Here is a 60,948-nt window from a genome sequence, read left to right as displayed (position 1 = left end):
TAAATATCTTAACATTTATATTTATTTATATCAATATCATATATAAATTTATGTATTAAGGGTGAAACAGTGTTACATATAGGGTGTATTGTCTAGGGGTTTGGATTTTAAGTTGGATTTGAATAGTAAAAAATTTGAATTTAAATATTTGTATAATGTGGTATTTTAAATGTAAAATTAATTTTTATTATAATATAAAAAATAAAAAATAAGTATTTAATTTAATATTTTTAGAAAAAAAAAAATTAAATTAACAGTAAAAATCTTACACAATCCTCCAAATAAACACACTCATAAAATGTACTATACACAATTATAATAAAATGCTCATTTAATTCCGCGCTAAAAGTAAACGAATATTTTTATAGATAGGGATAGTAATAAGTTTGAAATTTATTTATCTTCGACTTATTGAATTTATTGGTTAAAAAGTAAACAAATTGTATATTTGATTTTATTGAGAAAAGATGGAAATAAAATTAATTATATTATTATTATTGTTATGATTATTATTATTCCAATGAAATATGAAATGTTACTATAATAAAACTTACAATATTATCCTATTATGTCAATTAAACTTATGATATTTCTTTTAATGACAATTAAAAAAAAGGAAGGTCACGTGCACCCACACGGACTGCCGAGTCTGTACTGTCACTTGCCATTTTTCTACTGCTATTAATAATTTATTTATTTATTAATATTGAGTATTTATTTATTTATTTATTTTTTGAAATTTTTGGCATTAATAATTATGTCACTATAGTATACATATATATGAACAGACTCCCTCCCGCTGTTTCCTGCAATTGCCTCACCGCTCTAATCTTTGCCATACCTCTTTTGAATTTTCCTCATCGCTCATCTCTTCCAATCGGTTCTCGCCATCCATGGAGGATTCTCCCCCATTTTCCGTCATCATCGTCGGAGCCGGAATTTCAGGCGCGAGCATGCCCCATCATCTGATTTTTTTGCTTGATTTTACTGTGGATTTGATTTTGTGGCGGTGTTTGTGATTGTGGCGGTTGTGCTATTGATTGAAGTGCAGGAATTGCAGCGGCGAAAGTGCTGGCCGACAATGGGGTGGAAGACGTGCTGATATTGGAAGCGGCGGACAGGATTGGCGGTCGGATACGGAAGGAGGACTTCGGCGGCGTTACGGTCGAGGTCGGGGCAGGTTGGATTGCCGGAGTCGGCGGGAAGCAGTCGAATCCGGTTTGGGAACTCGCTCGCGAATCCAATCTCCGGACGTGTTTCTCCGATTACAGCAACGCGCGTTATAATATATACGATCGTAGGTACGATTGTGATCTCGAACTATTGATTGCGAACGGAAATGAAACAGAAGCAGAATCACGCAAATTCTGTGAGCGTAAACGAACACTTTCATTTTCATTTTCTTTTCTATCTTTTTTTTTTTTTTCTTTAAAAAAACTGAAAACCGTAAATTACAGCAAATGATTTTGATAGGAGTTTCAATTCCAAATCTTGATTTCAACTGCGTGAAATCAGGGTTGGGGGTGTGGGGCAGAGAGCAATCATATTGCGGTTAAAATACACAGTGGGGTTTAATGGATTTTTCCCTTTATCATCATATACTGATTAAAGCTGATTCTCCATGATTAGCAACGTCGAGATAAAGTCCATAGAAATTTTTTGTTTCCATGGAAATATTGTTTAGCTATTGGTAGTGGTTATCAGTTCATCTATACGATTTGGTGATTCAATGCTTTTCCTGATGACGATATTTTTTTATTCTTAACTAATCCACGAATTGGCTGTCATTATCTTTTCTTGGTTTTTTTCATTTTTTGTGTAGTGGGAAGATATTTCCGAGCGGTATAGCGGCGCATTCCTACCAGAAAGCGGTGGAATCAGCGATTCAAAAGCTACAAAGCCAAGAGTCAAATCCAGATGTCGACACATCAACCTCGTCGTAATTGAGATTTCCATTTTCTCATAAAAATTAATAAACAAAAGCGTTATGTACTACCATCTATGTTTTTGTTTCCTTATCCAGTGAATTTTCATTGCAGAGCTCCAAAGAGTCCGATAGAGCTGGCAATTGATTTTATTCTGCATGACTTTGAAATGGCAGGTCATTTCATTAGAATTATTTTGAAACTTTTCTTGCTCAGAAGCAACCATGTTCAAGAAATGAAATGAATTTTACCAAGAACGTGAAAGTAGATTTTTGTATGTATTTTACAGAGGTGGAACCAATATCGACATACGTGGACTATGGGGAAAGGGAGTATCTGGTAGCGGATGAAAGAGGGTACGAGCATTTGCTGCACAAGATGGCTGAGACTTTTCTTTTTACCTCGGAAGGTGAAATCTTGGACACCAGGTTAAAACTCAACAAGGTAAAATGATCATGTTAGTTCACTACGAATTTGACTCGTGGAAAATATTTTCGGATTCCATTGATGATTTTCCTTGATTTTGCTTTTGTCTTTTCTTAACCCAATCATTCAGATAGAAACAAAGGGAAAATTGCTTTTTTAATTTCTGGAAAAAGTACAAAAACTGGTGGGTTAAATATGCATGTATATATGAAAAACAGAAAAGTGATTGTAAAATAGCGAATTGTCCACCAAATGCAATGACCCTTTTGTTGCCTTTCTGTTTTGATTATGAATAAGACATTTTGTCAATGGTTTGCTGTTTTGCGCATTACATGCTTATGGAAATAGACTAATGCCTACATTTAGATTAGTTCTACTGATCAAATAAAATAATGCACAAAAGTTGTTAAATACTTCTTTGACAACTACTAGTGACAAGGAAACAAAGTAAAATGGTGAAGTCTTAGTTTGACTGGAGGAAAGAATCTGATATGGCTGCAGATTTTATGCATGGGACTTTGGGTTTTCTCAATATATGTAATTTATATGTATGTACGTATATATTTTGATGATGCATACGAGTAAATGCAGATTGACATAAGGTTATTTTCATGGAAACTGGGGAAGCAGGTAGTTCGGGAATTGCAGCACTCGAGAAACGGCGTGTCGGTGAAAACGGAGGATGGCTGCGTTTACGAAGCCCATTACGTGATTTTGTCAGTTAGCATCGGAGTTCTTCAGAGCCACCTCATCTCCTTCTCCCCACCTTTACCCGTACGCTTCCTCATCTCTATCTTGTCCTTTTGTTCTCTAATATAGAGGTTAAAGAACCACAATTTAAATTACTTTAAAACATATGGCAATATAATCCAGTCTCTTTTAAGCTGACTTACTTGAGCTCAGAACACATATATATGTATTTTTTTGATTGACGTAAAGAGCTCTACACTTGAATTGGTTCGATTTAGTTAATTTTCTGGTACAGTGTAGTGTGTTTTGTGTACTAATTCGAGACATAAGCATCAATGCATCTACAGGAAAGAACATATTGTCATCATATTGGGAAAAGAAAAAAGCTTCAAATAAAGCTAATTCTTGAGATAGAGACGCTACAATAATTTAATAATGCATTGCTCAGTGAATTACCATTCTGTATATAATATTGATGAATGTTGTTTAAACTAAACAGCCATCTATTTTTACATCTTTATTGTATTGGTGTGATTTGGCTGTGACAATGTGGGCATAATGCTGTATGGGCTCCAGTAATAGCTTGCATGATAGTCTTTTGTTGGTTTTTAAAATGACCAGTAGAATATGGGAAAATGGGTCCCCTTGAGTTGGATTACCTAATTGGCTCAGCTGCAAGCACAGGTATTGATGAGTAGAATCTGGCCCTCCTATTAAATAAGAATTTTTTTAAAGGGATAATAATTGATTATGGACAGGGTGCAACTATATTAAATGTACTTGATGGATGACCTAAATCTGCGGATGTGGACTGCATGTGTATTAGATCAGTCTTTCTGCAACCAAATCCAAATACAGTGGGCAAAACTTTATGAATCCACAGTATTCTGCCCCATTTAGGACAAATCAAGGGTAATGCCAAGTGTAGTGTGTAGAAACTAAGGTGCATCAATGGTGTCTGCCGTCTTGGTGCATCAATGGTGTCTGCCGTCTTGGTTTTAACTGTTTGGACTGACTACTCATGAATTTGTCATGAAAAGTTGAATATAGGAAGTTGTATTTGTCAAGTGGTTTTGAATTGAAGGTTGTCTGATGTTTCTCTTTAGTTGAAAGTATTGTTTACTTAAAATACACATACTAATGGATTGTAAACTAATGCAACAGAGATGGAAAACAGAGGCCATCTCCAACTGTGACATAATGGTTTACACCAAGGTTTTCTTGAAGTTTCCGCGTAAATTTTGGCCTTGTGGCTCCGGTAAAGAGTTTTTCATCTACGCCCATGAGAAACGAGGATACTACACGTTTTGGCAGGTTAGTAATCTCTATAATTTCACTTTTATGTTATGTTTGAACTATGGTGTAAAAATGTGCATTAGGACATAATAGAAATAATGGTTACTTGAATTGTTGCTGATCTACTGATTTACAATAATTCATATGCAGTAGAAGTCAAATAGTAAAATGATGCAAACATTAAGTAGCACATCACTGCTACATGCATATAATGCGTCATTGTGGATGATGATAATGTCAATTTGTTTATGTCTATTAAAATTCCTAATAAAACAAAGCTTTCAAGCTCCACGTCTTGTTTCCATGTATCGGATGTGGATTGAAAGAGATGTTCTCCTAGATGCCACCTTTCGCCGTCAGTTTTGTTTATCAGATAAAAAATTGATTTTGTTGATTGATATGGCTCCCATTCTCTGAATGGTGTGAATGATGCGCGAAAGCTCAGTCGAAAATATATTACATTTTAAATTTACATCGAATAGATCATACCGTATGTTCTTGAGTAGGGTAATTGTATAGGTAATAAAGAATATCGATTATGTGTTTTTAGCTATATGTAATCTGGCCAAACTACTGAAGTTCAAATCTAAATTTAAATTTACAGTTTTGGGACATTGCAGCTGATTATATGTTTTTTCTTGATATGTTATCAGCACATGGAGAACGCTTATCCGGGCTCCAATATCCTCGTTGTAACATTGACCAATGGAGAATCAAAGCGAATTGAAGCGCAATCCGACCAAGAAACTATGAAGGAAGCAATGGAAGTGCTAAGAAACATGTTTGGGCAGCATATCCCCGATGCCACAGACATACTTGTTCCGCGATGGTGGAATAGTCGCTTCCAACGTGGCAGCTATAGTAATTACCCGATCGCTGGGAATCAACAGCTTGTAGACGACATAAAGGTTTGGACCCTCTACATCATTTCATCGCCAAAAGCAGTAATACTAAGCGGCTGGCACTTGTTGTTGCAGGCATCCGTCGGACGCATATTTTTCACAGGCGAACATACAAGCCAAAAATTTAACGGATTTGTGCACGGAGGCTTCCTTTCAGGTTATAACCATCACGATCTTTCTCAGCAGTACAACATATCGTTACGGATGCTCAAGAAAATAATCTTCGAATATTGAACAGGGATCGATACTAGTAAAGCTCTGCTCAAAGAAATGAGGACATCGGCGAGGGACAAGAAGGGCGAAAATCAATCTAATTTCTTGATAGAGCCTCTGATCGCATTGACGGGAACTTTAGCTCAACCAGATGCTGCTCTACCCGATCTCCACAAGTTCGACATCCCCAGACGGCAGATGTTCGTTCATACCAGTAAGTTGGGCGTTGGAGAGGCTATACTGTGACACGACAAAAATTTTCGCCCGGGAAATGAATATTTTCTTAACAACCTGACTGACTGCTGATTGATGACATTTGCATTCATAATCATTCCGGACATGAAAACGATGATCGGTACCGGAAAGGAAAGCGAAGGGTACAGAGCTAGGTTTGTGTAGGTAACATAATGGTGGTGAACTCCAGATTTTCGTCACTTTGATTTCTACATTATTGTTTTGATGTACAGAAGTCGTTATTCGATTTGCTTTAGATGAAGGAATTTCTTGTTTGGAGTTCATTTGATTACAAATTTATTTATTGTGTGAGAAGCAATGTGCCTGTGGTGTGTTGACTCTTGCCACTTTGCGCGTGTTACGATACTATGTTGCCGAGGATGATCATCGATGTAATAATTGATCATCGATGTAATAATTGATCATCTTTTCGCCATCATATGTTCTGACTGAAAAAGTGATATGCTAAGCTGCATACCAAATGTGAAAAAATTGCGATATTCAATACATGATATTATATAGTTGTATTTTTTAAAAAACTTTAATAAGGTCTTTTCAAGGTTTATAACTTATTGAAATGAAATTGAATAAATTTTGCAAAATATTTAGATTGAATGTTTGACTTTTTGTAAGAAAATAAAACATATAAATTATATACATATATATATATTGAGAATCGTATCAAGTAAAAAATTGTTGGACAAACAAATCCATAGATATTATTGTTACATATATTATATTCTGTCGGTCAAATTTATTCTTATATTTTTATTTTTTTTCGTTAAATATAGTTCATTACTAATTTTTTGGGAAGAAAAATATAATTACTAGTGTTACATATATTGTACATATGTTATGACATTCTTATTTTAGGAGGGAAAATATAATTACTATTGTTATATATATATATTATAATAAGAGTATTTTGGGAGGGAAAATATAATTACGTATTGTTGTTACATATATTATACATATCTTATGATAAGAGTATTTTGGGGGAAAAATATAATTACGTATTGTTGTTACATATAGTATTTTGGGAGGAAAAATATAATTATAAAGGTTGTAAATATTATTTTGTCCTATGCTCAAGCATCTATAAATATCACTTGAACAATTTTTTGTTTTTTAAGACATACAAGCAAGGAAATAAGATTTATTTTTCTAATGGCTAAATTTATTTGCTTCCTCCTGTTCTTCACAATTTTTGCAGCAGGCAATAATTATATATATTAATTGCATTATTCTTTTAAAAAATATTAGAAATAATTTATTTGAAATCTACGACAAACTTTAGAGATTTGAATCCATTGTGTTATCAAACAAATCGGATATTGGAAAATAGAAAAGTTTGCAACATAATTATTTTGTTATTTCTACATGAAATTCTATATATATTACAATTACAAGTTTACATATATACATATATATTATTGATTATTATTTTATTTTTATTTATTATTATTATTATTATTATTATTTTGCAGTGGATTTTAAGATTGGTTACAAAGATTTCTTCAATTTTGCCGATGCCGCGGATTGTTACCATCTTGCTAGAGGAAGCCCGGAATGTTTTCCAGGGAACAAAGAGAAGTCATTGTGTTTACCGTTATGCATAAAAGATTGTGGTCCGAATATTACAGCACATTGTTTGGACAGTGTTAATCCGTCTCGGTGTTATTGCCAATATCAAGCCCCGAACTGCGCTCAAGCTAGACGTTGCGGTTGATCATATTTTAAACTTTTGATTCAAGTTTTCGAAATAATTGATCGTTCTTGAAATATACATGTGAGAATCGAAGAAAATAATAATAATTATTAATGAATATTGTATGTGAACTTTGAATCGTTTTACTTATATTTTATCTAATATTTTCTCTATTCAATGTTTAGACATATTTTGTATAAATAATAAATGTGGTTTTTATAATAAAATGGGGAAATATAAATTACATAGTAAAAAAATTACAACATATGTATTCATCATATTCAATCAATTAAGAAATTTATTGTGTTTAGTATGATTAAAAATGTATACAATAATATTATTATTGTTGGGATATGAAGTTGATTATAGATTTTAGAGATATGATTTGGATATTATTGTCGGCTTAGACTATAAATATCCATGTATTCTCACTTTAACATGGGCTGAGTACTTTAGTAGAATTACTGGTTTGGCAGCGCTCTCAGACGTAAATCATCTTGATCGAACTAGATTACCAAATTCTTATGTTCTTTTGTCTTTGTTGTCTCATCTTGATTTGATTTCGTTGGGAATTTCCTTACCAATTACAATAGAATAAATCTTAGCATTCAAATATATATCTAATATTCAATCACATCCAAGAGGTTTTTTTATATTAGTTAATTAATTACTTAATTTAATATATATGAGATTTTATGTATTATAAATGCATAATGAGCTAAACTAAATTATTAAATTTTTATTTCGAAATTTCAATTATTTCTATCCATTATGTAATTTTTAAAAAAACCCCGAAATCCATATCAAAATTCTATAAATTCAAATATATACAAATTTAAGGGTTCGTTTGCCCAACATATTTTTATTCGGCATAATTCTCAATCTATATAATATATATGTTTTATAATGTTATAAAAATTAATATTCAATATAATATATTATTTTTTTATATTACCGATATGATTTTATATACTTTACATTAAAAAAAAAATCTCAAATCAAAACACTAACAAGCAAATAATTAAAATAAAAATTTCAAAATCTAAATTGTATGGGCGAATCGTATAATTAGTTATCATAATTTTGAAGGAAATTATTAAATATAATAATAGTAATAAACAAGAGAGATAAGTCTGTAATTAATAAAGGTTAATCAATTTTGGGTAAATTATATAATAACATTGTGTTTTTAAAAATGCACAAAATACTATGTATTTTATTTATGGTGTGAAATTCCTATGTTAAATTAAAGTATGCATAAAATATTTTTTTCTTAAAAAAACAACTAAGTATATTAGTTTTATATAAATAAAAAAAGTAAAATATTTTAAATAATATTTTTTTTGAATAAAATAAATAAAAAAATTATTTATCAACCATCTATTTAATAATTTTTTTAGACAAACTGTTATCTTTTTTTTTTCAAAAAATATAAAATAAAATATTGATCAATATTTTATTATTATTTTTTTATGCAATAAGACTATTTAAAATATTTAACATTTTTTTGGCATAATGTGCGCGTTTGCAATCAAATATTAGTTTTGAGTGAAAATAATGTTTTGTACATACTTGAATTTAACATAAATACTTGGTGCAATAAATAGAATACAAAATATTTGTACATTTTTACTAAAATATATAAAAAAAAATATAGTACAATTTACTCTATCAATTTTTAATCACAAAGGGCAATGGTAATAAGTTTTTTAAATTACCATAAATAGTAACAAGTTTTTTTAAAGGAAAAATTTTAAGATAATATCATTGTAGATTCTATAAAAAATTTCAAACATCTATAAATACCATTTGAACATTTTTTATTTTTTATTTTTTTCAAAACATACAAGGCAAGAAAATAAGTTTTATTCTTCTAATGGCCAAGTTTATTTGATTTTATTCTTCCTTCACTTATATACCATGTTTGTTTACCAATTTCAAAAATTATTTGTTTGTCATGGTATTCAATAATTATTTAATTAGTTTCCAATGTGACCATTCAACTTACCAAACAACTTAATAATTTATCATTATCTTATTTAATTTTATTTACTCTGTATCTCAAATTTTTAGTATAAAAGTAAGACATGTGTTTATATATAATTAAAAAAAAAAAGTAAAAAATAAAGCAAAGATAAATTCGATAGCAGTGAAAATGAAAAAGATTTCAGTATATCCATTTTTGTTATTTCTTATAATCGTTGCTTCAGGTATATATTGTACATATACACTTACCTAGACATATATTTTTATAAATTAATATTTGAAATGTTTTGTATTATAATTTAATTTGTACAGTCGACTTGAATATCGATTCGAAGGATTTCTTCAATGTCGCAAATGCTTAGGATTGTTATCATCTTGTTAAAGAGAGTCCGGAATGTTCTCCGGGGGACGAAGAGAAGACAATATGTTTGGCGTTATGCATACAAGATTGCGGACAAAATATTACGGCCCGTTGTTTGAACACTGTTGCACCGTCGAGGTGTTATTGCGAATTTCAAGCCCCCGACTGCTCCCAAGCCCGTGTTTGTGGTTGATCATTTTCTAGCTTTGGTTCATTTGTTGTAACTATATGACAATCCATCTTTTTTAGAATAAACATGTCATGTCGGGATCAAAGAAAATAACTATGAACAAATGTTGATGTCGAGGCTTGAGAATTTCACGATCTTGAATACGTGCCTTCTCTGCCGGTGAGCCACCAACGTACTTGGCGCCAGTGGCTGAGTTAGAAAAAAATTTGGCGGGAAACCGTAAATTATATATATATATAATATAATAATTTTAAAACTTATAATATAATTAAGATTTTAAAAAAATTTACAATCACATGTATTAAGATTTGTGAGATTATTTTTCTATATAAATTTATACTATCAAATATATTAATTGATTAAATATTAATTGATTAATCAACATTGATGGAAACAATGATTTGCTAAACTATATACGAAATTTGGAGGAAATTATTAAATAATAATAATAATAAGAGAGATAAGTTTGAAATTAATTAGAAAATGGTAATAAATAATATTAAATTTTAATTACCTAGAAAATCAATAGATTAACTTCCATTAAATAAAAACAAGTATTTTCCAAGGGAAAAACTTTTGGATAATATCATTCTAGATTTTGTAATATTTTCAAACATCTATAAATACCAATTTAACATATTTTTATTTTTCAAAACATACAAGATAGATAAGAAAATAAATCTTATTTCTCTAATAATGGCTAAGTTTATTTGCTTCATTGCCTTCTCCACGATGTTTGCAGCAGGTAATGAATATTAATTTTATTCTCTTTTTAGAATTTGTGTTTCAAAAAACAATACTATTATTTGATTTTATTCTTATTTCACTTATATACCTACCATCTCTAGTTTACTAATTTCCGAAAAATAAATATTATTTGATGAAAGATTATTCTACTTATCATGCTATTACTATTTGATTGTCCTGCGAATCTCTCATTTTTGCTTGGCCCGTCAGGACGAGTCCCGTTTGAATATCAGAGAGAATATTAAGAATGTACTGATGTTTAATTTGTCGTGATTAATATTTAATGATGAGTGTATGCAGTGGCCGTGCTGATGATTTCTCGAGTCGAGGCAGACAAGCAATGTTTGCATACTCCACAACCTAATGTCAAATGCAGTCCGGGCCCTGACGTTGGCAACATATGTTTGCCGTTGTGCGAGAAGGAGTGTGGCTTGTCGGTTCTTGCGAATTGCAACGATAATCATATTTGTATTTGTTACTACGTCGCCCCAGATTGCGCAAAAGATAAATGTCACAAGGCCTTGAGGCCATAGGCATCGAATGCCATGTTATGTTTATTTTGTTTTCATTGCACTACCAGAATACCATTTTAAAGTATGGAACAAAAGATTTGAAATTTAATCTTTAATTGGAAATAAAAGTAAAAAAATCAAATAAAAAATTCAAACTCAAATCAATTGAAAACAAACAAATCCTTAGTCTTGGATTTTTGCCTTCTCAAGAGAAAATTTTATTATTTAATAATGGCAAATTCAATAATCAAATAAGAAACTTAATAAACTATTTTTTTTGGGAGGACAATACTGATAAATATATCTTTTTTTTTTTACAAAATTAAGAGTGTATATTCAATCTAAAGTTTATAGAATTTTATTGAATTTTCAAAATTGGAGTGTATTTAATTTAAATTTAAAAAAAAAAAATTTCAAAATTGGAGTGTATTTAATTTAAATTTAAAAAAAAATAAATTCAAAATTTGAGATTATCAATCCATATTCTTAAAAGTCTTTTAAAATTTTAAGTTATTTAATCAAAATTTTTAAAAGTATTTCAAAATCTTAATTTATTCAACAATACATAAATTTTAATAATTCAAAATTTTGTTGGATTTTCTTATAAATTTGTTAATAAATTACACTATATACAAAAAAATTTCTATGAATTTTCAAAACTTAATATATATATTATTTTAATAATATCATTAATAACTATTTATTTTTAAATATCAATCCGGGTATGGATCATCCTGCAAAAATGTCAACTGTCCCATCAAAATTTTAATCAACGGATGAGATTGCAGTCATGTATATTAAAAAAAATAATATATTTGTAACAGAATTTCGTTCCTAAGGTTCACATAGCTAACCACATAGCTAACGTAATTTTATCTAATAGCATTAGTAACGGAAAAATTAAATTTAGGAACGAAATACAAAATTGATATTTTCTTGCAGTGGTAATTTGATTTTAATAATTAATAAATCAATACTTTATTTTAGCATAAATTAAGGGAATATAAATACAGATAGATGCGGGTAGTATTCATAATTTTAGTCGGTTCACATAAAAAAAGATAACTACATCTTCTTTCACCGACATCCATCCAAGAAAATAAATTGTGAAGAAGTCGAAGCGTAGAACAAGATGAAGCAAAATGATGTGTATTTCGGTCTGTTCCAGTGTGTTGTGGACGAAGATAACGTTTTAGAAATTACAAAATGTGGTAAGTTCTTTTTATTGATCGCGAAAGTATCGTATTGACAAATTTTTATTACATCATATACCTATGTTTTAAACATCATATTCTAAATATATATACATCATAGTCGTATTAGTCAATCAACGTATCAATAGTTGCACACAAGAATTATTTAATCAATGGTTGAAACAATAGAAAACTTGCAGGCTTCCATTAGTTCAATTAGATACATTAAATTTATCCTAATTGTCGAATCCAATATTTGTGCAAATGATATGTAGCCTGAAATTTTTTAAAAATATTTGTTTACATTATTTTCTTGAGACGATTTTAAATTTTTATTATATTTTTGTATAATTTATGTAAGTACTCACTTAAAAATTTTAATTTTTAAAATATAATTTAATCGATTGCTCTATGAAATTATATTTGAAATCAATAAGATAAAGAGTATTCTTTATCCAAATTCTAAAGTGTTTGAATTAAAATAATTTGTCCTTAAATTTAGGATCATCCTCCTGTAAGTATGAAGAGTTGAAATAGTTTTCAAGTTAAATTATATCTATTATTTTTTTATTATTATTTAAATGTCTAAAAAATATATAAAATATTTATCCAATCATATACTATGTAAAAAAAAAGGGAAAGCAAGTAATTTAGTTACTGCAAGTAATTTAGTTACTCAATATTCGCGCAGAAGCGACATTATAATACTAAATTCCGTAAAAAATGTTACATTAAAATAAACAACATATTTTATAACAATATATATCATTTGACTATTCAGGTGACGACTATTGAGCAAATGCATTTTTTGCAACATCCCTGTATGCAACTTACATCATTTATATTTGATGTATATATCATGTCTACTTAAGTTATATATCATATTTATAAACATAATGGTGAAAAATATATTTAACATAGTCCATCATTTAAATCTGATCAATATATCATAAGCAATATGTAAATCATAGATATGAACTATAATATGAAATAATGTACACAATAAGATTTAGTATCGTTAGTCTATCATGATACTTATAAATATGAACTATAATATGTAAATCATAATGTACACAATAAGAGTTAAACAACATATGTACCATGAATATACATCGTACGTGTCCGGAGGCCAACAAAAATATTTTTAGGAATAATTGTATTGATATTTTTTCTAAAGGAGACTAATCAAGAATGTACATATACGCATGATGACCATAAAAATATTACGCAGTATTGAAAACACAACCAAAAAATCTGTCCGCTTAGCCGAAAGAGCTTATCGTTGTTGAAATCTGCTATCTTTCTTGGCACATATGGTACTTGAATGTGCTTCGTTATCTTCGTTTTGGGTTTAATAGAAGCTTCAGAATCTCGCTTAGTTGAATCCGTCATTGAAAGATTCGTCAAATGTGAACTTCTAAATAGAAGAGGAATTGCGCGTGGTCGCCGACTTCCGTCAAGTGCGGATTTGCAAATAGAGAAGGAATCGATGGCAGCGGCGGTTATTTGACGGCGGGGGCATGGCTGTATAGGTCAGCAGCGGCAGTGGGAAGAGTTTAGCAACTGCGGCGAACTGTGTTGTAGACGGAGGCAGCACGACCGGAGAGGAGTATCTGCGTGGTGAATTTAGAGTTTGGTAAATAGGATGGGGTGGGAAGGATATTTATATATATATATATATATGATTTTTAATTTATTTAAAATTGTCATATCATAATCGGCTAGTTGATGTAATATATCATAATGCATTTACTTGGACATTGTTTAATTAAATTATATAAGAAAAGTATTTCATGGAAAATATTATAATAATATTATAGAAACATCATTCTGTGATACTGTATATATCTTTATAATTTGAATTTATATGATTTTAAAAGGAATTATTTGCAGACGTTTTTGTTTTGTTTAAGAAAAACTTAATCCCGAAATTATGAGAGGTAGTTATGATAATTTTTCTAATTGATTTTTTTAATTAGATATCTTAATTGATTTTTGAATTATCAAAATACCCTCAATCAAACTCAATCGTTGGATTGTCGGTAAAATTGATCAAACGGATTAAAAACATTCAGGATGTTCCTGAATCTTAATCAGTATGGGGAGGATACCAAAATTCTTTAAATATATATTTAAGTTTATATATTTGAAGTAATACCACAAATTACATATATATATATATATATATATAATTTAATAACCAAGTAAACATGCTCTAATGGTTCGAACGGAAATTGGAACTTTTATATCACAATTTTAGTTTGTATTTGTCAATTATTTTATTTTATTTTATTTTTATGACGTGAAAATCCACAACTACTATTTAAAAGTGTGCACCGAGTAAACTTTCGGTTGAACCTAATAGCCTGGAAACAAACTCGATTGTATTTGCCAATTTTGATTTCGAATATGTTGGTTCCAATTCAAAACCCACAGGTACTGGTTTATCTATCAATTTATATTTATTTATTTTTTCAGTTTTTCAGTTTTTCTATTTTTTTTAAAAAAAATTCTTAATTTAAATTTTGATTTTATTTAAAAATATATATTTTGCTTATTTTATAAGGTAGATTGTTACAAATAAAAGATAATTGACATAATAAATTTAATAATTAGTTAAAATAATATTAAATATTAAAGAAATATTGATATATTGAATAATAATATAATAGTAATTTATAAAACTAAAATTATTAATATAATAAATAGTATTATTATTAGTAAGATGTAGATTAATATATTTTTTGAAACTAATGTATTTTTATTATTTTATTAAATATTTGAATAATATTTATAGAAATTATATAAATTAATAAAAAAAATATTTATTCTAAAAATCTATAAATTTCATAAAATCAATCTATATAAATCAATAAATAATTAAATCAGGTCTATAAAAATTTATATAAATCAGTAAATAAAATTAATTAAAACCCTACCTAAATTCTATAAATTTTCTAGATTTACAAAAGTTCATTAAACTTTTTAAAGTCCAAAAAAATAAAAAAAATTGAATACACCTTTCTAAAAAAAATTCAAATTATATATATATATACATACATAATAATAAATAAATTACATTATTTAATTTATTTACACAAGTTTCTGAAATGGCAAAGCTGTCTACAAACGTTGTCTTCATTTTCATGTTCAGTTTAGCAGCAGGTGAAAAAAATCTTAAATTGCTTTAATAATTGTTTGATTGTGTTTTGAGATGTTTTTGGTGTATTTTGAAATAGTAAAAATTTTGAATCATAAAATTTATTTAATCTGACGTAAATAAATTTGATGCGACATTTTGAATAGAATTTCTTTCATGTAATATATTAAGCGACGAATGGATGTATAATTTTATATTTCTTTAAGAAAATTGATATTTTTTTCGTCCGCCTCTATGAGTTACATTTACTTTTTGCGTCATTGTATTTAATATTAAAAATATTTATATAGTTTTTTATACAAATGTTATTATAAGATACTAATAGAATTATTTTTTTTTATCATTTCGTCTGAATTTGTACTTCGTTTTGATATAATAATTAATATGCAAAAAGTAAATATATAGCCCTTAAAGCCGGACGAAGAGAATAAATAATTGAAGATGAATAGTAAAAACAAATGATCTAATTAAAATTATTATTTTTGTCGCAGTTGATACATTGTTTATAAATTTTTGCGCAAATGCCGCTCAAGACTGTAAACATATTCCATCGCCGCCGTTGAATTGTGCACCAAGCGAAGTGACTACAAAATGTATGCTTTTGTGTGAGAAGCAATGTGGTGTGTCGACTCTTGCCGCGTGTGATGCTTTGTCTCATGTTTGCGTTTGTTATTACGTCGCCAATGATTGTAAACAAGATCGATGTCATAATTGATCGTGGTCATCGATCTTATGTTTTGGATTAATTTTCTTGGTATAATTGTGTACGCTTGATAACGTGTATGACAAATATAAATAGAACTCTTGCATCGAATCATCTATAAATATATACTATCACATATATTGATTGATTAAATATAAATCCATTAATCAACATTGATGGACACAACGATTTGCTAAACTATATATGAAATTTGGAGGAAATTATTAAATAATAATAATAATGATAATAATAATAATAATAATAATAACAATGATTATTCTACTTATCATGGCATTTAATAATTTTTAGAGGAAATTCAAACAATTATTTGAGTTTCCATTGTATCAGTCAACTTACCATCCAATTTAATAATTTATCATTATTTTAAATTTATTTTATTTACTTCATATCCCAAATTTTTAGTATAAAAGGAACGTATGTGTTTATATATAATTCAAAAAAAAAAAAAGAAAGAGAAAAGTAAAGCAAAGATTAATTCGATAGCCGAAAAATGAGAAAAATTTCAGTAAATTTATTTTTGTTCTCTCTTACAGTCGTCGCTTCAGGTTTCAAGCTATTTTTATATAGAATTATTTATGTATATATTGTACTTATGCGATCATATATATATTTTAATATTTGAAATAATTTGTACAGTGAATTTGAAGATCGGATCCAAGAATTTCTTCAATGTCGCAAATGCTGAGGATTGTTATCATCTTGTTAAAGAGAGTCCGGAATGTTCTCCGGGGGAGGAAGAGACGACAATATGTTTGCCGTTATGCATAAAAGATTGCGGACAAAATATTACGGCCCGTTGTTTGAACACTGTTGCACCGTCCAAGTGTTATTGCGAATTTCAAGCCCCCGACTGCTCCCAAGCCCATGTTTGTGGTTCATCATTTTTTAAAAAACTTTGATTCATTTGTTATAACAATGGATCTTCATTGGAATTTACATGTCATGTTAGGTTCGAAGGGAATAATTATGAATGAATAAATGTCGATGTATGAAGTTTAATAAAAATTTGATTCTGATTGCTTTATATTTCGTTTACTTTCAATATACGGAACTTTGTTTATATATATAGGCGCAGATTCTAGGTTGATCTGATCCAATTGGCATGAGATTCATGTCCAAATGTATTTATACATTTTGATATCATTTATCCACATTTATGTTATTAAAAATATCGAAATAAATAATTATTTTTCTTATAAAATAGTGTGCTACTATTTTTTATAATAAAACTATTGATTAAGGACATAAAAATAATGAAACCAAACAATATATTGAGTATTAATGTTTTGTTTTTTTAATACTCCCCTCCCTCCCGTAACAATCTATCCATTTTTCCATTTTAGTCCGTCCCATAACAAAGTATTCATTTCATTTTTTAGTAACTGTACTATCTACTTAACATTACAAATACCCTTACAACTTACATTATATCACGTACTAACAAACAAGGTTATTTTAGTCATTTCAATTTTATTCCTACTATATTCCAATATAATACTAATATATGTAAAACAGTAATTGGATACTTATTAATGAGATGGAGGGGGTATAAAATTTAATTTTTCTTTTCAAAAAATTTAATATAATACATATTATTTATATAATTTATTATATTTTACATAAAAAAATATCAAAATACAAAACAAACACATTCTATTATATACATATTAATTTCAAAATATTTCAATATTATTTTAACAGGTCCCGAAATGACCTATCTTGTCTGTCGGACCCCAGTGTACAGGATATTAGGTTCAGTCAAGATCAAGATTTACTGTGCGCATTTTCTGTAGCCACGCCATGTCATAAAAAATATATATATATATATATGTTAATTTAATTCATCCAAGATCAAATTCGAACATAATTTTCAAACGAAAAATATATTTATAAAAGCTTAGGTCACCATAAAAGATTCTTTGTGAAGGAAGAAGTGTAATAATGTGTCGGCAGTCGTCGACAAAACCGACGGTTTTCTTCGCTGTCTGCAATCGCAATCGCAATCGCAATCGCCGACTGTTTGATGATACTGACCATACGCCTACCTACCTCCAAACCTATTTTAATTTAATTTAATTTAATTAATTAATTCTCCTCTTCATTTCATTACTGCTGCAGTAACGAAATACCGATCCCCGACCAAGGAGGATCGCCGACCGCCCCCAACACGCCCGTGTTGTCTGTCTCCTCCACTTTCTTCTTACTTCTCTCTACCAGTCACACATGATTATCCAGGACGACCCCTCCACCAAGCTCCACCACAACAATGGCTATTCTTCTCCTGCCAAACCTAAATCCCCACTCTCCTCCGATCCCGACGACAATCTCAATCTCGATCTCAACACAATATCCCAATCTCACAGAGTATACCTAATCACCACCATATTAACCCTCGCCGTCGTCGCCTGTTGCTTCTTCGTCTTCCTCCGCACCTCCGCCGCCAATTCGACGACGCCATTGCTCTGCTCCAAAAACTCCAATCTTCTCCGCGACGCTCACAAGCTCAAAATCCCCAAACTCGACCCCAATGTCCGCCCAATTCCCGACAAGTCTTCGCCCTACGCTTCGTTCCGCGCCAAACAATGGATTGTCGTCTCCGTCTCCGATCATCCCTCCGTTGCCGTCAAATCGCTCGTCAGGATCAAAGGATGGCAAGTCTTAGCTATTGGAAACTCCAAAACCCCCAAATTTTGGAGCCTCAAGGGCGCAATTTACCTGTCTCTCGAGCAGCAGGCCGAGTTAGGGTTTAGGGTTTTGGATCACTTACCGTACGATTCTTATATAAGGAAAACTGTAGGATACCTTTTCGCTATACACCACGGCGCCAGAAGAATCTTCGACGCCGACGACCGCGGGGAGGTCATCGGCGGCAATATAGGGAAGCATTTCGACTTAGATTTGGAAACTCCGGCGGCGAGACAGCAGAGGATTTTTCAGTACAATGGTGGAAGTTCGAACAAAACCAGAACAATCGTGAATCCTTATATCCATTTCGGGCAAAGATCTGTCTGGCCGAGAGGTCTGCCATTGGAGAACGTCGGAGAAGTTATTCACGAGGAGTTCTATTCAGTAGTCGCCGGAGGGAAGCAGTACATACAGCAGGGGATATCGAACGGCTTGCCGGACGTCGATTCCGTCTTCTACGCGACAAGGAAGGCGGATTCGGAGGCATTCGATATCCGGTTCGATGATCGCGCGCCAAAAGTCGCCATGCCGGAAGGCGTGATGGCGCCGGTGAATTCGATCAACACATTGTTTCAATACGAGGCGTTTTGGGCATTGATGCTTCCCGTCTCCGTTAGCCGGATGGCGTCCGACGTTTTGAGGGGCTACTGGGGGCAGAGGCTGCTGTGGGAGATCGGCGGGTTCGTCGTTTTCTATCCTCCGACCGTCAATCGACCCGATGTCGCCACTGTGTATCCATTCATCGACGAGACTGATCTTCACGTCAACGTCGGGCGCTTGATCAAGTTCTTGATCGCTTGGCGATCCAAGAAAGAACAGCTCTTTGATCGAATTCTCGATCTAAGCTATTCAATGGAGGAAGAAGGGTTTTGGAACGAGAACGATGTCAAGTTCACGGCGTCGTGGCTGGAAGACTTGATCTCCGTCGGATATCTCGCGCCGGGGAAGATAGCGATGATCGAGTCGAAAACTGAGAGAATGGAATTCGTACCACGAAAATTACCTTCGAAGCATCTCAGTGTCGACGAATCGGGAACGGTTAACTACGAAATAGGTAATCTCGTCCGGTGGAGGAGGACCTTAGGCGACATTGTGCTGATCATGTTCGTCGCCGGACCCTCACAGCGGACGGCATTGGAGTGGCGATTGCTGTACGGTAGGGTGTTCAAAGCTGTCGTTATTATGTCAACGCAGGGCGACGCAGACCTTGCAGTCTACCAAGCTCGACTCGATTATACGTACAAGTACATTTTGATTTCATGGTTTCTTCTTCAACTAGCTTGCCGCGCCTCGTCCGGTTATTGACGCTTCATTCTCCGCAGGTATCTGCCCCGAGTGTTTAACAGGTACAACGACACGGCCGGCTTCATCTTCATGCATGACAACACGGTTTTAAACTACTGGAGCTTGTCGAACGCTGACAAGTCTAAGCTGTGGATCGCGAACAAGGTAGAAATCGAGGGAACCATCGATCATCGTCGAGCAATTATCTCCCATCGTATAACAGAGCTATAAATGTATGCACAGGTACCTGTGGTCACGCCGGTGGCCGGAAAAGACGAAGCCAGATGGCTTCGAAAGCAAGCCGAGATGGTGAACACCGTCGTGAGTGCAATGCCGGCGCATCTGCAGGTCAATTACAAGGAGAGCAGCCCAAGCAAGAAGACCATCGCTTTATGCGGCTCCAACGTGTTCTACCTTCCGCGGCGCTTTGTTCCCGACTTTGTGGATCTTGTGGACCTAGTCGGCGACCTCGACATTCACCACAAGATTGCCGTGCCGATGTTCTTCATGGCCATGGATTCGCCGCAGAACTTCGACCCTATTCTGAATGACATGATCCACGAGATGAATGTCGCAGCTTCGACGGAGTCCTTCGGGTTTTACTCCACGCAGGCGCCGGCTGTGCACCCGTGCAACGTTACGTCGGAGTCGGATTTCGTGAGGCTGATAAAGCTCATGGCAGCAGGAGATCCCCTGCTCATGGAACTCTTCTAAAACACCATTGATGGTGATCAATTGTACAAAGAAAAGACACTTCTTGTACAGAAGAATTAGCAGTAAAAGATATCATTGTTTCGCTTACAATGCGCGCCGTCGCAGTCGTCGAGCGTTCTACGTGAAGTATTTTTGATAAAGTCTCTTGGCGACTGCAAGGGCGTCGCCTTTCGCCTTCACCGGGTACAGTTCAGTGCCGTATTGCCACTTGTTTGAGAATGCAATCCATTCTTTTCGCCATTCGACAACCTTAAACTCCTCATTCCCTTGCAAGCTTTTCAGCAACCGTGTAAAATACATCGATGCCCGGGGAAGATAGTATCGCGCCAACAGCCCACTCCAGAACTTATTTGCTGAACCAGACGAGTGATCGTTTGATCGATCAAAAAAGGTTTAGGAGGAAAGGAAATGGAAGAAATCGGTGTCCTACCGTAGTCGTGAAGCTTGCTCTGCTCACTCTTCTTGTTGTCGTACCACATGGTCACCTGGGTTCGGGCATTCCACTCGTACTACACAGAAGATTGGTCGAGTTATGAAAAAAATTACATCGAAACGATTTGGAGGCAAAAAAAGTGTAATTCTGACCTGCTTCTTCTCATCTGCATTCATTCCGAGCTTTTTCGCATCTTCGAGCCAGGGGCCGAGTAGAAAATTATCGTCGGTGGCTAGAAGTTCATCAATGTCTTCGATGAGTCGAAGAAACTTCGAAGAATGTAAACTCAAAGCGCTCACATTCTTGTCCCAGAAGGCATATATAGCATCCAAATATACCTCGTTTGCAAGCTTTGAGAGCGATTGTCTCGCCAAGTCGACCAAATCATACCTACAATATGCAAACACGATAAAATATTTCGCATCAACGACAGGAAAAAGTTAACGAAGTTTTACCTGTATGTAGGAACTTCAGCAACTTCATATCCGGCGTCGAGGAATAGCTTCAACGCATGGATAGAATCGCCGTTGCTGTACCACAAATGAGGCCGAGGTAAAGAACTCGTTTCATGGAGAAGGAATCGTCTCTTTTGTCGTAGCTCCACGAGTTTTTGATCGCTTGTTATTTCAGGGTTGCCATGTTCGGCGGATGGATCCCAATCGGGAAACTTTACTATGTAGTCTGTGTTGTGGTCCTGCGTCGATTGAATTTGAAAACAAAATGAATTCAATAAGATTAACCTCTGCATAAGAATCGAGCAACCAACAAAAGGAATGTACCGCGATGCCATCAGTGCAGTTATATACGGTGGCATGCAGAATTTTCCAAGCTTCTTCCAACCGAAGAATCGATTTACCATAACGCCTACGAGAGTAGCTTTTCAACCATTCCTGCAAGTGTAAATAAGTTCAAAGTGATCGATAGTGTCACAGAAACATGGCTCATATGGTTTTAAAATTTTACAATGAACCAAATCAACACATTCTAGTTCTTGTGGAATTATTCGACATTAGTATCAGTAACGAAATGTATTATAAATGGTGACGCAAAAACAATTCTATTACCTCAAGATGGAATCGATCACTTCGGAAAGCCATTTCGGACATCAGCTCATACACTACCGGGTTTTGTTCAATCCCTTCCATACACATTCCCACGCCAATCTGTCCTTGAAGAAGATAATGAGAAGATTGAAGTGTAAAATGAAGCCAAAGAACGAAAGAATTACGTGCGATGCATGAGAGCATCGTGAAATAATGAAAATGACAACGGGCACATCGAACACGTAGTAATGTAGCAGAAGAACTAAAGCATACCATTGTCGAATTGTCGCTGACGCGGGCATCAATAGGCCCCGAGGCGACCGCATCTAACAAGCCGTACATTTCAATATTTCCTCCGAAGTTATGCAGCATACACCTATAAGAAATGGCGGGAATGTGACGGTCGGCAAGGCAATGTAATAATGCAAAAATATTTTAACTTTTTTCTCAAGGAAATTGTGGCGATCGCATACCATATATAAGGAGTGTTGTAAAACTGCGACGAAGATTTCCAAATTGGATGGACTTCAGCGAACAGATCAAGCACTATCATCTTCCCGAAAGGAACAGAATGTAGAAGAGCCTGTCAAACACGGCATAGTTTAAAATCGACAATTTAGGTTCACAACTAGATAGGATTATTCAAACGTAAATTTGCAATTTGGTAAATTCTTCAAAGACCTACTTTACCCTGATAGTTAGTTACAATGCCACAAAAAGTCATAATTATACAATAAGAAACTAAAAACAGCACCATGGCAGCTTATTATACCTTCATCTGTGGCGGCTTCCAAAAGGATGAGTCAGAGTAGAACAGCCAGCCCTGTAATAAGAACATGGTTAAATATGTACAAATGAAATGTGTCGACGAATAGAACATATGCACCCAATTCTTCGACGATATAAGAATAACAGCATACTTGCATTAACCAAATAGCATCTTTATCGCCTTTTGACATTGCTTTATACACAGCAGAACCAAGAGAGGAGATATACGTCGGATCACTCGTTGGTGGAGTGTTCTCATTGAATGTATCACTGCGAAAATAACATATCATAGTTCAAGATTCCTGTACGTATTAAGATTAAAACATATATTAACTCCGATTATTGCAATTGGTTTAACATCGTTAAAAATTTATGCATCGATGGAATTATTGTTCCTTTTATGTTGCCATAAACTGTAAAATGTAAATATATGCTCTGAGATTAAGAGAATAATCGAATAAAATTTAAAGGTAGTACCAGCTGTAAATGTCTGTGACATCTCCATATTCTGCAAAAACATATAATCCAAAACAGAAGATACGTCACAATAAACACCAAAATGATCAACCAACTAAAAAATCAAACTGTAGCTCACAATAAATACTAGTGAACTATAAGATGAAATAGATATTATGGTGAATTATAGTTGCAGGAGATTTTGGCTAAAACCATGTCGACAAAACGAAATCATAATGAAAGTCAAATCTAGCTTATCCGAGCAAAAAGTTTGTAGGTATCGTCGCACAAGTTTTAATTGTCGAACTGTTCTAACAATCAAACGAACGCAAGGTGGACAATTATCCTACCCCATGACTACCGCGTAAATAGTAGTTTATGTATAATCCATGAGGGTTAATCTATGAAGATAAAGCGGTCCAAAAATGTTAAATTTTTTGAAGTAGAAAAGTAGAAAACAACAGCAAATGAATTTAACCTTTGATCTGATGTTTAATGAAAGCTTCACCAATTTCGACAAATAAAGGATCCGAAGGATCAAGAAGATATGTGCAGCACCATTTTGGATTACCATCGACAGTGTTCCTGAAATAAAGGGCAATACAACCTGAGCACTGTAGCTTTAGCTACTTTCGTAGATTATCTGGTTATTATTTCTATTGCAAAGTATTCGACATAGAAATAAAGGCTGCAAATTAAGACAAAAGAAATACCAGTCTCCAAGCCTGCTTATGTTTGCCGTAGGAAAAATTGCTTTTAATGCAGCAGGAACGTTCCCAGAAAACGAAGGAAGAACTATCACAGGAAACATCGTCTAGGTATATATATTAGTTCAGACTAATGAAAGGAGGAAGCTCTAGTCAATAGTTTTGCAGGAAGATTAGGAATTACACGAACAAAATGCAATACCAAATCAAAGAGGGGAGACGTAAAAGGTACCTGGTGTCATGCCAAGCTCTATCATTCTAGATAAAATTTGTTTCTGCAACACCAGCTGTTTATTCAGCCAGTTCTGAGTCAACGGCCCACCCCACCTGTGTTACAAAAGATCAGTGCTAAATGTTTCTTGGAGCATTGGAAGGGATAGATAAAATGATATAAGCCGGCAATGCTTTAACAAAAATAGCTACAAATTAGGCCAAAGCAGAGAGGTTTGACACAAGATTGCATCGGAAAGACAGCATATCTCAAAAGAAAAAAAATGGTTTTAGCTGTTAACCATATCATAATGTGCATGTTAACAAATCACATCAGATAGAGATTGGATCCAAAAAATAGAAATCTAAGGGAAAAAATAAGCAAACCCGTGTAAGTTGCCCATGCGTGCCCAAGCAAGAAACGCAGGTCCACCAAAGAAGTTAGTCAAATCCTTATTAGTAATGTTAAACTCCTGTTTACAATCATTGCGAGCATAAGTACGACATAAAATTTCTCGAACAGAATTAAGGCATTATACATGGAAACCAAGAATGTACAAACATACAAATTATAAAGGAAGATCTACTAGGCTTCGAGACAAATAATTAGAAGCTGATCAATATTGTGAGAGCACATCATTGGAAAAATAATTGGACGCGAATTTTGACAATGCTTATAAATATTTCACACTATATCATTGCTTTTCAGTCAGCCATCAAATTCTCCCTCAAAAAATCATCGAAAAACTAGATTAAAAGTACGAAAATTATTAGAGGTTAAGAACAACTAACTGCAAAAACTTTCTGCCATATGGTTTCTTGCCCGGTAAATGCCAGAGGCAAGTTGACTCCTTGAACTGCCATCCAATCGATCTCTTTTTCCCATCTCTTCCAATCCCACCATACATAGGAATCTAAACATTGGCATCGAGCTCTCATAAATAATTAATAGAAGCAATAGTATAGAAAATAAAAGCCACATTTCATATCTCATAGCTCAGCCGAAACTACAAATAAAAGGATCTAAGGAATGCTTACAGCTAGATGTGACAACATTCTGGTAATAGTTCCATGGAACTGGACGCTGAATGGTCACACCGCCCTTTTTCACACGAGGAAGTGAGCCAGGCTTCGGAATCGAAACAAGCTGTGCTCCCCCTGTCTTGTCCCACGAAACATGAGCTCCACACCAGTATTTTAAATACCAGTGAAGTCCTGATGTGATGTCGACTGCTGTAGTTCCTTTTATTCTAAACAAGGAAATATGGAAAACATCGAACCATGAAAATGTTCCATTTCAAAATCCAGTAAGGAAACAATATTAAGGCATTAAACACAAAATATGCACCCCTCAATGATTGAAAAATAAAAAAGGTCGATTGAGTTCTATCCAACAACTTCTAGGCTTTGATTTGCTTGAGAAAGATGATCGAATGTCTCTGTCTAAACAAAGCCTGTCTTATCAATTAAGATGTTTTGGTTAACTCAACAAGAAACTTGAAGAAGGGATTCTGGAACTGTGATCACCATTTTGCAAAAAATAAATCTATAGAAAATCAAAATTAAACTCTACAGACACAGAGAGCAAAGAGATACATAATGGCTTCGATATAAAAACCCTTGCAAAAAGGATTGAAACAGAAACAAATTGAACCTACATTATTTCAGCTGAATCTCTGCTTGAATTCCTGAAATTGCTGATTTGAAAGCAGCTTTTTCCACCGCAAGCATCCTAATTCAAAACCAAAACAACCAATAATGTAGAAAAACAAAAACAAACGAAACTATAAATCTCTCGCAACTCTCAATACTTTGCAAATTCCACAAAAAAAAAAAACCTATCCATAAATGACGAAGGCCTTATTGTAAGTGAAGGAAGAAAACATTACCTTAGTAATGATGTTGAAGTGGAAGGAGGACGAGTGGGTGGGAAGCAGTCTGTGAAGAACACCTCTGGCGGCGGATTCTTGCACCGACGGAGAAGGTTTGTTGGCGTCCAAGGCATTTGTAATAACCTGTGATTGTTGAATTGAAAATGAGGAGGTTGGGAAGAGGAGTGAAGTGGTAGTGATGAGCAAGAAGAGCGACGAAGCTCTGTGGGCTGTCATCGTTGGGGAAAGTCCGATAAGGTCCGAGACTTCGATTTTACAAAGAAAACGTCGTAGGGGAGATGCGACGTGGAAAAGTCTTTCCAAGAAAGTTCAAACAGATTGATTGTTAACATCAAGGGATTAGTTGTTCTTAAACTAATAATTTTATTTAGTTTAAAATTATATGATCCAACCATTAAATATTTGTTTTGTTTTGTATGGAAGTATTTGTTCATGATTATTATTTTTAGGAATATTAAATTTGTATATAAATAAATAGTGAAAAGAAAAAAAAGAAGCTATATTAGAAATATTAAAATTTTATAATAATAAATAATAAAAGAATTATGTACTATTAAAATCTGAATAGCATGGTATCTTTTTTTTTAATTTGATTTCAATCTTTTCGATGATACCTTGCAATAAAATGTAAATATTTACTTTTGACCGGGGCAAAAATATACTCCCTCAGTCCCCAATCTATCTATCCATTTTATTTATATACGGGATTTTAGAAATATTATTATTATATTGAGATAAAGTATAAATAAAGTAAAAAAATTAAATTAATCATTATTAATATTGTATGATACAAAGGTAATGACACTTGTGTAATATATTGTAAATTAGGGCATTTGTAATGTTAGGTAGACAATACAATTACTAAAAAACGGATACTTTGTTATTGGACGGACCAAAATGAAAAAATGGATAGATTGTTAAAGGACGGAGGGAGTATTGATTTTCTGAATAGACAAAAACAATGTGTAACTTTATAGTATATATTTATCTTTTTCGTAATTTTATTAATATTAAAAATATTTTTATATTTATATAATTTTTTATACAAATATCATTATAATAATATTATAAGATACTAATAAAAATATTTTTTTATTTTTTCTTAATTTATATTAAATTTTTATATAATAATTAATATTCAAAAATAAATAAAACTAAAATATTTTTTAATAAAATATCATATATATAAAGTAAAATTTTAAAAACAGCTGATTCAAAATTGTAACAAATATGAAATTGTCTATTATTTAAAAAAAAAAAAAAAAAAAGAGAGAGAGAGAAAATAATAATAATAATAATAAATAAAATTAAAGGTCAATTCAAAAGCATGCACACTCCAAACTCGTCACCCTTAGGAATGCCAATAGAGAGTCGGTAAAGGATGACAGTATTGAAGTGCGTATTCTTTCCCAATATATACTAACAACTAATTTGAGAGTAATAACGATTTTAACCATTCCAAAAACAGGCATATATATATATATATATATATATATTCTTAGAATGGATAAGATAATTCAAAGTAAACATGTCAATAATTATAGAGTAAGAAACTTCTTCTCCTTCAAACTTTCAACAGTATCTTTCAAGCTCGCCTCCAATGGTGTAAAACTTACGCCCAAACTTTCTGCTCTCTTCTTCGACACCTCAAAACTGTCGTTGCTATTCTCCGAGCCACTGCATCATCCATCGTACAAAATCAACCGTTTCAATGCACAAAATCTCAACATAGATTCGTCGGCAAGCATACCTCGAAGGAGCCGTGATCGAAGGATAAAGCTTATGGAGTAATTCCATCATTTCGGAATGTGTTAACCCTTCTCTGACCAGAGGGTATCTGCCGCTAGCCGAAGGATTCTCAAATGCGGCGACATGTGCATATGCAGCATCTCGAACATCAACACATCGATACTCTGGAAACTCACCATGCCCTGTCTTATGATTCAATCATTGCAGCTTAAAAATCGAGTATAGTAATGCATCGATGAATTCAGCAATGCTAGGCTACCTTTGATGAGATCGATAAAAAGTTGGGACGAGAAATTGAGAGTTGGCTGGAGGAGAGGGCCAATTATGAAGCCTGGATGCAGTACGACTAAGTCGATGCCATTTTCTTCGGCGAATTTCCATGAAGCTGCCTCCGCCATGGTTTTCGAAAGAACGTACCATTGCTGGAAGCATCAAGATAACTATAAATTTTGCTCAGATAAAACGCATATGACTCGAAAATTAAAGACCAAAACCTTGATCTCTTTGCAGTATTCCGGATCTGAAAACCAAGCTTCGTCGACTAGCACGCCAGCGCCTTTGGGTTTTCGGTTGGTTGTAAGTGCAGCTATGGAGGATGTCAACACCACTCGTCTAATGGATGCTACTTTGCTGCAGGATTTTAGAACATTGAGCGTTCCTTCGACTGCTGGTTCTATCAACTCCGCCTAAGATCAATGCATATGTTTGAAAGAGGAGAAATGAAGAACACATGAGTTACGACAGAGCAGAAATCAGATTGCAAACCTGTGGATCAGCACATGAAAAGAAGCAAGGTGATGCTGTATGAAATACGCCATCACAACCAGCAAATGCTGAATCGAACGATCCTTCTTCAGTTAAGCTGGCTTCGAACAACTGTAGTCTTTCGTCAGCTCCTTCGAGTTCCTTCAGGTGGTCAATTTTGCTCGAATCGCCTGCAATGCTCTGCGTGAATTAGTTATAGCTGAAGAAATGTTTATGAGCTCCTAACACTACCACTGATCCTGATATCAAAGTCAAGTTGCAATGAAAATCATTGTTACCACAAGCAACCTTAGGTTTCAGCCATCTTTAACAATCGAAGTATTTCATAGCAAGGATAGACTCATTTACAGAAATACAACTTGCAATACAAGCAACAAAGCCTTTATCAATCAATATCCATGGATTATATACTTCTAAATGCAGAAGAGATACGAGTTAAACGTTAACCACAAAAACCAAATCTCAATGAACTACGTGTTTATACCACAGAGATGCATACAAACCGACAGATTTTTCCATCGATGTCAATTGATCCTTCTCTTACGAATTACGATCCTATCCATGGTTTTGATCGATTACATTTTCACCACTGAAACCAACAGAACTTAGATCGATTGTTCGACATTTCCAATCGCTTACAAAAACCACAGTTCACAAATTATCCAGCAAATAGCCAATCAATAAACACAAATTCGTCCACTTGAACCTACTGAAGAAGCGAAATTAAAATGAAAAACTGACCGAGATTCCGAACAGTAGCTTTAACAGTATAGCCACGCTCCAGCAGCAGCTTGACGAGCCAGGATGCGAAGTATCCCGATGCTCCAGTAACGCACACCGATATCCCGACTCCACTCATCTCCCTCTCCGGCTACGGCTATCCACTCTGCTCTGCTCTGCTCCGACACTGTTTCGAAGTTGCAGACGAGCGGTAGCCATACATCACCAATAAATAAGAAGATAACAGCCTCATTTTTTGTTAATAGTCCCTCGTCAAATTAGAAAAGAAAATGTGCGTGAAAATATTAAGTTTTTTTTTCCTTTTATAAAGAATTTTTTTTTCAAAAAAAAAATAATTTTTATTATTATTAGTCATGACATGATTTTAGTTTGAATACGATTTTCTATAAATTTATTATCGAAGGCGTTGGTGTTACACCATTAGATTTTTTATAATTTAATATCTAATAGTGAATAATAAATAAAATTAATTTAATAATTTTGTTATACACTTTTATTAATTAATCTGTACATTGGGAAAAAAAAAAAAAAAAAAAAAAATTAACAGTGAGGATAGCAAAGGCGTTGCTCTAAACTAGCACAATATCAGCCTATCTATAAACATAATATTGAAGTATTTTTTATTATTGTATCAGATGCTTTCAGTATTTAACATTTGTGCTCTTAACTAAATTATATTTAATTTTTTTATAATAAACTAAAAATAATAATTTTATTTATAAAACTACGTTCATAAATACAAAAAAAAATTGATTCCAAGCTTGTCATAATTTACAATCAATGGCTTAAACCATATTCGTAGACACACAAATATTAATACTAAAAATTATGAAAAATATAATTATTTTTTTAAAAAGTACAATAATAATTTCAAAATAGCACAATAATAATTTAGAAAAAAGCACAATAAAAAAAAAATAAAAATAAAAATGCATGCGTTTGCTCCGAATGTAAAATATATTTTTTATACGAACTCATGACACTTGTATCTATGCGGCGCCACAATTATTATGTTATGAAAGCACAATCATTATATCACAAGATCATATGATCAGAGCACAATTATTCTATCATAAGAGCTCAATTATTATTTATCAAAACACAATTATTATATCACGATAACACAATCATTATAAGTAAAATAATTATATCGCAATAGCATAATAATTATATCACCAAAAATACAATATTAATTATAGAATGACCTAATAAAAATATTTAAATTTCTCTTTCTGTTCATATCATTCATTTGTTTTACATGTATAATTACTTAAATCATCTTCCATCTCATGGCTTTCAATTTTTTATGTTTATTTTATTCATCTATTTATTTTTTTCTGCATGTGAAAAATATAAAAAATATATATATAATAAATTAATTATATGTATTAGATGAGAAGAAATTGAAAAAATATTGCAGCAGAGAGAAAAGGAGATATTAAAGAATAAGACAGCCGCACAAAAAAATATAAAGGAAAAAGAAGGTAACTGACAAAATTACATATTTGCCCTTCAATTTAATATTAACTATTGAATTAAATGTAATTTAACAGATAATAATTAATCAGTACCGTGTTGATAGTTGTTAATCAGTAAGGTAACAGCCACTAGGCCGAGACTGGTAAATTTTTTAATCTGGATGTTTATATATACTTGCTGCTCTATAAAAGTATTTTTTTTAAAAAAAATTTGTATTTACTATTTTTTCATGTATTTATAAAGTAAATATTATTTTTATCATTCATCCTACTTTTATTAAAAAAAAGTATGTTATTTGGTCTATAAAAATTTCAATTATATATTTATAAAAATACAAAAATAATCTTAAAATACTATTTTAATTAATTTTTGTGTCCAAAATTATGACCGCATGTATTATTTTTAAATATACAGTCTTAACTTAAAAAATTGCAGTTGCAATTATAATTCTAAATTTTACTTTAAAAATAATAATTCTAAAATATTTATTTTATTTATTATTTTAAAATATTTTTTATATTTACAATTAATATTATTTTTTAAAAAATAATAATAAAAACTAAAAAATAAATAAAAGAATTAATATACAAACACAAAAAAAATAGCAACACGGATAGCATTGGAGATACTCTAAATAATAAAATTTCACTCCATCAACTTCATAAATAATACACCATCTATTTGATACTTATCCGTACAGCTTAACTTATCTCATATTTCTATTTTTCTTTCATCCAATCCGATTAGCTTTTTTTCTTAAATACAATTATACATTTTAATCACATTTAAAAATTTATAATTTTTTTAATTTTAATTAAACTATTTAGTCATCTTAATTTTAATCTATTATTATTTTTATTAAATCATAATTATTTTTACTAATATATTTCTTAATTACTTACTAATTACACAATACCTAAAACTCTGTGTCTAGTCTAAACATGACAATTTAGCTGAGGGAGTAGTAGTTACATATTTCTTATTTTCAATAATAATAATAATAATAATAATAATTCATGTATTGCTGATGTAGCATGTGAGAAAAAAAATTTACTTACGAACTATTTTCATACTGTGTTTAGACCGTTTTCATCTAGGGTTCTAAAAGGATAAGAGTTTAGGATTAAAAATACAATTTACTCAATTTAATTTATTGCTTTGGCTATTACTGTGCTATTTTTTATTTTTATTTTTGTCTTTTCCACAAATTCATACCCATAGGATTGTCCGTCTCAAAAATAAACTCTATCCATCCTATCTCTATACGCACAATGTGTATATATAGACAGTGTGTGTATATATATTATATGTATATAGAGATAGAAGGATAGAGTGTGTTAATAGAATAAAAGATTCGGTCTAAAATTCACATAAAGAAGAGAGGGAGGCGCGTGCATGTTTTTTTGCCAACATATTCCATTTCTATTTTCAGTAGATAAATAAGAATAATTACAAAAATTAATATACCAACAAATTGGAGAGTAATAGCAATTTTAATAATTCAAAACATAAATACAACATTAGGAGACATAAAACTCTTTTTACACAACATACTTTCGTTATTATTCATTTTTAAAAAAATACCATATCAAATACAATGTTTTTTCTCAATAAAATATCAAATCAAATACTAACATTTTATTTTTTCCAAATTTCCAAACTTCCAAAAACTGTCTAAATAAAAGCTTAATTCAAAGTAAACATATCAATGATAATTCATAAACTTAAATGGCACAAACTTGCAGCATAAGAGAAACATAGCTGAATTGCTCCAAAACATGAATTTGCTTATAGAGTGAGAAACTTCTTCTCCTTCAAACTTTCGACAGTATCTTTCAAGCTCACCTCCAATGGTGTGAAACTTATGCCCAAACTTTTAGCTCTCTTCTGGGACACCTCATAAGTGTTGTTGCTATTCTCCAAGCCACTGCATCCATCATACAAAATCAACTAATTCAATGCACAAAATCTCAACATAGACTCGTAAAATACATCGGCAGCATACCTCGAAGGAGCCGCGATCGAAGGATAAAGGCCGTGGAATAATTCCATTATTTCGGAATGCATTATCACTTCCCCGACCACAGGGTACCTGCCGCTAGCCAAAGGATTTTCAAATGCGGCGATATGTGCATATGCAAGGTCTCGAACATCAACGCATCGATACTCTGGAAACTGACCATGCCCTGTCTTATGATGCAACCATTGCAGCTTATTTGCAGAGAAATTGAGTATGGTAATGCATCGATGAAAATAACTTCAGGCAGCAATGCTAGGCTACCTTTGATGAGATCGATAAAAAATTGGGATGAGAGATTGGGAGTTGGCTGGAGGTGAGGGCCAATTATGAAGCCTGGATGCAGTACGACTAAGTCGATGCCATTTTCCCGGGAGAATTTCCATGAAGCTGCCTCTGCCATGGTTTTCGAAAGAACGTACCATTGCTGGAAACATTTTAAGCACAATAAGTAATGAAACAACACATGTATAAATTTTGCTCAGATAACAGATATATGACTTGAAAATTAGAGAACAAAACCTTAGTCTCTTTGCAGTACTCTGGATCTGCAAACCAAGTTTCATCGACTAGCACGCCAGCGCCTTTGGGTTTTCGGTTGGTTGTAAGTGCAGCTATGGAGGATGTGAACACCACTCGTCTAATAGATGCTACTTTGCTGCAGGATTCGAGAACATTGAGCGTTCCTCCGACTGCTGGTTCTATCAACTCCACCTAAGATCAATGCATATGTTTGAAAGAGGATCGGAGAAATGAAGAACACATGAGTTACGACAGAGAAGAATTTAGATTGCAAACCAGTGGGTCAGCACATGAAAGGAAGCAAGGTGATGCTGTATGAAATACGCCATCACAACCAGCAACTGCTGAATCGAACGATCCTTCGTCAGTTAAGTTGGCTTCGAACAACTGTAGTCTTTCGTCAGCTCCTTCGAGTGCCTTCAGGTGGTCAGTGTTGCTCGAATCGCCTGCATTGCTCTGCGTGAATTAGTAATAGCTAAAAATATGTTTATGAGCTCCTAACACTACCACAGATCCTGAAAATCATTGTTACCACAAGCAACCTTAGGTTTCAGCCAGCAAGGCTATACTTATTTACAGAAATACAGCTTGCAGTGCAAGCAACAAAGCCTTTATCAATCAATATCGATGGAATGTATACTTCTAAATGCAGAAGAGATACGAGTTAAGCGTTAACCACAGAAACCAAATCTCAATGAAATACGTGTTTATACCACAGAGATGCATACAAACCGACAGATTTTCCCACCGATGTCGATTGATCCTTCACTTCCATCCTATCCATAGTTTTTATCGATTACATTTACACTAGTGAAACCGACAGAACTTAGATCGATTGTTCCACATTTCCAAATCGCTTTCAAAAACCACAATTCTAATTATCCAGCAAATAGCCAATCAATAAACACACATCAACACAAATTCGTCCATTGAACCTACTGAAGAAGCCAATTCAAAATGAAAAACTGACCGAGATCCAGAACAGTAGCTTTAACAGTATAACCACGCTCCAGCAGCAGCTTGACGAGCCACGATCCGAGGTATCCTGATCCTCCAGTAACGCACACCGACATCCCGACTCCACTCATCTCCCTGTCCGGCTGAGGCTACTCACTCTGCTCTGCCACTTTTTCGAAGTTGCAGATGAGCGGCAGCCAGCAATCACCAATCACCATTAAATAAGAAGATATCAACCTCAGTTTTGATTTTGTTGTCATTTTTGGTTAATATATATATTTTTAAATTCAAGGGAATCACCAGCTCTCCTCTCCTCCCCCCTCCCATGCCTCCTCCCCAACCCCCTTACATTAATATATATACATATATACAAAGACAGAACTACACATGTCAAAGGGGATCGGCTCCCTTGGTTCTCAAAATATCTAATTTTTTATTTTGTAATGTAAAAAATCAAAAAAATTTTATTTAAATTTATACTTTTATTCTTTAAATTTTATTTTTTAACATTAAATTTTATGTAATTTTATTGAATTTTTTTCTAAAATATTTATTTTATTTTTTTTTCCAAAATGTACTAGAAATAAAAAAAATTAAAAAAATAAATAAATTTTGCCCCCCTCGCACTTTTGTCACTGTATGCATGTGTATATATACACCCAGTATACGTGCATGTGGAGGAGCTGGTGATTCCATCCTTTTTTTAAAATATTATTTTAAATTATTATTACTACTCATCCGTTCTCAAACATTAGAACATTTGCAATATTTTTAAAGAATGAAATAATTAATTATAATAAAAAAATAAAATATATATTTCTCTCTCCGTCATATCACCTAATTTTTAACCTATCATATTTAATATTATTCACCTAAAAATTCGTGTCAAAAGTAAATATTGTAACTTATTTAGGACGTCCAAGAGGATGAACTATTATTTATGACATGATTATATATCCATATCGAATCGTATCGTATCCTATAATAATATTTATATTTGGAGACGTAATGCCATACCGTGGTTTTGTGATTTTCTTTTTTCTTTTCTAAATATTTTTGGTGGGTCCCACTACTTAAAATAATAATTAATAAAAAAATGATTGGAGGAGGGCCGAGCGGGGAGAGGAAGGGGAAAAGCGACGGCCATTTTTATTATTCATTATATATTTATTTATATTTGATTTTATATATAATACTCCTCCGTCCACAAATTAATATTTTATTTTTTTATTTAAAATGTCTAATAATTATTATTTATTTTTTTAAATACAAATTTTATATTTTTATCCTAGAAAATATTACTTTTTTTTTCATTTAAAAATATCGCATTTTATTTATATCAAATTCAATAATTATTTAATTTAAAATTTGACATACAAAAGAATATCAAATACAATAATAATACTATTAAAACATAATACTTCATCTGTTCAAAATTATGTCACCGTTCATTTTTTTTTCCATTAAATTTATATATAATTTATTTATAATAAACAACTTTATCCTACTACAATTTTATTGCTCCTAATTTAACAAATAGAAATCAAGTTGTTACTATTATTTTTATTTATTCCAATTTTTTTTTATCAACCATTTTAATAATTTATCATAGTATACTCACTTTATTTTTTACATACATTACTTTAATATTGATATATTATTATTTTTTTTAATTTCTGTTGATGTAATTTTTCAACAAAAATAAAGTAAAATTCAAAGATATAGAAAATATCCTTAAACTTGATTAATTAGTGCCTGAGATTAGGAATCTCTAAACACTGTATGGTACAGAAAATAAACTGGAAAATAAAATACTGAAATTTAAAGTGGTGATCCCCAAATCTGACTTTGCTTTGTTGAAGTTGATTGAAGATGCCTTGCCAAATGATGATCCAAATCCTTAAATATTCTTTGAAGAAAACGTTCAGAACCGTCGCACTGTTTCACCAACCGTTCCCACCAGTTACAGAACTCAGAACTGCCTCTTTCATTGACACATGTCTTTAACCGCCTCGCCAACCACATAACCCAACGACCGACCAACCGACCAATCTAGATACATAATTGGTCGCCAGATCAAAAGACTCACTGGTCGCCCCATCAAACGACCACTATTTGGTCTCTTCAATCGTCTGACCTATCAACAGACCTTTCTTCGCCCGACTTCCTTTTTCGACCGACCCCCATAGCAGCCAACCTTTGTATCAACCGACCCATTTATCCGACTGCGGATAATCCGACCTGCTTGCCCGACCGCGGACCATCTGACTTGCTTATCTGATTGAGAACCAACCGACTGAGAACCCACCGACTGACTCTGGATACCTTATTATTATTATTATTATTATTATTTTTTGTGCGTAATAATTTCAATGCCTAAACAAAGCTATATCATATTGCCGGATGAAAATAGTATAATATATAATTTGTAATATGATCAAAAATTTTAATAAAATTTTGAATTTTTTCTTTGAAAAGTGGACGACACCACTTCATCTTCATCTTGAAACTCCGGCAGTAATAAAGTTAAATGTAATAAACTAATTAGGGTAAAATATTATCATTATATATGAAATCCATATTTAATTTTGTAAAAAAAAAGAGCACATAACATATTCAAAATAAAAAATAAATCTACATAAAAAATAAATAATACAATATTATTTTTTATATTATCAATATAATTTTTATTCCTAATACAAAAAGTACATACATTAAAAAATATAAGTAAACAAAATTATACTAAATAATTTAATTTTTATTTTAATTATATGATATCAATATTGTAATTTATTCCAATGATAAATTTGAAGAAATATGCACTATTTTGAAATTTTAAAAATTGTATAGATAATATTATAATAATAAATATATCTAATAAATTATAAAAATATGTATAAAAAAATCAAAGAAAATACAATCTAAATTTTGAGAGAATTTATGTAACATATAATAAATAATTATATTTAAAATAAGAATAATAAAAATATTTATTAATTATTATAGCATTATAATTTAAATAAATATAAATAAAAATTTTATGAAATAACATACAGTATATTATATAAAAATAAATATATCATTTGATATTTTTTAAAAAATTTTAAATTATATTTTAATACTCTCTCCTTCTCGAATATAGAGTCACGGTTACAATGCATACGAAAATTTAGGAGTATAACTTATAAATAATAAAAAGTATATTAATAAAAAATTAATTACGGCAATGCAGATAATTATAAATAAAGATTAATATAATACAATGACCTAATTAAAATAAAAAATAATATAAATTATAAAATTTAAAATGTGCTTAAAGTGTGTAATTTTTTTTAAAAAAAATAAAAGTGACATGAAATATGAAATAGATATAAATAAAAAGAATAATAAAATGATACATATGACTAGGATGGTAAGAATAATATTTAGACTATTGTTTTCTCAAAAATATCAAATCGAAATTCTATTTAAACCAAAATTTAAAGAAAAATTTAATTTTAAATAAAAACCAAACAAACTCAACTATTTTCTTATAATACAAAATACTATAATAAATTTTATATTGTTTACTTTTTGGACCAATTGCGTGTTCTATAATTTTTAACTCTTTTAAATAATTAATTTTTTTATTTTTAATTATTCATCAATTTATATTTATAATGAAAAATAAATTTATTTAACAAAAATTATAAATGTATAAAAATATGAACTTATGCACGTGTTAAGTATTTTTTTAAAAAATATATATATAATATTAGAAAGATAAATATATCGAGAAGATGATAAACCAAAGTTTCGATAATGATATTTAAATTAGTTGATATATATTGTTCAATATAGCATAAACAAGTAAATTTTGTATTATTTTTTACTCATTTTATCCGGACTTTTTATGTCATATTGTCCGGACATAAAGACTAAAAAATAAAAGTATAATTAGTGAAAAAAAATGAGATAGCTAAAAAGTAAATTGATGATATTATGGTGGGGTAAATAGAAAAATAGTGGCAAATTTGTTGTTATTTGTTAAAATAAGCATAATAAAATTATTGTTGGATATTTTTTTTATTATTATCAATAAAATATATATAATTAAGTTCAACGGATTAAAAAATATGGCATAATTATCTGACCGAAGAAGGTATTTTATAATTTAATTATACTTAAATGATAGTGTCAACTTAGGGCATCCACAACGGGAGACGCTTGTTGAGAAGCGCCTCCCACGTCATCATTTATTAAATAAAAAAAAAATTAAAACACCAATTAACATAAGGAACGGTACATTGCGAGTGTACCGTTTCTTCCAATTTTTGTGGGCCATGGTCCACTTTTTTATTCAATAAATATTAAAAATAATATTTATAATATATACTTTTTTATTTATATTTATAATAATTTGTTTTATTAAAATATTAGATTTAAATTTTATTATATGAGTTTTATTTAATATTTATTTTTTTATTAAAATAATATTGTTAATAACTATAATTTTTAATATAATATTTTTATATTTTATGTAACTTTTTAATGCATATTTTTGTAAAATATTTAATTAAATATCTATTAATTCAATTATATCTATTACGATACATCTCAATATGATCAAGTGGAGACAAATGATAACTCGAATTGGTCATACAACAATACGAGACATGCAACTATGGATCAATACCTACGGAACAGAATGCGACTCCGAGCTAGAGAAACACACCACCAGCTCAAAGCGGATTTAGTTGAACACATTTGGGAGAAATTTGGTCAATCGACTGATTAATTTATTTGAAAAATATATTGTAATATTATGTATTTTTTATTAAATTTAAGTTTGAATTTTTAATTAGTATGTGGGTGTGGAATTATTATTTTTATTTATTTTATTTATTTATGCTAAATAATTATTTTATTTTAATTAAATATTATAAGAATAAAATATAATGAAAAAATATAAGTTTATTTTATAAATAGATAAAATATTTAATGAGGTGGAAAAAGTAAAGATTTTAAAGGGTTCTTTGATGTGAATGTAAAATATAGTTGGAGTTCTTCGTGACGTGGCGGAGAGAAAAACTGACGTGGCACAGGAGAGAGAATGGGAAGAAACCCTGGATGGGTTTCTGTGTTGTGGATGGCCTTAATAAAATTTGACTTTGGCAACCTCATAAATTTTTACCAACACAATTTTCAACTAAATTATGATTTTAAAAAATTATTTCTAAAAATATGAATAGACATTACGAATATTATACTCCCTCCGTCCCGTTTGAAGGGTGACATTTGTTTTTTGCACATAGATTTTTGGATATTAGTATTATATTGGATTGTAGTAAAAAAAACAAAAATACCCCTATTAGTATGGTGTAATGTAAAAGTAATGATATTTGTGTAATACTCCCTCCGTCCCTTAACAATCTATCCATTTTTCCATTTTGGTCTGTCCCATAACAAAGTATCCGTTTCCTTTTTTAGTAATTGTACTATCTACCTAACATTACAAATACCCTTCTAATTTACAATATATTATTACACAAATGTTTTACCTTTATATCATACAATACTAATAGGGTTAATTTAGTCTTTTTACCTTTATTTTTACTATATCCCAATATAATACTAATATTTCTAAAATCCCGTGCATAAACAAAATGGATAGATAGATTGGGGACGGAGGGAGTATATTGTAAGTTGAAATAGTATTTATTATGTTAAATAGATAATACAATTATTAAATTAGGAAATAGTAACCTGTTTTGGGACGGACGAAAATGAAAAATAGTAATATTTCAATTGGACGGAGATAGTATACAGATATCATTGCAATATTTATATTTAATAGATAAAATTTATCAATTTTCAATATTTAGAATATTAAAAATTGATCGTATTAAATATTTTAATTTATTCAAATAATTATTATATAAAAATATTATATATTTAACAATAACTATTAATTTTAACCCTTAATTTTTAAAAAAGTTTTACTTTATTATTATTATTTATGATATGATTTTATTTTGAATACGTTTTGAATAAATCTATCATCTAAAGTAATAGTCTATTCTCTAAGGGTGTGTTTGTTTGGGGGTTTGGATTTTGGATTGGGATTTGAATAGTAAAAATTTTGAATTTGAATAGTTGTATGATGTGATATAAATAGGGTTTGATGTGATGTTTTGAATGTAAAATTGATTTTTAGTATAATATAAAAAATGAAAAATAGGTGTTTGATTTGATGTTTTTGGGGGGAAAAAATTGGATGAATAGTGTAAATCCTCCAAAATCCTTCAAACAAACACACCCTAAGTATCAAGTCAAAATTAATTTTTATACACTAACATCAAAATATATTTAATTTTTATTTAAATTACAAATATAATATTATATATAATTACTTTATATATAGAATAAAAAAATATTATCAAAATATCTTATATATTTTCATTAATAAAAAAAATATTACTTCATCCGTCTCATAACAAACTATCTATTTTTTCATTTTAGTCTGTCCCATAACAAAGTATCCATTTTTTTTTAAGTAATTGTACTATCTACCTAACACTACAAATACTCTTACAACTTACAATATATTACACAAATGACATTATCTTTATATCACACAATACTAATAAGATTATTTTAGTTATTTCTATTTTATTTCTACTATATCATAATATAATACTAATGTTTCTAAAATTACATGCAAAAAGCAAACGGATACTTAATTATATGATAGATAAAATATTAATTTACTATAAAACTCAAAAAATACATTTAGAATGGGAACGGTAGAGAGGGAAGGAAGTATAATTTAGGCCGAGTTGGCAAATGTTTTAATATGGATATTTATGTATATATAAATACCCATAAAAGTATATAGTTTTTTCGTCCGTCTCTAAGGGTCAAATTTTATCTTTTGTGTTATTGTATTTAACATAAAAAAAAAAAAATCTTTATATTTATATAATAATTTATTTTTTTTTACAAATATCATTCTATTAGTATTATAAGACACTAATAAAAGTATTTTTGAAATTTTTTGTTAATTTGTACTACGTTTTTATATAATATTTAATATTTAAATATTAACACGCAAAAAGTAAATGAGACTCTTAGAACCGGACGAAGATAGTAGTATATTTTTTCTTTTTTGATTTAAATTTGTAACTGCTTTTTCATATGTTTATAAGTAAATATTATTTCTATCATTATTCGTACTTCAATTAAAAAAGTATAATGTAATAAAATAATAAAAATAAATAAGTTGGGTGTGTTTACTTATCATATTTTACACCTGATTTTACTATTTCATTTTTTTTTTCTTCTAAAAAAATCAAATTAAACACCTATTCTATCATTTATTTTATTACACTAAAATATAATTTTACATTCAAAATATCACATCAATACATATTTATATCACATCAAACATCTATGTCAATTCAAAATTTTATTATTCAAAATCAAAATCCAAAATTAAAATCTCACAAAGAAACACTCCCTGGTATTTGGTCCCATAAAAATTTCCATTATATATTTATAAACATACAAAAATAATATTAAAAATATTTATTAATTTTATGTCCAAAATTATGACCACGTGAATTGTTTTATATATGTATCATCAATGATTAAATATTATTGCATTTTTTTTAACTTACAATTTATTAACAAAAATAAAAATTATAATCAGATATTATTAAATAATATCTTCTTGCGGCCAAATTTATTTATTTATTTATTTATTTTAATTTTTGCTAAATTTATCACATTACTAATTTTAACAAAATTAATAATTCAATATTTTATTATTATCATTCATTTAACACTTATTTACAACAAACGCTATTAATTTTATTACATTTTCTATTTATTTACTTTGATTTTTAGTTAAATTTTCAAAGATATTTTTAATTATCTATCACTTTTTAAATATAATATTTATTTATTTTAATCTCCGTGTCAAACTCAATTAATTTTAATGGACGAAAGGAATACTCCAACACCCTGATAAATAATACACGATCAATTTGATAGCAGATTACATTTTTTTTATTTTATTCTATTTCATAATATATTTATATTTTCATATATTATTATTTTTAAATATACTTTGTATATATAAATTAATTAAATTAATTTTTTAATATCTTATACGTACAAATCACCCATTATACATTTATATTTATTCATCTTCTCACTAAAAAAAATATTTTATTTAAATATAAAATTATTTGCTTTTCAGAAAATTAATTTATATTAATAATAAATAAATATTTTTATTTAATTATATTATATAAAATATTACTTTTTACAAAAAAATATTCATATTTTATTATTTTAACAATATATTAATTCTTGTTTAAAAAATATCAATAACATAACTTATATAAAAAATATATATATATATTTAATTTAATATTATTAATTTATTAAATTTTATTACTTTAAAAACCGTAGTGTCACTAACCAAATCAATTGTTCCGATACGTGATAATAATAATAATAATAACATTTGGGCGGTGAAAATGATACAGAGACGATGCCGTTTCATAAAGTGAGGAAGTTCTTCTCAGTCAAGCTTTCGACAGTTTCCTTGAGGCTGTCTTCCACAGCTCTGAATTTCAATCCCAACCTTTCTGCTCTCTTCCTCGACGTTTGGTAAGCTGAATCCTCTGTATCACTGCACATCCTTACCGTTTAATTTGTATCAATCTATGGAGGATTACCTGTTTATAATATATATATACGTACACTGGAGGAGGAGCTTTAATCGAAGGAAACAGGTTGTGCAGGAGTTTGAGCGTGTCGGAGTGAGTCATCGTTGCTCCGACGAGAGCGTATCTTCCGGTGGCAGACGGATTTTCGTACGCCAGAATATGCGCGGTAGCGACGTCTCTAACGTCCACGAATCGGTAGGTTGGGAAGATCTCCTTCCCTGTGGATTCAATTTCGGAAGCTCCGATTCATCAGCTGATGATATTTTCGAGAAATTAGGGTTAATATGTATGTATGTAGTAGTGCGTCGACTACCTGCGATGATTTGCAGAACAACGCCGGAGGTAGAGTTGAGAGACGGCTGGAGAAGAGGACCGAGCACCAACGCCGGATTAATCACCACCATATCGATCCCCTTCTCGTCTGCAAATTTCCGCGCAGCTTCCTCCGCCATGGTTTTCGAAAGAGGATACCATTGCTGCAACGGCAACACCACCAATTCTCACTGTAATCAGTTCGACAAGATTCGAGCAAAAGTAATGGCTCGAACTCGGTTCGTTAAGCTCGATTTCAACCTCGAACTCAAACTCGAGCTTGAATGTGAAAATCACAAAACTACCTCAGCTTCTCTGCAGAATTCAGCATCAGAAAACCAGGTTTCATCCACAACAACATCTCCGCCTTTCGGAAGCCGGTTAACCACCATCGCCGCCAAGGAGGAGGTCAGCACCACCCGCCGGACTGACCGCGCTCTGCTGCACGATCTAAGGACATTGAGAGTTCCATTAACCGCCGGCTCTATCAGCTCCAGTTGCGGATCGGCAATGGCAGCGGAGGAAGGGACAGGGGAAGCTGTATGGAATACGCCGTCGCAGCCATCGACTACTGAGTCGAACGATCCTTCCTCGGTCAAGTTAGCCTCGAACAACCGTAGCCTTTCCTCAGCTCCTCGGAGTGCCTTGAGATGCTCGGTTTTCCTCGAATCGCCTATGTATGTATAGATTCGAGACATTGAAATGATCAGTAGTAAGGAAAAACAGAAATCGGCTGAGAAGAGGTATAAAGTGAAGAAACCGACTGAGGTTGCGGACGCTGGCCTTAACAGTGTGGCCGCGCTCCAGAAGAAGCTTGACGAGCCATGAGGCGATGAAACCGGATGCTCCAGTTACGCACACGGTATTTCCTTCTCGACTCTTCTTCGACTCCATTGATGCTTGTAGAGATCTTCTATTGCCTTTATAAATAAGGCCATGCTTGCAGCGTGCAAGTGATTTTTTGGTGAAGTTTTGGTGGCTATGGCGGATGGCATGAGAGGAAAAATATATATAATAAATAAATAATAATAATAAAAATTTAAAAAAAAAAAAAAAAAAAATTAAATGAAGTGCGTTTGCCGGGAGTCGAACCCGGGTCTATTGCTTGGAAGGCAATTATCCTAACCGTTGGACTACAAACGCTGGGATGTTCAATTACATCCAATTTTAGATTTTGTCCAATAAATATGACAATGAAAAAATTCTTCAGAACCATACATACATAATTTACTCGTAGAATGACAAATCTGCTAAAGAAAATTGGAATGAGACTACAGAGATGGCAACAAAGGAGGCTCAAGAATATGCAGGATAAACAACAGTTAGAGATTCACAACAGTATATTTCATCAAACACATATTCAGGCTTCCACTGGAGCTTCAGCTTTCGATCCAACGATGGAGACGATGAACAAAAAGGGCCGTAAACTCTGCACCCGTGCCGTGATTTCATTTCCGGTAGGTTATGGTTCATATGGACAAGGGAATGAATCACGGAAGCTTGTACTCAAGCATTTCCCGGATGTTTATCCGAACGGAAGGCCCCATCGATGTGCATATGTGGGCGCTCTTCCAGTACACTCCCTTCGCCCCCGATGGCTTGTTTGTTTCCACTGATTTCTGAAGTTTTTGACGGGAACAAGTCAGATAGATGCTCGACTCGAATGTATATGTGTATGAGAATGTGTTCGGTAGAGGATATGGAAAGTGTATGTGACTCTTAACTCACCACTGCAGCGAGGAAATTCGCGATGAGATCTTCCTCGGAGAAATCGACCTTCCCAAAAGGTAAGTGGACGATTCCAGTTTTGTCGGCACGGTACTCGACTTTTCCTTTCTTGAATTCTCCAATGGCCTGAGATTGAATTTTGTTCAATGTAATATTCGAAAATCTTCCAAAGTGATTGACTATAAATTTCTACAATGAGTCACATACTAGTAAGAATAGATTTCATTTCATTTCTTTTACTATTCATTCGATTATTTTGAAAATAGAAAAAGTAAACATCATATCCGATACTTAGGATTCAATCAAGACAAAAAAAGTTCAAATCAGAAAACATTCAAATAGTCCAAAAGCTCAAACTAAATACAGTTTTTGGAACTATTCATAACTTTTTCAAAAATAAAAATCACTTCAAATACTTATTTTTTTCCTCCCACAAAACATCACATTAAATATCAAATCTTTACTATTACAAAACTCAACTTTCGAAAGATTATAAACTGTACCTGTGGTAAGTTTGTTGTCACCGTACCACCTTTCGGATTTGGCATTAGTCCTCTTGGTCCTAAAATTTTGCCAAGACTCGCAACCTGATGAATTAAAAAAGAGAATTAAGTACATAATGGGACGATGACCGCACAAAATCAGCGTTATAGAAAGGATTGTTTGGAAAAATTGACGAGGCATAAGAGTAGACAAAATTACATAACTTTTAAAAAATTAAAATGTTTGGATTCCACTAGCTGCGTACAGAAAACACCTGATCATGAAGACAAATACAGAGGAGAAAACTTGAGATCTACAGCTTTTGCAAGAAATAAACCGTGTTAAAAAAAAAAAAGACAGGTAAGATAATATGCTCCTGGAATTGTAAATAAAACCATAAAGAGGGCGAGGATTGGGATGTAGAAAAACAAAAACAGAAGTGCAATTAACTGAAACATATCTTAGTGACAACTGATGTCCAGGTTCTAATGTATTGTATTGAATTATAAGTTTCTCCTTAGGCATGGTAGCAATGACTAGCAGAACAAACTTGATCGATTCCTAGTTGATAAAAGGATAAGTTAATTAGTACCTTTGGCATCATATCTGGAGTTGCAATTAATTTATCGAAATCCATAAATCCTCCTTTAATTTGTTCTATCAGGTCCTCTCCCCCAACTATATCAGCTCCTGCATTTTTTGCCTCATCGAACTTTTCCCCTACAGAAGAAAACAAGTGGCATATTGGATCATCCGAGTTCAAGATAACTATGAAAATAACCAAAAATTCCAAAAACATGAAGACCGATGGGAAAGACATAAAATTGGGAGAAACAAACGAGTTACCTTGCGTAAGAACAGCAACCTTAACAGTTTGACCAGTGCCCTTGGGCAGATTTACCTACAGAATGAAATTCCAACGGAATTGATCAGAAAATGAACAACTTCAAATGTGTTTATGGACTGACGGGTAGGGTTGAAAACACTCACAGTGGCTCTCAGCTGTTGATCATTATACTTCGGATCAATATTCAGGCGGAAATGAGCTTCTACTGATTCAACAAACTTTGTGCTTGCCGTTTTCTGGAGTAATGATATCGCCGTCTTTACATCATACTCCCTTTTGTTTTCTCTCAATTTTTGTATTTCCAAGAACCGCTTAGACCTAGTCTGTCAATCACAACAGAAAGGCATATCTCATTCAAATATTCCCATAATAAGTTGAAAAGAAGGGAAGTGTGGAAATTCGAGATATTTGAACACTTAGAGCTACCAAATTCATTAGATCTCCAGAATACAGCCTAGAAACTAACCAGAGTACAATACACAGGCAATCCCACTCCCCAATCGAATGCAAGAAATCAAGAACATCAAACAAAATCATATGACAGTGAAGTGAAAAGATAAAACGACGAACACAACACCAATTGAACCGAAATACGGAAATAGTGCTTCCCCATACTGAGACTTAACGGTATGATTCACAGAATCTAAAGACCCAATAGAAATTAAAATGATTGAATCACAAACAAGAAAAAATTTCAGCAATCTGCAGAATGGTTAACATTTAACAACCATAAATATTTGCTCGACAGCATCTAGAGATCGGGCAATTGAAATTGCCCTATCTGTACTGCAAGAAATGCATAATCAAGACGCACAGATGCAACGAAATGAACAAAAAACACAAATTATCATACCACAAGTGTCTACGGAATAACGAAATTTCACGCCAAAAATGTAGTCGAAGATCAGGCCTCAGATGCAACCAAATGAACAAAGGCACAAATTATCATAGCACAATTTTTGTCTCTACAGAAAAACGAAATTTCAAACCAAAAATGAAAATGCATTTCAAAGACGTAAATCAGGCTTCAGATGCAACCAAATGAACAGAAAGCACAAATTATCCTAGCACAAATTTTATGTCTACAGAAAAACGAAATTTCAAACCAAAAATGCATTCGAAGACACAAATTAAGCTTCAGATGCAACCAAATGAACAAAAAGCACAAATTATGATAGCACAAAATTTGTGTCTATAGAAAAACGAAAATTCGAACAAAAAATGCCTTAAAAAATACAAATCAGGCTTCGGAAACAAAAAGGAAATGATAAGAGATCAATTCTCCCCCACGCATACCCTGTCTCTCTTCAAAGGCAACGCCGCCTTCCCTTTCTTAGGCTTCGGAGGAACCGCAACCGCGACGCCGCCGCCGCCGCCGCCGCCTTCCTCCTGCTCGGCTTCTCCTTCCGCGACCTCCGCCTCAGCTGCTAAAGCAGCGACCACAAGAGATTTTGGCGAGCGGCCATTCTCCGATGACCGGAGAGGAAACGGATTGAGCGAGACAGTTTTAGCGCAAGCGAAGACGACAGGATTCTCTCTGGCAAACTTCCTAAAGGAAATCGAGAACGGGGCCGCCGAAGGGTGGTGGAGGTCCTGGAACTGCAGCGAGGACAAGCTGAGACTGAGAGCAGAAGGTGCAGGCGCAGCAGCAGACGCCATTGATGGATAGATAAACTATGAGAAATGGTCGCGCTCTATATATATGTCTGTCTGTATATTACTATATTCCTATCCAAAAACCAAAATAAATGAAAGGTGAAAACAGAAGCCGTGAAAATTTGACGTTTTGGACTGGGCCGTACTGTTTCGTGGGCCTCAAAATGTATGGCCCAAATTGCAAATAAAATTACGAATAAATAATAAATACCAAAATATTTGCAATTTTTTCTTTTAATATATTTTAATTAGAATCTGCCCTGTCCAATCCAAGCCAGAAATAAAAAATTTTCTGTTTGTTTTAAAATTTTAAGCATAATTTTACTATTTCAATTTTCTTTTGCCTCCAAAAACATCAAATTAAACACTCATTTTTTATTTATTTTATTACACTAAAATCTATTTAATATAAAATCACATCAACACATATTTATTAGGGTTTGTTTCTTTACGTATCAAAACTTCAAATTTCTACTATTTACTCTCAGCATTCTTCAAAAAAAAAAAAAAAATTATTTTTTTTCTCACAAAATATTTCATTATACAAATTTAAATTAAACTGTTTTTCAAACGTATCAAAAAAAAAAAAAAAACATACCCTTACTTTTAATATACTTTTAATATATTTTAATTGGTTGATTGTAATTTGTCCATACAGTGCTGCTTATTGCACATAAATTAAAAAATAACAGTGCATTAGATAAAAACAAACAGCACAAGTTGACAATATATGACATGACAATTGATTTTATACTAACAATTCATATAAATAATGTGTAGTTTAAGTATCAACTTGGCCTAATCACTCCCTTATAAAAGTGAAAAATAAATAAACAAAAAAAGTTCTAATAAGAGTACAGTCAAGAAAAGAAGCCACTAATGAAGAATAACCACAAATTTTGGTGACGGAAAATTGAGAAAACAAAGCCATCTTTCCTATAAGATAACTACTACCCACCACCACAAGTATCGTATTATTGTATGTAATAATTGAAAAGAGAATGGCATGCAATTATCATCCTTCTTTCTTTAATTTTCAAATTTTCTTTTCTAGTAAAGACTAATTTTCATTAAATATTTATTTAATTTTATATTTGTTCCAAAAAGATTCAAGAAAAAAAAAAAAGGTATCGCTCCTATTTTGATTAATTCCATTATTGATACTTACTTTCAGTATTTACCCAAAGTTTCCAAAATCAGTTGCTTTTTTGCGTTTTCCCAAGTCAACTGTTCTGACACTCTTCAGACAACTCCTCCCCTTTCTCCACCACTCAACCCTCGCCGGCCACCGCCGCTCCATCTCCGGCGCCGCCCTTTCACAGAGGGAGTTTCAAGAACAGCCACTGCTGGATTTAAAATTAATGGCAACCGCCGTCTGCTTAATCTCCACCCCCCAATTCAAGTTCCCAACCGCCGCACGGCGCGGCGGCGGCGGCGGCGGCGGCGACTCCCTCGCTCGTCGCCCATTCTTGACGACGAACCATTCCCGCAAAACCACCCTTCCATTTTCCTCCTCACCAAAACTTATTTACCTACACTCCCGTCAACGCCCTTCGATTATCACTTTCTCCGGAGGCGGCAGCGGAGGAGACGGTGGCGGAGGTGGAGGAAGCGGCGGCGGCGGCGGCGGCGATGAGGAGGAGGATGCAGGGAAGAGAAACAGAGCAGAGGCGATCATGGCCATGGCTGAGGCGAGCAGATCACTGGACACCATTCCCAAAGACTTGGCGGCCGCCATTGAAGCCGGGAGGATTCCGGCCGCCATCGTCCGCCGGTTTTTCGAGCTGGAGAAGACGCCGGTGCTCGGTTGGTTGCTTCGCTTCGGAGGGTTCAAGGAGCGGTTGCTCGCTGACGATCTTTTCCTGACAAAAGTAGCAATTGAATGTGGGGTTGGGATCTTCACCAAGGTATCAAACTATACATATATATATACACACACACACACAATTAGGCATATGTCACAAAACATGCTGTTTTATACTTACAGACTGCGGCAGAGCTGGAGAAGCGAAGGGAGAACTTCATGAAAGAACTGGACTTCGTCTGCGCCGATGTGGTAATGGCCATCATTGCCGACTTCATGCTGGTATGGTTGCCTGCCCCGACGGTTTCTCTCCGGCCAGCTGTAGCAGTGACCGCCGGAGGTTTAAGCAAGTTCTTCCACGGCTGCCCAGACAATGCATTTCAGGTTGCCCTGGCCGGGACATCCTATTCGTTCCTGCAACGAATAGGAGCTATAGTAGTAAGTTGTTTGAAAACTTATACATCTAGTAAATACACCGTGGATCAAGCGAACCTGAGAATATCCTAACTCGTTGCGCAGAGAAACGGGGCGAAGCTCTTTGTGGTCGGGACTAGTGCATCCTTGGTAAGCCGGCATTAGTTTTCATCCAGTAACGTGAAGGCAGATACTTACATTGTTGCCGATGTTGTCTGATCTACAGATCGGAACAGGAGTGACGAACTTGCTTATCACGGCGCGGAAGATTGTGGATAAGTCATTTGCAGGCGAAGCAGAGGATGTACCTGTTTTATCGACAAGCATAGCATACGGTGCCTACATGGGAGTATCCAGCAATATAAGGTAAAGATATAACAGCTAGACATTGACAAAAGAAAGATTTCGTACTGATACCGTATTGCGTAGGTACCAAATACTTGCTGGAATTATCGAGCAACGGATATTAGAACCTTTACTGCACGAAAAGAAGCTGATACTCGGCGCAGTCTGCTTCGCAGTGCGAACTGGCAATACATTCTTGGGGTCACTGATGTAAGCTCGACAACTTTTACCTTGTTTTCCCGAGTAGTTTTCTCATAACTGAAAGCTGTCCCAACAGGTGGGTGGACTATGTGCGATGGCTAGGAATCCAGAAGATTCGCGAGTAAACGACGGGCATGGCTGGTTAAGGACAGAGGGTCTGCCATCATTTGCTTGTTAAGGTTGCCTCCGTGCTCGCAGTGCAGTTTCCTACTCTCTGCTCTGCACAAACAGTTCAGAATTGTGAATACTTGTGTCCAAATTCAGGTTGCAATTTAAACTAACGCTGAGGGCAGGGAATGGGAATGTCCTCAAGTCCACATTTTGTAATACAAAAGCATGTTCAAATAACACATTTTCTTGGTTGAATTGAAACTGCATTTAGACAAGATTTTCTTCAGAATGCAGGCATGTATAATTGAGCAGATATATAGACTTTCAACAAGGCCGGAAACGATGAATAAGTTAAAAACGTGCATACCTGATTCATTCATCTCCCCGCAGCTAATTCCAGCGTCTTGGAGAATAATCGCCTCAGTAGTAGTAGTAAGCATGCTATTCTTCTTATTAGTCGACAAGTATCATATTATGAACTTTCATATGAATTCACTGATAAATACGCAAAATATATCATTCCAATTCTAGGCAATAGATAATTTTAGTTTATACAGGATCAGTTAAGACAGCTTGTTAATGTCTAGACATCCAAGCTCAATATAAAAACAAACGCTGTCTGGAGTCTGGACAAGACAGCTGTGGATCGACACATTTTACATTGTGAAAGTTAGATAGATTAATGGTTTGGTCGGTTCGGGTCAGGTCAGGTGAATGAGAATAAGCTCCAGGTAAAGTTAGAAGCACCAAAGCAGACAATACTAATAGTGCAGATTAACATGCATGGATCGAATTTCTCACTGAGTAGTCACGCTTTTTGCAAGATTTCTAGGCTGATCCACGTTGTATCCTCGGAGGACTGTCAGATGATACGCCAGAAGCTGCAGTAGTAGGAAATCTGTAAGAATGGAAACAACAAGGTTCTGCTGGAGGTTGAGAGATTGACACCTTACCTGTAGAGGAACGGCGTTGATTACAGGTTGCAGGCAGTCCTCCACACGAGGAACTTCGACTACTCGGCTGGATCCCCCGACACACACAGATGCTGCATCGCCTTCAGTACACATTACTATGAGCCGCCCTTTCCTGGCATGTAGTTGCTGAATGACGGATTGCTGCTTGCTGTTCATGAATTAAGCCAGTTTTTTTAAGGGTTAGCTGTAGGAGCACAAAAAGACTGCTGCAGAAATGGGTATAGAAGTCTGACCTGAAACAACCATCCCGGGTGGCGATGACAACAATTGGAAGAGTTTCGTCGACTAATGCCAAGGGACCATGCTTCATCTCACCAGCAAGTATTCCTTCACTGTGCATAAGGGACACTTCTTTTACCTTCAAAGCACCTTCCAAGGCTGTTGCGTAGTTGTATCCTCTTCCAAACACGAGTAATGACTGTTCGGCTATCAGTAACTTGGCTAGATCTTTCATTTCCTCGTCCAGCTTAAGTACCTCTTTCACCTTACCTGCGGTTCGTCAGAAAACAATCCAGTCATACAATGTGACATAAAATGAAAATCATACACATGTACTGGGAGAAATTGCATAGCGCATACTTGGCAAAGCGCATAGACCATCTATGATAGCATCCCGTCTTGCCTGACTAGAAATTGTGTCGTCTCCAATTGCAAGGGCCAACATAGCCATGACAACAATTTGGCTTGTATAAGCCTGTCGTGAAACGTATACAAGAAACTATATATCAAGGGTGGATATGATGGCTGGCGAGGAAAAGATAAGATATGCATGCAATTTCATTTACCTTGGTGCTAGCGACACCTATCTCGCAGCCAGCGTTAATATGAACACCGCAGTGTGTATTCCTAGCAATGGCACTGCCAACAGTGTTTGTGATGCCTACGCATAATGCGCCATTTTCTAATGCATAATGTAAAGCCTGCAAAGTATCGGCTGTTTCTCCAGACTGACTAACAAAAACTGCAGTGTCTTCGCGGTAAATAGGACCTTCCCTATCCAATAGATCACTAGCAATTTCCATTGTCACTGGGATTCCTGCACCAAATTATTTATGTATTGTTAAAACCAGTAGCTTTTCCACTTATGATGTTTATTGTTGGGAGAACCAACCAGAAAGTTCTTCTAGAATGGGCCTAGCAGCCAAAGCTGCGTTATAGCTTGTCCCGCAGCCAATGAAAACTATCCGCCTACTTCTCCTAATGGTTTTCAGATGAGCTTTTATACCTCCCAAGAGGACACTCTTGGCTTTAAATGATCTTCCACTTATAAGCCGACCTCGCATTGTTGTTTTAAGAGATTCTGGTTGCTCGTGAATTTCTTTCTGCATGTAATGTTTGTACTTTCCTTTATTTATTTGTTCGACCTCCATTTCCAGAACAGACAGTGCACGTTGTACAGATGGGGGCCTTGTTAATGTTCCATTGCACCTGCCTTTGGAACGATCAAACTTGAAAATAGATGCACCACCATCCTGCACCATAACCACTGTGAGTATACCTGTTACTAAATGTAGATGGAGTGCAAGAGGGACCATACTCGGTAATCATTGGAATCCAAACCAGATAAATTCATATAATGGAACCCAAGATGAACATCAACAGAAGTATAAAAAGAAACAAACTAGGGAAGCAATGATGTAAATACCTTGAGATGAACAACCTCATCATCCTCAATCACCAAGACCTTCTTTGTGTGTTCCACTAGAGCACTAGCGTCACTTGACAAAAAAAATTCTTTTGGTTGCCCGTTGCTCAAAGGTAAGGTTGAGTCATTGAAGGATGGTCTTTGCTCCGTTTCGACTGACTCCTGCAATAGGAGCATCAGCATTTAACCGAAACTAGAAATAAGACTTCAATTATCCCTTGCATGTAATTCATTTGCAGAAATAGAAAGCTTGTCAACCAACTAAAGACAGAAACACCAAAAATATGATGCCCGACGAACACAAAGTAATGCATATAAGTCAAAGAGTACCAAAAACTGCAAGGAACTAAACATCTTTTTCCTTCTCTATATTAACAGTCAGTTAATGGCAGTATGAATTTAAGAAACATTTGCACTGTGTATGAAAATAAATAAAATGACTATAAGCACGCCATGAGCAAATCAGATACAGATTGGATACTGCCTAAGAGTTCTGTATTCAAACAATTATGCAATCTTACAAGAACAGACGGTATTCATACACTAGAACCTAACACCGCACTCTAAGACTAAAACATAGTAAAAATTAACAAAAACCATATGATAAGTGCTTTCAGAGAGCCACAACAGACACTTACTTTTACACCAAGGAGCAATGGACTGCCACGTTTGCATGCAATCAATTCATTAGGATAATGTCGGCTTTTGAAAATGAGGGCATATGCTCCTTCCAGTTGCCTCATTACTTCTAACACAACTTGGCTAAACGTCACACCCTTGTCACCTACACCAAAAGCTGAATAGTTGGCACTCTGATCTAGTACAGAAAGACTTAATCAGGAGTGTAGGAGCACTAAAGCACAACGATGCAATAATTAATGCAACAACTAGTCCTGTGAGCAAGTTGCTAGAGTAAGATACCTTCTTCATTAGCATTATCAAAGACAAACTGTGCAAGCTTTGGAATGACTTCTGTATCAGTTTCAGATTCAAAGGTGAATCCATGCCGAACTAGTGTTTCTTTTAACACCTGAAATTAAATTAAATTTATTTGAGGCATGAGTGAGAACATACGGAAAGAGTAGCAAAAACCATGAAACATAGGAATTTAGGATAACAACATACGAACAAAGAGATACTAATGTATCAATGATCATTGCATAAACATTTTATTTTCATTGTAAATAATGTATCCATGTCTATCTTCTTGAATTGGTTTTGCAAAGACAACCAATCAGATGACTACAAAACAAGCGTTCCAGATTAGTTTACCATTTTTTGGCATCATATCTACTAACCATTCTCCTTACTAGATATATTACTTTAGTGCAAGACACTAGACTAGCATCACCATTCTCCCTCCAGCAACATATTATCCGATACAAGTGAAAATTCTGATCCTGCCTGACCCTCCTAGGACTTCGAGTAGGTAATAACTCTCATTTAGTTAGGAAGAAAAGAAAGGCTCTCTTAATTTAATGTTGACTAAATATTTCTTTGGTTGTTTTTTACCTTTTCAGGGTTTTCAAGGAGCCTACATTTCATAATAACAATCAAAGCCAGTAAAAAATGTCCACTCTCACCAAAGTCATTGCCAGATATGGTAGCAATATTTTAACGATCAACATAGAAAAGCATCCCACAGAATGAGGACATACCTCAATTCCTAGCTCTTACAAAAATAGACAAAACATTGTTCGGAAAATTTCAGCATTGAACCCTAGATGGTAGATCTTCAAGATGCAAACCAGCTTTTGCGATAAAAAAATTACCAGCACTCAAAGCTGTTATTATAATCACCAGTGGTAGCGCTACAGTTTTATTTAACAAAAAATTTATTATCCATTGAAACTATAAATACAACTATGATACATAGTATATGCCTTTCAACATATACCACTCTCTTTGGCAAGTAACGTATTGAGGTTTTCAGTTACAAAGTTATTTCTCCTTTATATGAAGGAAATAACTTTCCAGAAAGGCACCATATTTGGAATCTGAAAGTTTGACAAATATTTATGAGGAACATAGGTTAAGAAACCACTTAAGAAACGTAGGATTCTGATTCTGCCCAAACTATTAATTACAGAATACAAAAATACAATAACATCTCCCAGTCAGTATCAGAATTTAATATCAAACTGTTGTCAGCACGATTAGAAATCTCTGCAGCAACAATTATGTCCCAGAAGTCTCTTAAAAAGGCAAAGTTCATAGCACAACCGAGATGCAGTGGCATAAGAATGAATAAAATCAACCTCATAATTGGTGATCACTCCATTATGAACAACCAAGAACTGGTGTTCCGCATCAGAGGTCTGAGGATGACTATTCCTTGGCGCCGGTTCCCCATGTGTTGCCCAACGAGTGTGTGCTATTCCAGCATGCACCAAGAAGGACTCTTCCAAATTTAAGCTAGTCTCATCAACCTCTGGAAACATGAACAAAGACAGTTTGTAAAATAAACACAATGATATAAACAACTTATAGCATTTAAACAGAAGGAAGCATCCAGAAATACAACATATTGTCCTCAGTATCATTGCTTTAATATGTTTAGACATTCATGGGCCAACTAAACTCTGTTAGTACAAACTTCTCCTGCACTAAGAACGCCAAACTCTATACTATTAGTAGGGGCATCTGAAAATCTTACGAATATGATTATCTAACAGGTATTTCTAAATCATATGAAACATATTGAGTATGATCCAACTATTACTCTCCTCGATTCTCACACCAAATCATTCTTACGCACAATTACACTAGGTAATGAACTGTGGAGTCGGCCATAAGATTTATACACAACAACTGCACATTGACGATCACGAAATTTTTTTTTTACACATCAATATGCAAAAAATCTTTAGTTACACTCTTACAGAACAACATAATAGGTCCCAATGCAAGTAAAGTATCACACAAAAGATCGAGAAAGCCAAGCGAACTAAGTCTAAACCCACATTTTCACATACATCAAAGTAACGCCGAGCAATACTTCAAATTCAAGCACAAAAGCAAAACAATATCGTAAAATAAAGAACAAGTAGAGAGGTGAATGCAGAATTCACAGTGTGCATCCGATTTCGGGAATTGAGAACGAAACTGACTCTGGTAAACAGATTTCACGAGGGAATCGATGTTCCCCTCCTGGCGAAACACGAGAAGAGGTGGACCAAGGCTGGAATCCGAGACTGCGGTGAACGACGAATCGATAGAAATCCCGGCGGAATCATAGCCTCTGTACTCCAAGCGACGGAGGCCATTGAAGAGGACTTCCAAAATGTAGCGCCTCTCTCTGCTGACGTAGAAATTCAGATACGCGAAGATCCCGCACATCGCTGTGCCCTCCGGCGACCACCGGAAATCGAACAATGCTGGATGGGGAAGGAATTCAAATTCCTGAAGGTGAATCGATGGGAACAACCATCGAAGAGAAATTGGCCTTCTGCTTTTTGAGAGGTGTGTTGTTGAACAGGTCAGTCAGTTATTATATAGTGTTGTGTCCCGACCAATGGAATTCCGCGATGTCCGCCACGTGTCCACAACTGCCTGCTGACGTGGCACCATCCTGCTACGTCTCTCTTTGACTGTCGTTGAACTTTGATCCGGTGTGTACTACACACAAGAGCTTATTTTTTTTAGATTTTGAATTTAGTTTTTTTTAATAAAATTAGTGGTTAAAGTTTATATATGTAGAAAATATCATTTATGAAATTAATTATCATATATACATCTGCTCTATTTAATTAAATAATAATCATTTGATGTAAGTCAGATGTGGAATTATTTTAAAAAATGAATGTGGTCCAGATTGAGGACAATTTAGCCAAGCCACGCGTGACATCTAGGCCATAGCATGTTTGCAATCAATTGTCCACACTATTAGCATAATTTTGTTTTTTTTTTTTTTTTTTTTGGGAATATTTTTATAATTTAATAAAAATTTTATATAAAGATTAAAAATAAAATAAAACTATGTAAGTTAACACTGTCGAATGTACCTTTAATTAAATAAAGTGAATAAATAAACAATCAAATGAAAGTGTTTTATATATTTAAACTCTAGCACCTCCAAGTTCATATGTCCCACTGGTTCACCTAGTGTGACATATTTTGTCGAATTTAATTTATGGGGTATTAAATCCGGCCGAATGTTTACCTAAAACGCATTCGTCGGCTGCGGATTCCTATGTTATCAATATATATATATATATATATATAGAATTCAGTGTATTAAATTACGTCGAAAGTTTACCCAAAGCATACTCAACTAGTAACGATAGCGGATTTCCACATTATTATAATAATAATAATAATAATAATAATAATAATAATAATAATAAAATACTAATGCTTTCTTTGAATGCATGATAATAAATTTTGTTAAATAATGAATTAATCAACATGATCAATTAGTCATTTTCAAAGTTGATGCAACATTGTTTGGACTAGGCCTATCATTCACTTAATTGGATTTGAAATCGCTGGGCTTGTCATTGTGTTAGATCGATTTACATGATTAGACCCATCCGCGAGAATTATTATTATTATTATTTTAAAATCGTCCCACATTTCAATTGAAAAAAAATTTGTGACAATACTTTTACCTTGTTTGTAATATTAAATATATATTAAAATATATAATTTATTTAAATATCATAAAATCTCGATTTTTAATACTATTTAAATGAATTCAAGTTAGACCTAAGCACGTTTTTGAACTCATAATATTACTATTGGAAGTTCATTGTGTCATTTTGATTTCATCATTATTGAACATGTGCGCTTTAAATATTTTATGAATATATCTTTAAGTTAAATATAAAAAAATATTTTTTTCATCATTTAAATTTATTTTTATTTTATTTTTTTAATAAAAAATACTATATTTTTCTTTACCATAAAAAATACAAATTTATATTATTATCTTTTATATATATATATATAACTTGTGCATCATACAATTTTATGATTGAGAGAGTATTAATAAATATATATTCTCCGTTTCATATTTATCTATCTATTTGTTATTTTACGTAATTTTACAAATATTAGTATTATATTGAAATATAATAGAAATAAAAATAAAATGACTAAATTAACCTTATTAGTATTAGTATTGTATGATATAAAAATAATGATATTTTGTATAATATATTATAAATTAGAAAAGTATTTTTAACGTTAGATTGATAGTGCAATTACTTAAAAAAAATAATTAAATTATTTATTATGAAATAGATTAAAATAGAAAAATGAATAAATTGTTAAAATATATTAAAGTGTGTATATTATATCTTTTAATAATATTTATGTAAATAATTCCACCTCAAAAATATTGTTCTTATATAAATTTTACAAAATTTATACTATTATCAATTTTTTCATTAAAAATTTCATTAAAAAAATTAAATCAAATATTTAATTTTTATTATTATTTCCAACTAGGTAAAAATGTCTATGATAATGTAGACATAAAAATTTAGAAAAATATAATTGATAAATAATTAATAAATAAATATATTAGTAAAAATAATTATTATATAATACTAATAAAATTATATATTAAAATTAAAATTAAACAAATTATAAAATTTAAAATTTAATATATGATTCAATTGCATAATTATTTTTTTTACAAATTATTTGGAATGAAAAAAAAATATAAAAAATAACACTTTATATAAAAAATATGAAATACTCCCTTTGTCCCAATATAATAGTCTTCTTTATCATTTTTGTCCGTCCTAAAATAATAGTTTCATTTTCATAAATAATCGTATCATTATATAAAACTATCATTACTTTTTCATTATTATTAAACAATTGTTCTTACTTTTTACACTAATACATTCACAATGGCAAAAAAGTCTTGTACTCTCACTTTTTATCCACTACCAAAATAATATCAATATTTTTTTAAATCCATGTCAAATACAACACATACTATAATTTTGGGACAGAGAGAGTATTATTTTAAAATTACACTAGTTTTTTAAAAATAACAATAGAAAAAAATAATACTTCATCTATTTGTCTTTTTGTTATGAATGAACAAATTTGTCCTTATGTGTATGGTAGAAATTAAAAGTAATAAATGAATAAAGAGTAAAAATATAAAATTTGTGTTTAAAAATAAAATAAGATAATAATTATTAGACATCTCAAATAAAAAAATAAAATATTAATTTGTGAACGGAACAAGTAAAAAAAATGCTAGAAGCTCTACCACATTCTCGTATGTTTTCAGAAAATAATAATAATAATAATATATATGACGTGGGCGTTTGAGAAATGGGTTGGGACTTGGGAGCGGACATGATGAGGTGGAATCCAGACATACGTCTGCTGCCTCTCATTATTCATTTTATTTATTTATTTATTTATTATTATTATTATTATTATTACTATTATTATTATTTCAATGATGTTATATTATACACAAGTGTGTTAGTGACTGCGTACTGCATTTATTTTATGTTTTTCAATATATATCATTATAAAAAATATAAATGAATAATGTTACAAATATTTTTAAATTTATATTTATTTATAGAAATATTATTATATTACTTTATATCAAAATTAAAATAAAATATCAATGGCTATCAATAAAATATACTTCATTCGTCTCAGATATCGTGTCTGCTACACTGTAGACACGACATTTTAAGAGGGGTGTAATTAGTAGATAATTAAGAATGCATTAGTGAAAATAATTATCCTATAAAAGATAACTAATTAGTTTAATTAAAATTTTTAAAAAAATAAAATTTAAAAATTTAAAATGAGATTAAAATGTGTAATTATTTTTTTTAAAAAAAAGTGACATGGTACGTGGGACGAATAGAAACGGCAACGTGGACATGGTTTCTGGGACGGATGGAGTATTTTTTATCTTTTAAAACTATGATCAAAATTTGTAGGTACCAAAATGTAACTATATTAAAAAATGGTTAGTAAAAATTTAAATAGCGATGTAAATTTTTTTATTAAATATGATATGAGATTTTATTTAT

General features: G+C 32.4%; 9 protein-coding genes and 1 non-coding gene across 14 annotated transcripts; 3 read left to right on the top strand and 7 right to left on the bottom strand.

Moving 5' to 3' along the window:
• The first annotated feature begins 801 nt into the window (after positions 1-801).
• LOC127245089 (polyamine oxidase 1-like) lies at positions 802-6,081 on the top strand. The gene is made up of 10 exons (XM_051265742.1): positions 802-945; positions 1,052-1,301; positions 1,823-1,939; positions 2,040-2,101; positions 2,215-2,369; positions 2,982-3,125; positions 4,206-4,355; positions 4,991-5,245; positions 5,315-5,396; positions 5,478-6,081. The coding sequence occupies exons 1-10, from the start codon at positions 894-896 to the stop codon at positions 5,696-5,698; spliced, it is 1,488 nt and encodes a 495-aa protein (XP_051121699.1). The 5' UTR covers positions 802-893; the 3' UTR covers positions 5,699-6,081.
• A 12,302-nt stretch (positions 6,082-18,383) lies between these two features.
• LOC127242114 (probable glycosyltransferase STELLO1) lies at positions 18,384-21,674 on the top strand. 2 transcript variants are annotated; one of them, XM_051261624.1, is made up of 3 exons: positions 18,384-20,190; positions 20,275-20,401; positions 20,480-21,674. In XM_051261624.1, exons 1-3 carry the CDS (start codon positions 18,491-18,493, stop codon positions 20,948-20,950), a joined length of 2,298 nt encoding a protein of 765 aa, XP_051117581.1. In that variant the 5' UTR covers positions 18,384-18,490; the 3' UTR covers positions 20,951-21,674. The 2 variants fall into 2 exon arrangements, with proteins under 2 accessions (XP_051117581.1, XP_051117505.1); XM_051261548.1 differs by having other exon boundaries at positions 18,384-20,196.
• On the bottom strand, positions 20,997-26,786 carry LOC127242057 (alpha-N-acetylglucosaminidase). The gene is made up of 19 exons (XM_051261423.1): positions 26,457-26,786; positions 26,226-26,299; positions 25,606-25,817; positions 25,360-25,481; positions 24,955-25,040; positions 24,590-24,684; positions 24,364-24,445; positions 24,129-24,235; positions 23,672-23,702; positions 23,347-23,464; positions 23,199-23,249; positions 22,900-23,009; positions 22,700-22,802; positions 22,448-22,546; positions 22,163-22,273; positions 21,839-22,077; positions 21,536-21,773; positions 21,381-21,459; positions 20,997-21,303 (listed from the first exon to the last, which is right to left on the bottom strand). Exons 1-19 carry the CDS (start codon positions 26,673-26,675, stop codon positions 21,068-21,070), a joined length of 2,412 nt encoding a protein of 803 aa, XP_051117380.1. The 5' UTR covers positions 26,676-26,786; the 3' UTR covers positions 20,997-21,067.
• A 956-nt stretch (positions 26,787-27,742) lies between these two features.
• LOC127245524 (phenylacetaldehyde reductase-like) lies at positions 27,743-29,936 on the bottom strand. 3 transcript variants are annotated; one of them, XM_051266491.1, is made up of 6 exons: positions 29,715-29,936; positions 28,974-29,143; positions 28,703-28,894; positions 28,468-28,630; positions 28,177-28,390; positions 27,743-28,112 (listed from the first exon to the last, which is right to left on the bottom strand). In XM_051266491.1, the coding sequence occupies exons 1-6, from the start codon at positions 29,830-29,832 to the stop codon at positions 27,998-28,000; spliced, it is 972 nt and encodes a 323-aa protein (XP_051122448.1). In that variant the 5' UTR covers positions 29,833-29,936; the 3' UTR covers positions 27,743-27,997. The 3 variants fall into 3 exon arrangements, with proteins under 3 accessions (XP_051122448.1, XP_051122439.1, XP_051122432.1); XM_051266482.1 differs by having other exon boundaries at positions 27,743-28,136; positions 28,210-28,372; positions 29,715-29,935; XM_051266475.1 differs by having other exon boundaries at positions 27,743-28,136; positions 28,210-28,390; positions 29,715-29,933.
• A 2,821-nt stretch (positions 29,937-32,757) lies between these two features.
• On the bottom strand, positions 32,758-34,984 carry LOC127245539 (phenylacetaldehyde reductase-like). Its single transcript, XM_051266504.1, has 6 exons — positions 34,703-34,984; positions 34,009-34,178; positions 33,733-33,924; positions 33,475-33,637; positions 33,199-33,379; positions 32,758-33,120 (listed from the first exon to the last, which is right to left on the bottom strand). Exons 1-6 carry the CDS (start codon positions 34,818-34,820, stop codon positions 32,982-32,984), a joined length of 963 nt encoding a protein of 320 aa, XP_051122461.1. The 5' UTR covers positions 34,821-34,984; the 3' UTR covers positions 32,758-32,981.
• Positions 34,985-43,236: 8,252 nt separating this feature from the next.
• LOC127253141 (phenylacetaldehyde reductase-like) lies at positions 43,237-44,710 on the bottom strand. Its single transcript, XM_051277609.1, has 5 exons — positions 44,483-44,710; positions 44,024-44,391; positions 43,720-43,882; positions 43,441-43,624; positions 43,237-43,369 (listed from the first exon to the last, which is right to left on the bottom strand). Exons 1-5 carry the CDS (start codon positions 44,610-44,612, stop codon positions 43,237-43,239), a joined length of 978 nt encoding a protein of 325 aa, XP_051133566.1. The 5' UTR covers positions 44,613-44,710.
• Positions 44,711-44,789: 79 nt separating this feature from the next.
• Positions 44,790-44,861, bottom strand: TRNAG-UCC (transfer RNA glycine (anticodon UCC)). Its single transcript has one exon. It is a non-coding gene; the product is annotated as a tRNA-Gly (tRNA).
• Positions 44,862-44,998: 137 nt separating this feature from the next.
• LOC127253054 (50S ribosomal protein L1, chloroplastic) lies at positions 44,999-48,468 on the bottom strand. Its single transcript, XM_051277507.1, has 7 exons — positions 48,073-48,468; positions 46,920-47,099; positions 46,776-46,830; positions 46,522-46,649; positions 45,950-46,033; positions 45,447-45,572; positions 44,999-45,337 (listed from the first exon to the last, which is right to left on the bottom strand). Exons 1-7 carry the CDS (start codon positions 48,433-48,435, stop codon positions 45,209-45,211), a joined length of 1,065 nt encoding a protein of 354 aa, XP_051133464.1. The 5' UTR covers positions 48,436-48,468; the 3' UTR covers positions 44,999-45,208.
• A 1,325-nt stretch (positions 48,469-49,793) lies between these two features.
• LOC127252972 (protein RETICULATA-RELATED 4, chloroplastic-like) lies at positions 49,794-51,582 on the top strand. The gene is made up of 6 exons (XM_051277394.1): positions 49,794-50,339; positions 50,420-50,674; positions 50,756-50,800; positions 50,877-51,016; positions 51,080-51,205; positions 51,273-51,582. Exons 1-6 carry the CDS (start codon positions 49,794-49,796, stop codon positions 51,319-51,321), a joined length of 1,161 nt encoding a protein of 386 aa, XP_051133351.1. The 3' UTR covers positions 51,322-51,582.
• A 216-nt stretch (positions 51,583-51,798) lies between these two features.
• Positions 51,799-57,377, bottom strand: LOC127252847 (glutamine--fructose-6-phosphate aminotransferase [isomerizing] 1-like). Of its 2 annotated transcripts, none has more exons than XM_051277226.1 (11): positions 57,037-57,377; positions 56,185-56,357; positions 54,848-54,956; positions 54,565-54,743; positions 53,927-54,088; positions 53,393-53,753; positions 53,067-53,317; positions 52,861-52,975; positions 52,515-52,770; positions 52,261-52,429; positions 51,799-52,188 (listed from the first exon to the last, which is right to left on the bottom strand). In XM_051277226.1, exons 1-11 carry the CDS (start codon positions 57,263-57,265, stop codon positions 52,105-52,107), a joined length of 2,088 nt encoding a protein of 695 aa, XP_051133183.1. In that variant the 5' UTR covers positions 57,266-57,377; the 3' UTR covers positions 51,799-52,104. The 2 variants fall into 2 exon arrangements, with proteins under 2 accessions (XP_051133183.1, XP_051133262.1); XM_051277305.1 differs by having other exon boundaries at positions 54,565-54,710.
• Positions 57,378-60,948: the final 3,571 nt, after the last annotated feature.

Source organism: Andrographis paniculata, unplaced genomic scaffold, assembly GCF_009805555.1.
Source record: "Andrographis paniculata isolate CXL003 unplaced genomic scaffold, ASM980555v1 Contig10END, whole genome shotgun sequence".
Lineage (NCBI taxonomy): Eukaryota > Viridiplantae > Streptophyta > Magnoliopsida > Lamiales > Acanthaceae > Andrographis > Andrographis paniculata.
The sequence above is the reverse complement of the archived record's forward strand: the minus strand, read 5'-3'. Positions and strand labels throughout refer to the sequence as shown.

What these genes read in the sequence shown, in the direction of transcription:
- LOC127245089 (XM_051265742.1), top strand. Translation starts at nt 894, where the DNA reads ATGGAGGATTCTCCCCCATTTTCCGTCATCATCGTCGGAGCCGGAATT. An exon ending in TATAATATATACGATCGTAG is followed by an intron (nt 1,302 to 1,822) that starts GTACGATTGTGA and finishes TTTTTTGTGTAG; the next exon opens with TGGGAAGATATTTCCGAGCG. An exon ending in GTCGACACATCAACCTCGTC is followed by an intron (nt 1,940 to 2,039) that starts GTAATTGAGATT and finishes TTTTCATTGCAG; the next exon opens with AGCTCCAAAGAGTCCGATAG.
- LOC127242114 (XM_051261548.1), top strand. Translation starts at nt 18,491, where the DNA reads ATGATTATCCAGGACGACCCCTCCACCAAGCTCCACCACAACAATGGC. An exon ending in CGACTCGATTATACGTACAA is followed by an intron (nt 20,197 to 20,274) that starts GTACATTTTGAT and finishes CATTCTCCGCAG; the next exon opens with GTATCTGCCCCGAGTGTTTA. An exon ending in AGCTGTGGATCGCGAACAAG is followed by an intron (nt 20,402 to 20,479) that starts GTAGAAATCGAG and finishes ATGTATGCACAG; the next exon opens with GTACCTGTGGTCACGCCGGT.
- LOC127242057 (XM_051261423.1), bottom strand. Translation starts at nt 26,675, where the DNA reads ATGACAGCCCACAGAGCTTCGTCGCTCTTCTTGCTCATCACTACCACT. An exon ending in GGAAGCCGCCACAGATGAAG is followed by an intron (nt 23,010 to 23,198) that starts GTATAATAAGCT and finishes CGTGTTTGACAG; the next exon opens with GCTCTTCTACATTCTGTTCC. An exon ending in TACAACACTCCTTATATATG is followed by an intron (nt 22,803 to 22,899) that starts GTATGCGATCGC and finishes CATTTCTTATAG; the next exon opens with GTGTATGCTGCATAACTTCG.
- LOC127245524 (XM_051266491.1), bottom strand. Translation starts at nt 29,832, where the DNA reads ATGAGTGGAGTCGGGATATCGGTGTGCGTTACTGGAGCATCGGGATAC. An exon ending in TTTTATCGATCTCATCAAAG is followed by an intron (nt 28,391 to 28,467) that starts GTAGCCTAGCAT and finishes ATCATAAGACAG; the next exon opens with GGCATGGTGAGTTTCCAGAG. An exon ending in CGAATCTATGTTGAGATTTT is followed by an intron (nt 28,113 to 28,176) that starts GTGCATTGAAAC and finishes TAGCAACGACAG; the next exon opens with TTTTGAGGTGTCGAAGAAGA.
- LOC127245539 (XM_051266504.1), bottom strand. Translation starts at nt 34,820, where the DNA reads ATGAGTGGAGTCGGGATGTCGGTGTGCGTTACTGGAGGATCAGGATAC. An exon ending in AGCTACTGTTCTGGATCTCG is followed by an intron (nt 34,179 to 34,702) that starts GTCAGTTTTTCA and finishes AGAGCAATGCAG; the next exon opens with GCGATTCGAGCAACACTGAC. An exon ending in TTTTATCGATCTCATCAAAG is followed by an intron (nt 33,380 to 33,474) that starts GTAGCCTAGCAT and finishes ATCATAAGACAG; the next exon opens with GGCATGGTCAGTTTCCAGAG.
- LOC127253141 (XM_051277609.1), bottom strand. Translation starts at nt 44,612, where the DNA reads ATGGAGTCGAAGAAGAGTCGAGAAGGAAATACCGTGTGCGTAACTGGA. An exon ending in GGCCAGCGTCCGCAACCTCA is followed by an intron (nt 44,392 to 44,482) that starts GTCGGTTTCTTC and finishes ATACATACATAG; the next exon opens with GCGATTCGAGGAAAACCGAG. An exon ending in AATTCTGCAGAGAAGCTGAG is followed by an intron (nt 43,883 to 44,023) that starts GTAGTTTTGTGA and finishes TTGCCGTTGCAG; the next exon opens with CAATGGTATCCTCTTTCGAA.
- LOC127253054 (XM_051277507.1), bottom strand. Translation starts at nt 48,435, where the DNA reads ATGGCGTCTGCTGCTGCGCCTGCACCTTCTGCTCTCAGTCTCAGCTTG. An exon ending in GGTTGCTGTTCTTACGCAAG is followed by an intron (nt 46,650 to 46,775) that starts GTAACTCGTTTG and finishes TTTCTTCTGTAG; the next exon opens with GGGAAAAGTTCGATGAGGCA. An exon ending in TGACAACAAACTTACCACAG is followed by an intron (nt 45,573 to 45,949) that starts GTACAGTTTATA and finishes ATTCAATCTCAG; the next exon opens with GCCATTGGAGAATTCAAGAA.
- LOC127252972 (XM_051277394.1), top strand. Translation starts at nt 49,794, where the DNA reads ATGGCAACCGCCGTCTGCTTAATCTCCACCCCCCAATTCAAGTTCCCA. An exon ending in GGGTTGGGATCTTCACCAAG is followed by an intron (nt 50,340 to 50,419) that starts GTATCAAACTAT and finishes TTATACTTACAG; the next exon opens with ACTGCGGCAGAGCTGGAGAA. An exon ending in AACGAATAGGAGCTATAGTA is followed by an intron (nt 50,675 to 50,755) that starts GTAAGTTGTTTG and finishes CTCGTTGCGCAG; the next exon opens with AGAAACGGGGCGAAGCTCTT.
- LOC127252847 (XM_051277226.1), bottom strand. Translation starts at nt 57,265, where the DNA reads ATGTGCGGGATCTTCGCGTATCTGAATTTCTACGTCAGCAGAGAGAGG. An exon ending in ATGAGGTTGTTCATCTCAAG is followed by an intron (nt 53,754 to 53,926) that starts GTATTTACATCA and finishes GTTATGGTGCAG; the next exon opens with GATGGTGGTGCATCTATTTT. An exon ending in TCAACGCCGTTCCTCTACAG is followed by an intron (nt 52,189 to 52,260) that starts GTAAGGTGTCAA and finishes CTACTACTGCAG; the next exon opens with CTTCTGGCGTATCATCTGAC.